The sequence below is a fragment of the Scyliorhinus torazame genome, unplaced genomic scaffold (genome assembly GCF_047496885.1).
Source record: "Scyliorhinus torazame isolate Kashiwa2021f unplaced genomic scaffold, sScyTor2.1 scaffold_144, whole genome shotgun sequence".
NCBI lineage: Eukaryota > Metazoa > Chordata > Chondrichthyes > Carcharhiniformes > Scyliorhinidae > Scyliorhinus > Scyliorhinus torazame.
Window position 1 is genome coordinate 1 of NW_027307871.1, and position 72,089 is coordinate 72,089.

The 72,089-nt window shown below is 61.3% G+C and overlaps 1 protein-coding gene across 1 annotated transcript; it reads right to left on the reverse strand.

Annotated features, from left to right (window-relative positions):
• Positions 1–3,069: 3,069 nt before the first annotated feature.
• LOC140405603 (uncharacterized) lies at positions 3,070–28,789 on the reverse strand (the record flags this gene model as incomplete). Its single annotated transcript, XM_072494153.1, has 6 exons — positions 28,673–28,789; positions 27,691–27,783; positions 22,893–23,103; positions 20,512–20,614; positions 4,874–4,990; positions 3,070–3,419 (listed from the first exon to the last, which is right to left on the reverse strand). Coding segments are annotated over exons 1-6 (891 nt in total), but the record flags the coding sequence as incomplete, so codon positions are not given.
• Between the last annotated feature and the right edge of the window lie 43,300 nt (positions 28,790–72,089).

Here is a 72,089-nt window from a genome sequence, read left to right on the forward strand (position 1 = left end):
CCAATGGACCCAAACCCCTTCCCGTTCACTCCCACTCTACACAATCCCAATGGACCCAAACCCCTTCCCGTTCACTCCCACTCTACACAATCCAATGGACCCAAACCCCTTCCCGTTCACCATCCCACTGTGCACAATCCCAATGGACCCAAACCCCTTCCCGTTCACTCCCACTGTACACAATCCCAATGGACCCAAACCCCTTCCCGTTCACTCCCACTGTACACAATCCCAATGGACCCAAACCCCTTCCCGTTCACTCCCACGCTACACAATCCCAATGGACCCAAACCCCTTCCCGTTCACTCCCACTCTACACAATCCCAATGGACCCCAAACCCCTTCCCGTTCACTCCCACTGTGCACAATCCCAATGGACCCAAACCCCTTCCCGTTCACTCCCACTGTACACAATCCCAATGGACCCAACCCCTTCCCGTTCACTCCCCACTGTGCACAATTCCAATGGACCCAAACCCCTTCCCGTTCACTTCCCACTCTACACAATCCCAATGGACCCAAACCCCCTTCCCGTTCACTCCCACTGTCCACAATCCCAATGGACCCAAACCCCTTCCCGTTCACTTCCCACTCTACACAATCCCAATAGACCCAAACCCCTTCCCGTTCACTCCCACTCTACACAATCCCAATGGACCCAAACCCCTTCCCGTTCACTCCCACTGTGCACAATCCCAATGGACCCAAACCCCTTCCCGTTCACTCCCACTGTACACAATCCCAATGGACCCAAACCCCTTCCCGTTCACTCCCACTCTACACAATCCCAATGGACCCAAACCCCTTCCCGTTCACTACCCACTCTGCACAATCCCAATGGACCAAAACCCCTTCCCGTTCACTCCCACTGTACACAATCCCAATGGACCCAAACCCCTTCCCGTTCACCTCCCACTCGACACAATCCCAATGGACCCAAACCCCTTCCCGTTCACTCCCACTCTACACAATCCCAATGGACCCAAACCCCTTCCCGTTCACTCCCACCAAACCCCTTCCGTTCACTCCCACTCTACACAATCCCAATGGACCCAAACCCCTTCCGTTCACTCCCACTGTGCACAATCCCAATGGACAAACCCCTTCCCGTTCACTCCCACTCTACACAATCCCAATGGACCCAACCCCTTCCCGTTCACTCCCACTGTACACAATCCCAATGGACCCAAACCCCTTCCCGTTCACTCCCACTCTACACAATCCAATGGACCCAACCCCCTTCCCGTTCACTCCCACTGTCCACAATCCCAATGGACCCAAACCCCTTCCGTTCACTCCCACTCTACACAATCCCAATAGACCCAAACCCCTTCCCGTTCACTCCCACTCTACACAATCCCAATGGACCCAAACCCCTTCCCGTTCACTCCCACTGTGCACAATCCCAATGGACCCAAACCCTTCCCGTTCACTCCCACTGTACACAATCCCAATGGACCCAAACCCCTTCCCGTTCACTCCCACTCTACACAATCCCAATGGACCCAAACCCCTTCCCGTTCACTCCCACTCTGCACAATCCCAATGGACCAAAACCCCTTCCCGTTCACTCCCACTGTACACAATCCCAATGGACCCAAACCCCTTCCCGTTCACTCCCACTCGACACAATCCCAATGGACCCAAACCCCTTCCCGTTCACTCCCACTCTACACAATCCCAATGGACCCAAACCCCTTCCCGTTCACTCCCACTGTGCACAATCCAATGGACAAACCCCTTCCCGTTCACTCCCACTCTACACAATCCCAATGGACCCAACCCCCTTCCGTTCACTCCCACTGTACACAATCCCAATGGACCCAAACCCCTTCCCGTTCACTCCCACTGTACACAATCCCAATGGACCCAAAACCCTTCCCGTTCACTCCCACTCTACACAATCCCAATGGACAAACCCCTTCCCGTTCACTCCCACTGTCCACAATCCTAATGGACCCAAACCCCTTCCCGTTCACTCCCACTCTACACAATCCCAATGGACCCAAACCCCTTCCGTTCACTCCCACTCGACACAATCCCAATGGACCCAAACCCCTTCCCGTTCACTCCCACTGTGCACAATCCCAATGGACCCAAACCCCTTCCCGTTCACTCCCACTGTACACAATCCCAATGGACAAACCCCTTCCCGTTCACTCCCACTGTCCACAATCCCAATGGACCCAAACCCCTTCCCGTTCACTCCACTGTCCACAATCCCAATGGATCCAAACCCTTCCCGTTCACTCCCACTGTCCACAATCCCAATGGACCCAAACCCCTTCCCGTTCACTCCCACTCTACACAATCCCAATAGACCCAAACCCCTTCCCGTTCACTCCCACTCTGCACAATCCCAATGCACCCAAAGCCCTTCCCGTTCACTCCCACTGTACACAATCCCAATGGACCCAAACCCCTTCCCGTTCACTCCCACTCTACACAATCCCAATGGACCCAAACCTCTTCCCGTTCACTCCCACTGGACCCAAACCCCTTCCCGTTCACTCCCACTGCACACAATCCCAATGGACCCAAACCCCTTCCCGTTCACTCCACTGTACACAATCCCAATGGACCCAAACCCCTTCCCGTTCACTCCCACTGTGCACAATCCCAATGGACCCAAACCCCTTCCCGTTCAGTCCCACTGTGCACAATCCCAATGGACAAACCCCTTCCCGTTCACTCCCACTGTACACAATCCCAATGGACCCAAACCCCTTCCCGTTCACTCCCACTCTACACAATCCCAATGGACCCAAACCCCTTCACGTTCACTCCCACTGTCCACAATCCCAATGGACCCAAACCCCTTCCCGTTCACTCCCACTGTACACAATCCCAATGGACCCAAACCCCTTCCCGTTCACTCCCACTGTACACAATCGCAATGGACCCAAACCCCTTCCCGTTCACTCCCACTGTCCACAATCCCAATGGACCCAAACCCCTTCCCGTTCACTCCACTGTCCACAATCCCAATGGACCCAAACCCCTTCCCGTTCACTCCACTGTGCACAATCCAATGGACCCAAACCGCTTCCCGTTCACTCCCACGCTTACCGAAGAAGCTGTTGATTGATTTCCTGCTTTTCCTGCCTGCTTGCAGGCCGCTCCCTGCTTCCTGCGAGACGGCTGCGATCCTCCCGTTCCCGGTCCTTTGCTCTCCGGCTCGACTCTCCTCCCTTCCCCGCCGCGCCTCCTCACACCCGGCCACTGTTCCAGTTTGTGACTGACTCCGTTCTCCTCCATCTCCACCCTCGCCCCCTCAGCTTCACCGACCTCCTCCACCTGGCCCCCAGCCTCTCGCTCCTCCCCCGCCTCGTGCGAGGTCAGTCGGTCAGCCGCTCCGCCCTCAACTGGGACCTCGTCCCTCGAGTCGTCCACCTCCGCGCCTGAACTCCTGCCGCTTCCTTTTTGAGTGGGGAATGGATGAGGTTTGAACAAGTGGCGTGGGGGCAGAAAAATATCCGGTTATTTAACAAAACGAGATAAATCGTCACCAATATAGCAAGTGCGTTGGAAACTCAACTCCACATTCCCACCACTCCAGTTTCCTCGGTGCTGTCCTGGTCCACCCACGTTGACGCTACCACCAAGAAAGCACAACAGCGCCTATACTTCCTCAGGAAACTAAGGAAATTCGGCATGTCCACATTAACCCTTACCAACTTTTACAGATGCACCATAGAAAGCATCCTATCGGGCTGCATCACAGCCTGGTATGGCAACTGCTCGGCCCAGGACCGCAAGAAACTTCAGAGAGTCGTGAACATCGCCCAGTCCATCACACGGACCCGCCTCCCATCCATTGACTCCATCTACACCTCCCGCTGCCTGGGGAAAGCGGGCAGCATAATCAAAGACCCCTCCCACCCGGCTTACTCACCCTTCCAACTTCTTCATCGGCAGGAGATACAGAAGTCTGAGAACACGCACGAACAGACTCAAAAACAGCTTCTTCCCCGCTGTCACCAGACTCCTAAACGACCCTCGTATGACTGACCTCATTAACACTACACCCTGTATGCTTCACCTGATGCCGGTGTTGTGTAGTTACATTGTGGACCCTGTGTTGCTCTATTATGTATTTTATTTTCTTCCGTGTACGTAACAATCTGTTGAGCTGCTCGCAGAAAAATACTTTTAACTGGACCTCGGTACACGTGACAATAAACAAATCCAATCCGATCACGTTTCACCCCCTTGTTCGTCAAGAATCTCCCTGGTTCTGGTCTCTGCCCTCTCCGTCTCAAACACGACCCCCCCCCCCCCCACCCCCGGTTCTCGATTCTCCCACAAGAGGAAACATCCACCCCGCATCCACCCTGCCAATCCTCCCAGAACGTTAAAGCTTTCCATCTTTTCTTTGAAATTTAGAGCGTCCAATTATTTATTTCCAATTAAGAGGCTGTTTAGCACAGGGCTAAATCGCTGGCTTTGAAAGCAGACCAAGGCAGGCCAGCTGCACGGTTCGATTCCGTACCAGCCTCCCCGAACAGGCGCCGGAATGTGGCGACTAGGGGCTTTTCACAGTAACTTTGAAGCCCACTTGTGACAATAAGCGATTTTCATTTCATTTTCAAGAGGCAATTTAGGGCGACCACTCGACCTGCCCTGGACACGGGGGGAGCGACCCACGCAGACACAGGGGGAGCGACCCACGCAGACACGGGGGGAGCGACCCACGCAGACACGGGGGGAGCGACCCACGCACGCAGACACGGGGGGGGGGGGAGCGACCCACGCAGACACGGGGGGAGCGGCCCACGCAGACACGGCACCGTGAGAGCAGCAGTGTGGGACCATTCGGGGCTCTCTCAGATCGCGCAGTCAACACCCGCCCCCCCGCGCCAGGACACGTCACCTTCCAGCCTGGTCCGCTTGGCCGAGCTTTCGTCGCTGTGGTCAGCAACGTCCTCTCTCGGGTCCCCGCTGCCCGTCTTCATCGCCTGAAGCTTGCGTTTGGGGAGCTGCTTCCTGGCTGCGGAGGGGGAGAGGCACAGACAGTTAGCACCGCGCGGAGACCCCCGGACCGTCAGCACAGCGCCGAGACCCCCGGAGCGTCAGCACAGCGCCGAGACCCCCGGAGCGTCAGCACAGCGCCGAGACCCCCGGAGCGTCAGCACCGCGCGGGAGACCCCCGGAGCGTTAGCACCGCGCGGGAGACCCCCCGGAGCGTCAGCACAGCGCCGAGACCCCGGAGCGTCAGCACCGCGCGGAGACCCCCGGACCGTCAGCACAGCGCCGAGACCCCCGGAGCGTCAGCACAGCGCCGAGACCCCCGGAGCGTCAGCACAGCGCCGAGACCCCCGGAGCGTCAGCACCGCGCGGGAGACCCCCGGAGCGTTAGCACCGCGCGGGAGACCCCCGGAAGCGTCAGCACAGCGCCGAGACCCCCGGAGCGTCAGCACCGCGCGGAGACCCCCGGAGCGTCAGCACAGCGCCGAGACCCCCGGAGCGTCAGCACAGCGCGGAGACCCCCGGAGCGTCAGCACCGCGCGGGAGACCCCCGGAGCGTCAGCACCGCGCGGAGACCCCCGGAGCGTCAGCACCGCGCGGAGACCCCCGGAGCGTCAGCACAGCGCGGGAGACCCCCGGACCGTCAGCACAGCGCGGAGACCCCCGGAGCGTCAGCGCAGCGCCGAGACCCCCGGAGCGTCAGCACCGCGCGGGAGAGACCCCCGGAGCGTCAGCACAGCGCGGGAGAGACCCCCGGAGCGTCAGCACCGCGCGGAGACCCCCGGACCGTCAGCACCGCGCGGAGACCCCCGGAGCGTCAGCACAGCGCGGGAGACCCCCGGACCGTCAGCACAGCGCGGAGACCCCCGGAGCGTCAGCACAGCGCGGGAGAGACCCCCGGAGCGTCAGCACCGCGCGGAGACCCCCGGACCGTCAGCACCGCGCGGAGACCCCCGGACCGTCAGCACCGCGCGGGAGACCCCCGGACCGTCAGCACCGCGCGGAGACCCCACCGCGCGTAGACCCCCTGGACCGTCAGCACACCGCGCGGGAGACCCCCGGACCGTCAGCACCGCGCGGAGACCCCCGGACCGTCAGCACCGCGCGGGAGACCCCGCGGACCGTCAGCACCGCGCGGGAGACCCCCGGACCGTCAGCACAGCGCGGAGACCCCCGGAGCGTCAGCACCGCGCCGAGACCCCCGGAGCGTCAGCACAGCGCGGGAGACCCCCGGAGCGTCAGCACAGCGCCGAGACCCCCGGACCGTCAGCACCGCGCGGAGAGACCCCCGGACCGTCAGCACAGCGCGGGAGAGACCCGGACCGTCAGCACAGCGCGGGAGACCCCCGGACCGTCAGCACAGCGCGGGAGAGACCCCCGGACCGTCAGCACAGCGCGGGAGAGACCCCCGGAGCGTCAGCACAGCGCGGGAGAGACCCCGGAAGCGTCAGCACAGCGCGGGAGGACCCCCGGAGCGTCAGCACCGCGCGGGAGACCCCCGGACCGTCAGCAACCGCGCGGGACACCCCCGGACCGTCAGCACAGCGCGGGAGACCCCCGGAGCGTCAGCACAGACCAGCGCGGGGGAGACCCCCGGATCGTCAGCACAGCGCGGAGACCCCCGGAGCGTCAGCACAGCGCGGGAGAGACCCCCGGAGCGTCAGCACAGCGCGGGAGACCCCCGGAGCGTCAGCACCGCGCGGGAGACCCCCGGAGCGTCAGCACAGCGCGGGGGAGACCCCCGGATCGTCAGCACAGCGCGGAGACCCCCGGAGCGTCAGCACAGCGCGGCAGACCCCCGGACCGTCAGCACCGCGCGGGAGAGACCCCCGGACCGTCAGCACAGCGCCGAGACCCCCGGACCGTCAGCACAGCGCGGGAGAGACCCCCGGAGCGTCAGCACCGCGCGGGAGACCCCCGGAGCGTCAGCACAGCGCGGGAGACCCCCGGAGCGTCAGCACCGCGCGGGAGACCCCCGGAGCGTCAGCACCGCGCGGGAGACCCCCGGAGCGTCAGCACCGCGCGGGAGACCCCCGGAGCGTCAGCACCGCGCGGGAGACCCCCGGAGCGTCAGCACCGCGCGGGAGACCCCCGGAGCGTCAGCACCGCGCGGGAGAGACCCCCGGACCGTCAGCACAGCGCGGGAGAGACCCCCGGACCGTCAGCACAGCGCGGGAGAGACCCCCGGACCGTCAGCACAGCGCGGGAGAGACCCCCGGACCGTCAGCACAGCGCGGGAGAGACCCCCGGACCGTCAACACAGCGCCGAGACCCCCGGAGCGTCAGCACAGCGCGGGAGAGACCCCCGGACCGTCAGCACGGCGCGGGAGAGACCCCCGGACCGTCAGCACAGCGCGGGAGAGACCCGGACCGTCAGCACAGCGCGGGAGAGACCCCCGGACCGTCAGCACAGCGCGGGAGAGACCCCCGGACCGTCAGCACCGCGCGGGACACCCCCGGACCGTCAGCACAGCGCGGGAGACCCCCGGAGCGTCAGCACCGCGCGGGAGACCCCCGGAGCGTCAGCACCGCGCGGGAGACCCCCGGAGCGTCAGCACAGCGCCGAGACCCCCGGACCGTCAGCACAGCGCGGGGGAGAGACCCCCGGAGCGTCAGCACCGCGCGGGAGACCCCCGGACCGTCAGTACCGCGCGGGAGACCCCCGGAGCGTCAGCACAGCGCCGAGACCCCCGGACCGTCAGCACAGCGCGGAGACCCCCGGAGCGTCAGCACAGCGCGGGGGAGACACCCCCGGAGCGTCAGCACAGCGCCGAGACCCCCGGACCGTCAGCACAGCGCGGGGGAGACCCCCGGATCGTCAGCACAGCGCGGAGACCCCCGGAGCGTCAGCACCGCGCGGGAGACCCCCGGAGCGTCAGCACAGCGCGGGAGAGACCCCCGGAGCGTCAGCACAGCGCGGAGACCCCCGGACCGTCAGCACAGCGCGGGAGAGACCCCCGGAGCGTCAGCACAGCGCCGAGACCCCCGGACCGTCAGCACAGCGCGGGAGACCCCCGGACCGTCAGCACCGCGCGGGAGAGACCCCCGGACCGTCAGCACAGCGCGGGAGAGACCCCCGGAGCGTCAGCACCGCGCGGGAGAGACCCCCGGACCGTCAGCACAGCGCCGAGACCCCCGGACCGTCAGCACAGCGCGGGAGAGACCCCCGGACCGTCAGCACAGCGCGGGAGAGACCCCCGGAGCGTCAGCACCGCGCGGGAGAGACCCCCGGACCGTCAGCACAGCGCCGAGACCCCCGGACCGTCAGCACAGCGCGGGAGAGACCCCCGGACCGTCAGCACAGCGCGGGAGAGACCCCCGGAGCGTCAGCACCGCGCGGGAGACCCCCGGAGCGTCAGCACAGCGCGGGAGACCCCCGGAGCGTCAGCACAGCGCGGGAGACCCCCGGAGCGTCAGCACAGCGCGGGAGACCCCCGGACCGTCAGCACCGCGCGGGAGAGACCCCCGGACCGTCAGCACCGCGCGGGAGAGACCCCCGGACCGTCAGCACAGCGCGGAGACCCCCGGACCGTCAGCACAGCGCGGGAGACCCCCGGAGCGTCAGCACAGCGCGGGAGAGACCCCCGGACCGTCAGCACAGCGCGGAGACCCCCGGACCGTCAGCACCGCGCGCGGGAGACCCCCGGACCGTCAGCGCAGCGCGGGAGAGACCCCCGGACCGTCAGCACAGCGCGGGAGAGACCCCCGGAGCGTCAGCACCGCGCGGGAGAGACCCCCGGACCGTCAGCACAGCGCGGGAGAGACCCCCGGACCATCAGCACAGCGCGGGAGACCCCCGGAGCGTCAGCACCGCGCGGGAGAGACCCCCGGAGCGTCAGCACCGCGCGGGAGACCCCCGGAGCGTCAGCACAGCGCGGGAGAGACCCCCGGACCGTCAGCACAGCGCGGGAGAGACCCCCGGAGCGTCAGCACAGCGCGGAGACCCCCGGAGCGTCAGCACAGCGCGGGAGACCCCCGGACCGTCAGCACAGCGCGGGAGAGACCCCCGGACCGTCAGCACAGCGCGGGAGAGACCCCCGGACCGTCAGCACCGCGCGGGACACCCCCGGACCGTCAGCACAGCGCGGGAGACCCCCGGAGCGTCAGCACAGCGCGGGGGGAGAGACCCCCGGAGCGTCAGCACAGCACCGAGACCCCCGGACCGTCAGCACAGCGCGGGGGAGACCCCCGGATCGTCAGCACAGCGCGGAGACCCCCGGAGCGTCAGCACAGCGCGGGAGACCCCCGGACCGTCAGCACCGCGCGGGAGAGACCCCCGGACCGTCAGCACAGCGCCGAGACCCCCGGACCGTCAGCACAGCGCGGGAGAGACCCCCTGAGCGTCAGCACCGCGCGGGAGACCCCCGGAGCGTCAGCACAGCGCGGGAGACCCCCGGAGCGTCAGCACCGCGCGGGAGACCCCCGGAGCGTCAGCACCGCGCGGGAGACCCCCGGAGCGTCAGCACCGCGCGGGAGACCCCCGGAGCGTCAGCACCGCGCGGGAGACCCCCGGAGCGTCAGCACCGCGCGGGAGACCCCCGGAGCGTCAGCACCGCGCGGGAGAGACCCCCGGACCGTCAGCACAGCGCGGGAGAGACCCCCGGAGCGTCAGCACCGCGCGGGAGACCCCCGGAGCGTCAGCACCGCGCGGAGACCCCCGGAGCGTCAGCACCGCGCGGGAGACCCCCGGAGCGTCAGCACCGCGCGGGGGAGACCCCCGGACCGTCAGCACCGCGCGGGAGACCCCCGGAGCGTCAGCACAGCGCGGGAGAGACCCCCGGAGCGTCAGCACCGCGCGGGAGACCCCCGGAGCGTCAGCACAGCGCGGGAGAGACCCCCGGAGCGTCAGCACCGCGCGGGAGACCCCCGGAGCGTCAGCACAGCGCGGAGACCCCCGGAGCGTCAGCACAGCGCCGAGACCCCCGGAGCGTCAGCACAGCGCCGAGACCCCCGGAGCGTCAGCACCGCGCGGGGGACCCCCGGAGCGTCAGCACAGCGCGGGAGACCCCCGGAGCGTCAGCACAGCGCGGAGACCCCCGGAGCGTCAGCACCGCGCGGGAGACCCCCGGAGCGTCAGCACAGCGCGGGAGAGACCCCCGGACCGTCAGCACAGCGCGGGAGAGACCCCCGGACCGTCAGCACCGCGCGGGAGACCCCCGGACCGTCAGCACCGCGCGGAGACCCCCGGAGCGTCAGCACCGCGCGGGAGACCCCCGGACCGTCAGCACCGCGCGGGAGACCCCCGGACCGTCAGCACAGCGCGGGAGAGACCCCCGGACCGTCAGCACCGCGCGGGAGACCCCCGGAGCGTCAGCACAGCGCGGGAGACCCCCGGAGCGTCAGCACAGCGCGGAGACCCCCGGAGCGTCAGCACCGCGCGGGAGACCCCCGGAGCGTCAGCACAGCGCGGAGACCCCCGGAGCGTCAGCACAGCGCGGGAGACCCCCGGAGCGTCAGCACAGCGCGGGAGAGACCCCCGGAGCGTCAGCACCGCGCGGAGACCCCCGGAGCGTCAGCACAGCGCGGGGGAGACACCCCCGGAGCGTCAGCACAGCGCCGAGACCCCCGGACCGTCAGCACAGCGCGGGGGAGACCCCCGGATCGTCAGCACAGCGCGGAGACCCCCGGAGCGTCAGCACCGCGCGGGAGACCCCCGGAGCGTCAGCACAGCGCGGGAGAGACCCCCGGAGCGTCAGCACAGCGCGGGAGAGACCCCCGGAGCGTCAGCACAGCGCGGAGACCCCCGGACCGTCAGCACAGCGCGGGAGAGACCCCCGGAGCGTCAGCACAGCGCCGAGACCCCCGGACCGTCAGCACAGCGCGGGAGACCCCCGGACCGTCAGCACCGCGCGGGAGAGACCCCCGGACCGTCAGCACAGCGCGGGAGAGACCCCCGGAGCGTCAGCACCGCGCGGGAGAGACCCCCGGACCGTCAGCACAGCGCCGAGACCCCCGGACCGTCAGCACAGCGCGGGAGAGACCCCCGGACCGTCAGCACAGCGCGGGAGAGACCCCCGGAGCGTCAGCACCGCGCGGGAGAGACCCCCGGACCGTCAGCACAGCGCCGAGACCCCCGGACCGTCAGCACAGCGCGGGAGAGACCCCCGGACCGTCAGCACAGCGCGGGAGAGACCCCCGGAGCGTCAGCACCGCGCGGGAGACCCCCGGAGCGTCAGCACAGCGCGGGAGACCCCCGGAGCGTCAGCACAGCGCGGGAGACCCCCGGAGCGTCAGCACAGCGCGGGAGACCCCCGGAGCGTCAGCACAGCGCGGGAGACCCCCGGACCGTCAGCACAGCGCGGGAGACCCCCGGACCGTCAGCACAGCGCGGGAGACCCCCGGACCGTCAGCACCGCGCGGAGACCCCCGGACCGTCAGCACCGCGCGGGAGACCCCCGGACCGTCAGCACCGCGCGCGGGAGAGACCCCCGGAGCGTCAGCACCGCGCGGGAGAGACCCCCGGACCGTCAGCACCGCGCGGGAGAGACCCCCGGACCGTCAGCACCGCGCGGGAGACCCCCGGACCGTCAGCACCGCGCGGGAGACCCCCGGACCGTCAGCACCGCGCGCGGGAGAGACCCCCGGAGCGTCAGCACCGCGCGGGAGAGACCCCCGGACCGTCAGCACCGCGCGGAGACCCCCGGACCGTCAGCACCGCGCGGGAGAGACCCCCGGACCGTCAGCACAGCGCGGGAGAGACCCCCGGACCGTCAGCACAGCGCGGAGACCCCCGGACCGTCAGCACCGCGCGCGGGGAGACCCCCGGACCGTCAGCACAGCGCGGGAGAGACCCCCGGACCGTCAGCACAGCGCGGGAGAGACCCCCGGACCGTCAGCACAGCGCGGGAGAGACCCCCGGACCGTCAGCACAGCGCGGAGACCCCCGGAGCGTCAGCACAGCGCGGGAGACCCCCGGACCGTCAGCACCGCGCGGGAGAGACCCCCGGACCGTCAGCACAGCGCGGGAGAGACCCCCGGACCGTCAGCACAGCGCGGAGACCCCCGGACCGTCAGCACAGCGCGGGAGAGACCCCCGGACCGTCAGCACCGCGCGCGGGAGACCCCCGGACCGTCAGCACAGCGCGGGAGAGACCCCCGGACCGTCAGCACAGCGCGGGAGAGACCCCCGGAGCGTCAGCACCGCGCGGGAGAGACCCCCGGACCGTCAGCACAGCGCGGGAGAGACCCCCGGACCGTCAGCACAGCGCGGAGACCCCCGGAGCGTCAGCACAGCGCGGAGACCCCCGGAGCGTCAGCACAGCGCGGAGACCCCCGGACCGTCAGCACCGCGCCGAGACCCCCGGACCGTCAGCACAGCGCGGGAGACCCCCGGAGCGTCAGCACCGCGCGGGAGACCCCCGGAGCGTCAGCACAGCGCGGGAGAGACCCCCGGAGCGTCAGCACAGCGCGGGAGACCCCCGGAGCGTCAGCACCGCGCGGGAGAGACCCCCGGACCGTCAGCACAGCGCGGGAGAGACCCCCGGACCGTCAGCACAGCGCGGAGACCCCCGGACCGTCAGCACAGCGCGGGAGAGACCCCCGGACCGTCAGCACAGCGCGGAGACCCCCGGACCGTCAGCACCGCGCGCGGGAGACCCCCGGACCGTCAGCACAGCGCGGGAGAGACCCCCGGACCGTCAGCACAGCGCGGGAGAGACCCCCGGAGCGTCAGCACCGCGCGGGAGAGACCCCCGGACCGTCAGCACAGCGCGGGAGAGACCCCCGGACCATCAGCACAGCGCGGGAGACCCCCGGAGCGTCAGCACCGCGCGGGAGAGACCCCCGGAGCGTCAGCACAGCGCGGAGACCCCCGGACCGTCAGCACAGCGCGGGAGAGACCCCCGGACCGTCAGCACCGCGCGCGGGAGAGACCCCCGGACCGTCAGCACAGCGCGCGGGAGAGACCCCCGGACCGTCAGCACAGCGCGGAGACCCCCGGAGCGTCAGCACAGCGCCGAGACCCCCGGACCGTCAGCACAGCGCGGGAGACCCCCGGAGCGTCAGCACCGCGCGGGAGAGACCCCCGGAGCGTCAGCACCGCGCGGAGACCCCCGGAGCGTCAGCACAGCGCGGGAGAGACCCCCGGAGCGTCAGCACAGCGCGGGAGACCCCCGGAGCGTCAGCACCGCGCGGAGACCCCCGGACCGTCAGCACAGCGCCGAGACCCCCGGAGCGTCAGCACCGCGCGGAGACCCCCGGAGCGTCAGCACCGCGCGGGAGACCCCCGGACCGTCAGCACCGCGCGGGAGAGACCCCCGGACCGTCAGCACAGCGCGGGAGAGACCCCCGGACCGTCAGCACCGCGCGGGAGACCCCCGGAGCGTCAGCACCGCGCGGGAGAGACCCCCGGACCGTCAGCACAGCGCGGGAGAGACCCCCGGACCGTCAGCACAACGCGGGAGAGACCCCCGGACCGTCAGCACAGCGCGGGAGAGACCCCCGGAGCGTCAGCACCGCGCGGGAGACCCCCGGAGCGTCAGCACCGCGCGAGAGACCCCAGGACCGTCAGCACCGCGCGGAGACCCCCGGACCGTCAGCACCGCGCGGGAGAGACCCTCGGACCGTCAGCACCGCGCGGGAGAGACCCCCGGACCGTCAGCACAGCGCGGAGACCCCCGGAGCGTCAGCACAGCACGGGAGACCCCCGGAGCGTCAGCACCGCGCGGGAGACCCCCGGAGCGTCAGCACAGCGCGGGAGAGACCCCCGGACCGTCAGCACAGCGCGGGAGAGACCCCCGGAGCGTCAGCACAGCGCGGAGACCCCCGGAGCGTCAGCACAGCGCGGGAGACCCCCGGACCGTCAGCACAGCGCGGGAGAGACCCCCGGACCGTCAGCACAGCGCGGGAGAGACCCCCGGACCGTCAGCACCGCGCGGGACACCCCCGGACCGTCAGCACAGCGCGGGAGACCCCCGGAGCGTCAGCACAGCGCGGGGGAGAGACCCCCGGAGCGTCAGCACAGCACCGAGACCCCCGGACCGTCAGCACAGCGCGGGGGAGACCCCCGGATCGTCAGCACAGCGCGGAGACCCCCGGAGCGTCAGCACAGCGCGGGAGACCCCCGGACCGTCAGCACCGCGCGGGAGAGACCCCCGGACCGTCAGCACAGCGCCGAGACCCCCGGACCGTCAGCACAGCGCGGGAGAGACCCCCTGAGCGTCAGCACCGCGCGGGAGACCCCCGGAGCGTCAGCACCGCGCGGGAGACCCCCGGAGCGTCAGCACCGCGCGGGAGACCCCCGGAGCGTCAGCACCGCGCGGGAGACCCCCGGAGCGTCAGCACCGCGCGGGAGACCCCCGGAGCGTCAGCACCGCGCGGGAGACCCCCGGAGCGTCAGCACCGCGCGGGAGAGACCCCCGGACCGTCAGCACAGCGCGGGAGAGACCCCCGGACCGTCAGCACCGCGCGGGAGACCCCCGGAGCGTCAGCACCGCGCGGAGACCCCCGGAGCGTCAGCACCGCGCGGGAGACCCCCGGAGCGTCAGCACCGCGCGGGGGAGACCCCCGGACCGTCAGCACCGCGCGGGAGACCCCCGGAGCGTCAGCACAGCGCGGGAGAGACCCCCGGAGCGTCAGCACCGCGCGGGAGACCCCCGGAGCGTCAGCACAGCGCGGGAGAGACCCCCGGAGCGTCAGCACCGCGCGGGAGACCGCCGGAGCGTCAGCACAGCGCGGAGACCCCCGGAGCGTCAGCACAGCGCCGAGACCCCCGGAGCGTCAGCACAGCGCGGAGACCCCCGGAGCGTCAGCACAGCGCGGGAGAGACCCCCGGAGCGTCAGCACCGCGCGGGAGACCCCCGGAGCGTCAGCACAGCGCGGAGACCCCCGGAGCGTCAGCACCGCGCGGGGGACCCCCGGAGCGTCAGCACAGCGCGGGAGACCCCCGGAGCGTCAGCACAGCGCGGAGACCCCCGGAGCGTCAGCACCGCGCGGGAGACCCCCGGAGCGTCAGCACAGCGCGGGAGACCCCCGGAGCGTCAGCACAGCGCGGGAGAGACCCCCGGACCGTCAGCACAGCGCGGGAGAGACCCCCGGACCGTCAGCACCGCGCGGGAGACCCCCGGACCGTCAGCACCGCGCGGAGACCCCCGGAGCGTCAGCACCGCGCGGGAGACCCCCGGAGCGTCAGCACCGCGCGGAGACCCCCGGACCGTCAGCACCGCGCGGGAGACCCCCGGACCGTCAGCACAGCGCGGGAGAGACCCCCGGACCGTCAGCACCGCGCGGGAGACCCCCGGAGCGTCAGCACAGCGCGGGAGACCCCCGGAGCGTCAGCACAGCGCGGAGACCCCCGGAGCGTCAGCACCGCGCGGGAGACCCCCGGAGCGTCAGCACAGCGCGGAGACCCCCGGAGCGTCAGCACAGCGCGGGAGACCCCCGGAGCGTCAGCACAGCGCGGGAGAGACCCCCGGAGCGTCAGCACCGCGCGGAGACCCCCGGACCGTCAGCACAGCGCGGGGGAGACACCCCCGGAGCGTCAGCACAGCGCCGAGACCCCCGGACCGTCAGCACAGCGCGGGGGAGACCCCCGGATCGTCAGCACAGCGCGGAGACCCCCGGAGCGTCAGCACCGCGCGGGAGACCCCCGGAGCGTCAGCACAGCGCGGGAGAGACCCCCGGAGCGTCAGCACAGCGCGGAGACCCCCGGACCGTCAGCACAGCGCGGGAGAGACCCCCGGAGCGTCAGCACAGCGCCGAGACCCCCGGACCGTCAGCACAGCGCGGGAGACCCCCGGACCGTCAGCACCGCGCGGGAGAGACCCCCGGACCGTCAGCACAGCGCGGGAGAGACCCCCGGAGCGTCAGCACCGCGCGGGAGAGACCCCCGGACCGCCAGCACAGCGCCGAGACCCCCGGACCGTCAGCACAGCGCGGGAGAGACCCCCGGACCGTCAGCACCGCGCGGGAGACCCCCGGAGCGTCAGCACAGCGCGGGAGACCCCCGGAGCGTCAGCACAGCGCGGGAGACCCCCGGAGCGTCAGCACAGCGCGGGAGACCCCCGGAGCGTCAGCACAGCGCGGAGACCCCCGGACCGTCAGCACAGCGCGGGAGACCCCCGGACCGTCAGCACAGCGCGGGAGACCCCCGGACCGTCAGCACCGCGCGGAGACCCCCGGAGCGTCAGCACAGCGCGGGAGACCCCCGGAGCGTCAGCACCGCGCGGGAGAGACCCCCGGACCGTCAGCACAGCGCGGGAGAGACCCCCGGACCGTCAGCACAGCGCGGAGACCCCCGGACCGTCAGCACAGCGCGGGAGAGACCCCCGGACCGTCAGCACAGCGCGGAGACCCCCGGACCGTCAGCACCGCGCGCGGGAGACCCCCGGACCGTCAGCACAGCGCGGGAGAGACCCCCGGACCGTCAGCACAGCGCGGGAGAGACCCCCGGAGCGTCAGCACCGCGCGGGAGAGACCCCCGGACCGTCAGCACAGCGCGGGAGAGACCCCCGGACCATCAGCACAGCGCGGGAGACCCCCGGAGCGTCAGCACCGCGCGGGAGAGACCCCCGGACCGTCAGCACAGCGCCGAGACCCCCGGAGCGTCAGCACCGCGCGGAGACCCCCGGAGCGTCAGCACCGCGCGGGAGAGACCCCCGGACCGTCAGCACCGCGCGGGAGAGACCCCCGGACCGTCAGCACCGCGCGGGAGACCCCCGGAGCGTCAGCACAGCGCGGAGACCCCCGGAGCGTCAGCACAGCGCGGAGACCCCCGGAGCGTCAGCACAGCGCGGAGACCCCCGGACCGTCAGCACCGCGCCGAGACCCCCGGACCGTCAGCACAGCGCGGAGACCCCCGGAGCGTCAGCACCGCGCCGAGACCCCCGGACCGTCAGCACAGCGCGGAGACCCCCGGAGCGTCAGCACCGCGCGGGAGACCCCCGGACCGTCAGCACAGCGCGGAGACCCCCGGAGCGTCAGCACCGCGCGGGAGACCCCCGGAGCGTCAGCACCGCGCGGGAGACCCCCGGAGCGTCAGCACAGCGCGGGAGAGACCCCCGGAGCGTCAGCACAGCGCGGAGACCCCCGGAGCGTCAGCACCGCGCGGGAGAGATCCCCGGAGCGTCAGCACCGCGCGGGAGAGACCCCCGGAGCGTCAGCACAGCGCGGGAGAGACCCCCGGAGCGTCAGCACCGCGCGGGAGACCCCCGGAGCGTCAGCACCGCGCGGAGACCCCCGGACCGTCAGCACAGCGCCGAGACCCCCGGAGCGTCAGCACCGCGCGGAGACCCCCGGAGCGTCAGCACCGCGCGGGAGACCCCCGGACCGTCAGCACCGCGCGGGAGAGACCCCCGGACCGTCAGCACAGCGCGGGAGAGACCCCCGGACCGTCAGCACCGCGCGGGAGACCCCCGGAGCGTCAGCACCGCGCGGGAGAGACCCCCGGACCGTCAGCACAGCGCGGGAGAGACCCCCGGACCGTCAGCACAGCGCGGAGACCCCCGGACCGTCAGCACCGCGCGGAGACCCCCGGAGCGTCAGCACCGCGCGGAGACCCCCGGAGCGTCAGCACCGCGCGGGAGACCCCCGGACCGTCAGCACCGCGCGGGAGACCCCCGGAGCGTCAGCACCGCGCGGGAGACCCCCGGACCGTCAGCACAGCGCGGGAGACCCCCGGAGCGTCAGCACAGCGCGGAGACCCCCGGAGCGTCAGCACAGCGCGGAGACCCCCGGAGCGTCAGCACAGCGCGGGAGAGACCCCCGGAGCGTCAGCACCGCGCGGAGACCCCCGGAGCGTCAGCACAGCGCGGGGGAGACACCCCCGGAGCGTCAGCACAGCGCCGAGACCCCCGGACCGTCAGCACAGCGCGGGGGAGACCCCCGGATCGTCAGCACAGCGCGGAGACCCCCGGAGCGTCAGCACCGCGCGGGAGACCCCCGGAGCGTCAGCACAGCGCGGGAGAGACCCCCGGAGCGTCAGCACAGCGCGGAGACCCCCGGACCGTCAGCACAGCGCGGGAGAGACCCCCGGAGCGTCAGCACAGCGCCGAGACCCCCGGACCGTCAGCACAGCGCGGGAGACCCCCGGACCGTCAGCACCGCGCGGGAGAGACCCCCGGACCGTCAGCACAGCGCGGGAGAGACCCCCGGAGCGTCAGCACCGCGCGGGAGAGACCCCCGGACCGTCAGCACAGCGCCGAGACCCCCGGACCGTCAGCACAGCGCGGGAGAGACCCCCGGACCGTCAGCACCGCGCGGGAGAGACCCCCGGAGCGTCAGCACAGCGCGGAGACCCCCGGAGCGTCAGCACCGCGCGGGAGACCCCCGGACCGTCAGCACCGCGCCGAGACCCCCGGAGCGTCAGCACCGCGCGGGAGAGACCCCCGGAGCGTCAGCACAGCGCGCGGGAGAGACCCCCGGACCGTCAGCACCGCGCGGGACACCCCCGGAGCGTCAGCACAGCGCGGGAGAGACCCCCGGAGCGTCAGCACAGCGCGGGAGACCCCCGGAGCGTCAGCACAGCGCGGAGACCCCCGGACCGTCAGCACAGCGCGGGAGACCCCCGGAGCGTCAGCACAGCGCGGAGACCCCCGGAGCGTCAGCACCGCGCGGGAGACCCCCGGAGCGTCAGCACCGCGCGGGAGACCCCCGGAGCGTCAGCACAGCGCGGGAGACCCCCGGAGCGTCAGCACCGCGCGGAGACGGGAATGCAGGGCGGGCACGCCCGTGCACGCGGGAGGCAGACGCGGGAACGCAGGGCGCGCACGCCAGTGCACGCGGGAGGCAGACGCGGGAACGCAGGGCGGGCACGCCCGTGCACGCGGGAGGCAGACACGGGAACGCAGGGCGGGCACGCCCGTGCACGCGGGAGGCAGATGCGGGAACGCAGGGCGGGCACGCCCGTGCACGCGGGAGGCACAGACGCGGGAACGCAGGGCGGGCACGCCCGTGCACGCGGGAGGCAGACGCGGGAACGCAGGGCGGGCACGCCCGTGCACGCGGGAGGCAGACGCGGGAACGCAGGGCGGGCACGCCCGTGCACGCGGGAGGCAGACGCGGGAACGCAGGGCGGGCACGCCCGTGCACGCGGGAGGCAGACGCGGGAACGCGGGGCGGACACGCCCGTGCACGCGGGAGGCAGACACGGGAACGCAGGGCGGGCACGCCCGTGCACTCGGGAGGCAGACGCGGGAACGCAGGGCGGGCACGCCCGTGCACGCGGGAGGCAGACACGGGAACGCAGGGCGGACACGCCCGTGCACGCGGGAGGCAGACACGGGAACGCAGGGTGGGCACGCCCGTGCACGCGGGAGGCAGACGCGGGAACGCAGGGCGGGCACGCCCGTGCACGCGGGAGGCACAGACGCGGGAACGCAGGGCGGGCACGCCCGTGCACGCGGGAGGCACAGACGCGGGAACGCAGGGCGGGCACGCCCGTGCACGCGGGAGGCACAGACGCGGGAACGCAGGGCGGACACGCCCGTGCACGCGGGAGGCAGACGCGGGAACGCAGGGCGGGCATGCCCGTGCACGCGGGAGGCAGACGCGGGAACGCAGGGCGCGCACGCCAGTGCACGCGGGAGGCAGACGCGGGAATGCAGGGCGCGCACGCCCGTGCACGCGGGAGGCAGACACGGGAACGCAAGGCGGGCACGCCCGTGCACGCGGGAGGCAGACGCGGGAACGCAAGGCACACCCGTGCACGCGGGAGGCAGACGCGGGAACGCAGGGCGGGCACGCCCGTGCACGTGGGAGGCAGACGCGGGAACGCAGGGCGCGCACGCCTGTGCACGCGGGAGGCAGACGCGGGAATGCAGGGCGGGCACGCCCGTGCACGCGGGAGGCACAGACGCGGGAACGCAGGGCGGACACGCCCGTGCACGCGGGAGGCAGACGCGGGAACGCGGGGCGGGCACGCCCGTGCACGCGGGAGGCAGACACGGGAACGCAGGGCGGGCACGCCCGTGCACGCGGGAGGCAGACGCGGGAACGCAGGGCGGGCACGCCCGTGCACGCGGGAGGCAGACACGGGAACGCAGGGCGGGCACGCCCGTGCACGCGGGAGGCAGATGCGGGAACGCAGGGCGGGCACGCCCGTGCACGCGGGAGGCACAGACGCGGGAACGCAGGGCGGGCACGCCCGTGCACGCGGGAGGCAGACGCGGGAACGCAGGGCGGGCACGCCCGTGCACGCGGGAGGCAGACGCGGGAACGCAGGGCGGGCACGCCCGTGCACGCGGGAGGCAGACGCGAGAACGCAGGGCGGGCACGCCCGTGCACGCGGGAGGCAGACGCGGGAACGCAGGGCGGGCACGCCCGTGCACGCGGGAGGCAGACACGGGAACGCAGGGCGGACACGCCCGTGCACGCGGGAGGCAGACACGGGAACGCAGGGCGGGCACGCCCGTGCACGCGGGAGGCAGACGCGGGAACGCAGGGCGGGCACGCCCGTGCACGCGGGAGGCAGACGCAGGAACGCAGGGCGGGCACGCCCGTGCACGCGGGAGGCAGACGCGGGAACGCAGGGCGGGCACGCCCGTGCACGCGGGAGGCACAGACACGGGAACGCAGGGTGGGCACGCCCGTGCACGCGGGCTACATTACCTGTGCGCCTCCTCGGTATACCAGCAGGATTCTCGAGACCGGAATCAGACATCGTCGGACTTCCCTCAGTCTGCTGCGCCTCCGGGGACACTGCGCTGGGCGACTGGAAGCACAAACGTGGCAATGAGACGGAGGGTCAGCAGCGGATTGGTGCAAATTCACAGATCCGTCTGTCAACCTGACCCCGGAGACACTGCCCCCCCCCCCAACTGGCGTATCCCCCCCCCCCCCCAACTGGCGTATCCCCCCCCCCCCCCCAATCTCTCCTCCCCCCGCCCCCCGGAATAAAAGTAACATCGATCCCTCAAAGTTGCCACCCAGGTTGATAGGGTTGTTAAGAAGGCGCACGGTGTGTGTCTTTCATTAACAGGGGGATTGAGTTTAAGAGCCGCGAGGTTTAGCTGCAGCTTTATAAAACCCTGGTCAGACCACACTTGGGATATTGTGTCCAGTTCAGGTCACCTCATTATAGGAAGGATGTGGATGCTTTGGAGAGGGTACAGAGGAGGTTTGCTGCCTGGACTGGAGGGCATGTCTTACGAAGAAAGTAAGAAGTCTGACAACACCAGGTTAAAGTCCAACAGGTTTGTTTCGATGTCACTAGCTTTCGGAGCGCTGCTCCTTCCTCAGGTGAATGAAGAGGTTCCAGAAACATTTATATAGACAGATTCAAAGATGCCAAACAATGCTAGGAATGCGAGCATTAGCAGGTGATTAAATCTTTACAGATCCAGAGATGGGGTAACCCCAGGTAACGCAACCCTGCCATGGCAATCTCTGCAAGACGTGCCCGATCATCGACATGGATACCACCATTACACGTGAGAACACCACCCACCAGGTACGCGGTACACACTCGTGCGACCCGGCCAACGTTGTCTACCTCATACGCTGCAGGAAAGGATGTCCCGAAGCGCGGTACATTGGCGAGACCATGCAGACGCTGCGACAACGGACATCGCGCGACAATCACCAGGCAGGAATGTTCCCTTCCAGTCGGGGAACACTTCAGCAGTCAAGGGGATTCAGCCTCTGATCTCCGGGTAAGCGTTCTCCAAGGCGGCCTCCAGGACCCGCGACAACGCAGAATCGCCGAGCAGAAACTTACAGCCAAGTTCCGCGCACGCGAGTGCGGCCTCAACCGGGACCTGGGATTCATGTCGCATTACATTCATCCCCCACCGTCTGGCCTGCGAAATCCTACCAACTGTCCTGGCTTGGTACAATTCACACCTCTTTAACCTGGGGTTACCCCATCTCTGGATCTGTAAAGATTTAATCACCTGCTGACGCTCGCATTCCTAGCATTGTTTGGCGTCTTTGAATCTGTCTATATATATGTTTCTGGAACCTCTTCATTCACCTGAGGAAGGAGCAGCGCTCCGAAAGCTAGTGACATCGAAACAAACCTGTTGGACTGTAACCTGGTGTTGTAAGACTTCGTACTGTGCCGACACTGGAGCGAAGAAGGAAGCGAGGTGACTTGATGGAGGTGTACAAGTTGACGAGAGGCACGGATAGAGTGGACAGCCAGAGACTTTTCCCCAGGGCGGAAATGGCTGTCACGAGGGGGACATCATTTGAAGGCGATTGGAGGAAGGTATAGGGGAGATGTCAGAGGTTCTTTACACAGAGAGTGGTGGGTGTGTGGAATGCACTGCCAGCAGAGGTGGTGGAGTCAGAGTCATTCGGGACATTTAAGCGACTCTTAGACAGACACATGGACAGCAGTAAATTGAAGGGATGTAGGTTACCACGGTAGCACAGTGGTTAGCACTGTGGCTTCACAGCTCCAGGGCCCCAGGTTTGATTCCCCGCTGGGTCACTGTCTGTGCGGAGTCTGCACATCCTCCCCGTGTGTGCGTGGGTTTCCTCCGGGTGCTCCGGTTTCCTCCCACAGTCCAAAGACTTGCGGGTTCAGGTGGATTGGCCGTGATAAATTGTCCAAAAAAGATTAGGAGCGGTTATTGGGCTACGGGGATAGGTTGGAAGTGAGGGCTTAAGTGCGTCGGTGCAGACTCGATGGGCCGAATGGCCTCCTTCTGCACTGTGTGTTCTATAAGTTAGTACAGTACGAAGTCTTACAACACCAGGTTAAAGTCCAACAGGTTTGTTTCGATGTCACTGGCTGTCGGAGCGCTGCTCCTTCCTCAGGTGTTAAATTAAGTTAATCTTAGATTAGGATAAATGGTCAGCACAGCATCGTGGGCGGAAGGGCCTGTGTTGGACTGTTCTAGGTTCTGACCCCCCCACCCCCCCGTCTCCCCAGACGCCCCCTGCGACAAACAATCTCCCACCCCCGCCAAACAGACACAAAACCACCCTGACCGTCCCAGGGCGGCAGTGGGCACGAGGGGGAAGAGTGAAGGATACGAACTCACATCTCCAGGTTCCGGGGGGTTCGCCTCCGGCACGCGGGGCGTCTCCGTCACCTCCGCGCCCTCTCCCTCCATCTCCTCGTTTTCCCTCACTTCCTCCTCGTCACTGCTGTCCAACGCCCGGCGGGCCTTCTTGCTCGGTCGTCTCAGAGCCGTGACCCCCTCCTTCGGTCTGACACGGGCCTTCTTGGGCTTCGCTGGCGACTCCGGAGACCTGAGCAGCGGATTGGGGAAAGTCAAGGCAGCGGGAAACAGCGGGGGCTGGCAAACACTGCACCCCCCTCGTGACACCAGCTGGACACGTACCGGACAGGGACTGCACGGTGTTAGATACAGAGTAAAGCTCCCTCTACACTGTCCCCATCAAACACTCCCAGGACAGGTACAGCACGGGGTTAGATACAGAGTAAAGCTCCCTCTACACTGTCTCCATCAAACACTCCCAGGACAGGTTCAGCACGGAGTTAGATGCAGAGTAAAGCTCCCTCTACACTGTCCCAATCAAACACTCCCAGGACAGGTACAGCACGGGGTGAGATACAGAGTAAAGCACCCTCTGCACTGTCCCCATCAAACACTCCCAGGACAGGTACAGCACGGGGTTAGATACAGAGTAAAGCTCCCTCTACACTGTCCCCATCAAACACTCCCAGCACAGGTACAGCACGGGGTTCGATACAGAGTAAAGCTCCCTCTACACTGTCCCCATCAAACACTGCCAGGACAGGTACAGCACGGGGTTAGATACAGAGTAAAGCTCCCTCTACACTGTCCCCATCAAACACTCCCAGCACAGGTACAGCACGGGGTTAGATACAGAGTAAAGCTCCCTCGACACTGTCCCCATCAAACACTCGCAGGACAGGTACAGCACGGGGTTAGATACAGAGTAAAGCTCCCTCTACACTGTCCCCATCAAACACTCCCAGGGCAGGTACAGCACGGGGTTAGATACAGAGTAAAGCTCCCTCTACACTGTCCCCATCAAACACTCCCAGGACAGGTACAGCACGGGGTTAGATACAGAGTAAAGCTCCCCCTACACTGTCCCCATCGAACACTCCCAGGACAGGTACAGCACGGGTTTAGATACAGAGTAAAGCTCCCTCGACACTGTCCCCATCAAACACTCCCAGGACAGGTACAGCACGGGGTTAGATACAGAGTAAAGCTCCCTCTACACTGTCCCCATCAAACACTCCCAGGACAGGTACAGCACGGGGTTAGATACAGAGTAAAGCTCCCTCTACACTGTCCCCATCAAACGCTCCCAGGACAGGCACAGCACGGGGTTAGATACAGAGTAAAGCTCCCTCTACACTGTCCCCATCAAACACTCGCAGGACAGGTACAGCACGGGGTTAGATACAGAGTAAAGCTCCCTCTACACTGTCCCCATCAAACACTCCCAGGACAGGTACAGCACGGAGTTAGATACAGAGTAAAGCTCCCTCTACACTGTCCCCATCAAACACTCCCAGGACAGGTACAGCACGGGGTTAGATACAGAGTAAAGCTCCCTCGACACTGTCCCCATCAAACACTCCCAGGACAGGTACAGCACAGGGTTAGATGCAGAGTAAAGCTCCCTCTACACTGTCCCCATCAAACACTCCCAGGACAGGTACAGCACGGGGTTAGATACAGAGTAAAGCTCCCTCTACACTGTCCCCATCAAACACTCCCAGGACAGGTACAGCACGGGGTTAGATACAGAGTAAAGCTCCCTCTACACTGTCCCCATCAAACGCTCCCAGGACAGGTACAGCACGGGGTTAGATACAGAGTAAAGCTCCCTCTGCACTGTCCCCATCAAACACTCCCAGGACAGGTACAGCACGGGGTTTGATACAGAGTAAAGCTCCCTCGACACTGTCCCCATCAAACACTCCCAGGACAGGTACAGCACAGGGTTAGATACAGAGTAAAGCTCCCCCTACACTGTCCCCATCGAACACTCCCAGGACAGGTACAGCACGGGTTTAGATACAGAGTAAAGCTCCCTCGACACTGTCCCCATCAAACACTCCCAGGACAGGTACAGCACGGGGTTAGATACAGAGTAAAGCTCCCTCTACACTGTCCCCATCAAACACTCCCAGGACAGGTACAGCACGGGGTTAGATACAGAGTAAAGCTCCCTCTACACTGTCCCCATCAAACGCTCCCAGGACAGGCACAGCACGGGGTTAGATACAGAGTAAAGCTCCCTCTACACTGTCCCCATCAAACACTCGCAGGACAGGTACAGCACGGGGTTAGATACAGAGTAAAGCTCCCTCTACACTGTCCCCATCAAACACTCCCAGGACAGGTACAGCACGGAGTTAGATACAGAGTAAAGCTCCCTCTACACTGTCCCCATCAAACACTCCCAGGACAGGTACAGCACGGGGTTAGATACAGAGTAAAGCTCCCTCGACACTGTCCCCATCAAACACTCCCAGGACAGGTACAGCACAGGGTTAGATGCAGAGTAAAGCTCCCTCTACACTGTCCCCATCAAACACTCCCAGGACAGGTACAGCACGGGGTTAGATACAGAGTAAAGCTCCCTCTACACTGTCCCCATCAAACGCTCCCAGGACAGGTACAGCACGGGGTTAGATACAGAGTAAAGCTCCCTCTACACTGTCCCCATCAAACACTCCCAGGACAGGTACAGCACGGGGTTTGATACAGAGTAAAGCTCCCTCGACACTGTCCCCATCAAACACTCCCAGGACAGGTACAGCACGGGGTTAGATACAGAGTAAAGCTCCCTCTACACTGTCCCCATCAAACGCTCCCAGGACAGGTACAGCACGGGGTTAGATACAGAGTAAAGCTCCCTCTACACTGTCCCCATCAAACACTCCCAGGACAGGTACAGCACGGGGTTAGATACAGAGTAAAGCTCCCTCTACACTGTCCCCATCAAACACTCCCAGGACAGGTACAGCACGGGGTTAGATACAGAGTAAAGCTCCCTCTACACTGTCCCCATCAAACACTCCCAGGACAGGTACAGCACGGGGTTAGATACAGAGTAAAGCTCCCTCTACACTGTCCCCATCAAACACTCTCAGGACAGGTACAGCACGGGGTTAGATACAGAGTAAAGCTGCCGCTACACTGTCCCCATCAAACACTCCCAGGACAGGTACAGCACGGGGTTAGATACAGAGTAAAGCTCCCTCTACACTGTCCCCATCAAACACTCCCAGGACAGGTACAGCACGGGGTTAGATACAGAGTAAAGCTCCCTCTACACTGTCCCCATCAAACACTCCCAGGACAGGTACAGCACGGGGTTAGATACAGAGTAAAGCTCCCTCTACACTGTCCCCATCAAACACTCCCAGGACAGGTACAGCACGGGGTTAGATACAGAGTAAAGCTCCCTCTACACTGTCCCCATCAAACACTCCCAGGACAGGTACAGCACGGGGTTAGATACAGAGTAAAGCTCCCTCTACACTGTCCCCATCAAACACTCCCAGGACAGGTACAGCACGGGGTTAGATACAGAGTAAAGCTCCCTCTACACTGTCCCCATCAAACACTCCCAGGACAGGTACAGCACGGGGTTAGATACAGAGTAAAGCTCCCTCTACACTGTCCCCATCAAACACTCCCAGGACAGGTACAGCACGGGGTTAGATACAGAGTAAAGCTCCCTCTACACTGTCCCCATCAAACACTCCCAGGACAGGTACAGCACGGGGTTAGATACAGAGTAAAGCTCCCTCTACACTGTCCCCATCAAACACTCCCAGGACAGGTGCAGCACGGGGTTAGATACAGAGTAAAGCTCCCTCTACACTGTCCCCATCAAACACACCCAGGACAGGTACAGCACGGGGTTAGATACAGAGTAAAGCTCCCTCTACACTGTCCCCATCAAACACTCCCAGGACAGGCACAGCACGGGGTTAGATACAGAGTAAAGCTCCCGCTACACTGTCCCCATCAAACACTCCCAGGACAGGTACAGCACGGGGTTAGATACAGAGTAAAGCTCCCTCTACACTGTCCCCATCAAACACTCCCAGGACAGGTACAGCACGGGGTTAGATACAGAGTAAAGCTCCCTCTACACTGTCCCCATCAAACACTCCCAGGACAGGTACAGCACGGGGTTAGATACAGAGTAAAGCTCCCTCTACACTGTCCCCATCAAACACTCCCAGGACAGGTACAGCACAGGGTTAGATACAGAGTAAAGCTCCCTCTGCACTGTCCCCATCAAACACTCCCAGGACAGGTACAGCACGGGGTTAGATACAGAGTAAAGCTCCCTCGACACTGTCCCCATCAAACACTCCCAGGACAGGTATCGCACGGGGTTAGATACAGAGTAAAGCTCCCTCTGCACTGTCCCCATCAAACACTCCCAGGACAGGTACAGCACGGTGTTCGATACAGAGTAAAGCTCCCTCTACACTGTCCCCATCAAACACTCCCAGGACAGGTACAGCACGGGGTTAGATACAGAGTAAAGCTCCCTCTACACAGTCCCCATCAAACACTCCCAGGACAGGTACAGCACGGGGTTAGATACAGAGTAAAGCTCACTCTACACTGTCCCCATCAATCACTCCCAGGACAGGTACAGCACGGGGTTAGATACAGAGTAAAGCTCCCTCTACACTGTCCCCATCAAACACTCCCAGGACAGGTACAGCACGGGGTTAGATACAGAGTAAAGCTCCCTCTACACTGTCCCCATCAAACACTCCCAGGACAGGTACAGGATTCGGGTTAACCCGAACCCTAACTCTACCACCACCCCTCAGACCGTCCCCCCACCCACACTCACCCTCTGGGCGGAAGCTGACGGGAGACATCGGGCTCCTCAATCTCCTCCTTGGCGATCTTTGTCTTCGCTGCTTTTAGCGGCTGAAAGAACGATCTGTGAGAGGGGAGAAGTCAGTTTGGATCGCACCATCCCCCCCGTCCCCCCGGGGTCACACTCCCCCCCCCCCCGGGGGTCCACACTCCCCCCCCCCCCGGGGGTCCACACTCCCCCCCCCCCGGGGTCCACACTCTCTCCCCCCCCCGGGGGTCACTCTCTCTCCCCCCCCCCCCCCCCCGGGGGTCACTCTCTCTCCCCCCCCGGGGGTCACTCTCTCTCTCCCCCCCCCCCCCCCCCCCCGGGGTCACTCTCTCCCCCCCCCCCCCCGGGGGTCACTCTCTCTCCCCCCCCCCCCCCCGGGGGTCACTCTCTCTCCCCCCCGGGGGTCACTCTCTCTCTCCCCCCCCCCCCCCCCCCCGGGGTCACTCTCTCCCCCCCCCCCCCCCGGGGGTCACTCTCTCTCCCCCCCCCCCCCCCGGGGTCACTCTCTCTCCCCCCCCCCCCCCCCCCCCGGGGTCACTCTCTCCCCCCCCCCCCCCGGGGGTCACTCTCTCTCCCCCCCCCCCCCCCGGGGTCACTCTCTCTCCCCCCCCCCCCCCCGGGGTCACTCTCTCTCCCCCCCCCCCCCCCCGGGGTCACTCTCTCTCCCCCCCCCCCCCCCCGGGGTCACTCTCTCTCCCCCCCCCCCCCCCCGGGGTCACTCTCTCTCCCCCCCCCCCCCCCCCGGGGTCACTCTCTCTCCCCCCCCCCCCCCCCCGGGGTCACTCTCTCTCCCCCCCCCCCCCCCCCGGGGTCACTCTCTCCCCCCCCCCCCCCCCCCGGGGGTCACTCTCCTCCCCCCCCCCCCCCCGGGGTCACTCTCTCCCCCCCCCCCCCCCCCGGGGGTCACACTCTCCCCCCCCCGGGGTCACACTCCCCCCCCCCCCCCCCCCCCCGGGTCACACACATGATGCTGGGCTGCATGTTGACGGTCGGTTCTCTCTGTCTTTCCCGCGCAGCCCGCTTCCGCGCCAAAACACCACTTCCGGTCCGCACGCTCCGCCCCTTCCGCCCTCCACATCCGTCCCTTCCGGCCCGGCTCCGCCAACGGGAACGCCCATTACAGCCCCGCCCACTGTCAGTGATGTAACAGAGCCCCACCCCAATACAGCCCCGCCCACTGTCAGTGATGTAACAGAGACCCACCCCAATACAGCCCCGCCCACTGTCAGTGATGTCACAGAGCCCACCCCAATACAGCCCCGCCCACTGTCAGTGATGTAACAGAGCCCCACCCCAATACAGCCCCGCCCACTGTCAGTGATGTAACAGAGCCCCACCCCAATACAGCCCCGCCCACTGTCCGTGATGTCACAGAGCCCACCCCAATACTGCCCCTCCCACTGTCAGTGATGTCACAGAGCCCACCCCAATACAGCCCCTCCCACTGTCAGTGATGTCACAGAGCCCACCCCAATACTGCCCCTCCCACTGTCAGTGATGTCACAGAGCCCACCCCAATACTGCCCCTCCCACTGTCAGTGATGTCACAGAGCCCACCCCAATACAGCCCCTCCCACTGTCAGTGATGTCACAGAGCCCACCCCAATACTGCCCCTCCCACTGTCAGTGATGTCACAGAGCCCACCCCAATACAGCCCCTCCCACTGTCAGTGATGTCACAGAGCCCACCCCAATACAGCCCCTCCCACTGTCAGTGATGTCACAGAGCCCACCCCAATACAGCCCCTCCCACTGTCAGTGATGTCACAGAGCCCACCCCAATACAGCCCCGCCCACTGTCAGTGATGTAACAGACCCCACCCCAATACAGCCCCGCCCACTGTCAGTGATGTCACAGAGCTCCACCCCAATACAGCCCCGCCCACTGTCAGTGATGTCACAGAGCCCACCCCAATACAGCCCCGCCCACTGTCAGTGATGTAACAGACCCCACCCCAATACAGCCCCGCCCACTGTCAGTGATGTAACAGACCTCCACCCCAATACAGCCCCGCCCACTGTCAGTGATGTAACAGACCCCACCCCAATACAGCCCCGCCCACTGTCAGTGATGTAACAGAGCTCCACCCCAATACAGCCCCGCCCACTGTCAGTGATGTCACAGAGCCCACCCCAATACAGCCCCGCCCACTGTCAGTGATGTAACAGACCCCACCCCAATACAGCCCCGCCCACTGTCAGTGATGTAACAGAGCTCCACCCCAATACAGCCCCGCCCACTGTCAGTGATGTCACAGAGCCCACCCCAATACAGCCCCGCCCACTGTCAGTGATGTAACAGACCCCACCCCAATACAGCCCCGCCCACTGTCAGTGATGTAACAGAGCTCCACCCCAATACAGCCCCGCCCACTGTCAGTGATGTAACAGACCCCACCCCAATGCAGCCCCGCCCACTGTCAGTGATGTAACAGAGCTCCCCAATAGAGCCCCGCCCACTGTCAGTGATGTAACAGAGCCCCACCCCCAATACAGCCCCACCCACTGTCAGTGATGTAACAGAGCTCTCCAATACAGCCCCGCCCACTGTCAGTGATGTAACAGAGCCCCACCCCCAATACAGCCCCACCCACTGTCAGTGATGTAACAGAGCTCTCCAATACAGCCCCACCCACTGCCAGTGATGTAACAGAGCCCCACCCCAATACAGCCCTGCCCACTGTCAGTGATGTAACAGAGCCCCACCCCAATATAGCCCCGCCCACTGTCAGTGATGTAACAGAGCCTCACCCCAATACAGCCCCGCCCACTGTCAGTGATGTAACAGACCCCACCCAATACAGCCCCACCCACTGTCAGTGATGTAACAGAGCCCCACCCCAATACAGCCCCGCCCACTGTCAGTGATGTAACAGACCCCACCCCAATACAGCCCCGCCCACTGTCAGTAATGTAACAGAGCCTCACCCCAATACAGCCCCGCCCACTGTCAGTGATGTAACAGAGACCCACCCCAATACAGCCCCGCCCACTGTCAGTGATGTAACAGAGCCCCACCCCAATACAGCCCCGCCCACTGTCAGTGATGTAACAGAGCACCCCAATACAGCCCCGCCCACTGTCTGTGATGTAACAGACACCACCCCAATACAGTCCCGCCCACTGTCAGTGATGTAACAGAGCTCCCCAATACAGCCCCGCCCACTGTCAGTGATGTAACAGAGCCCCACCCCAATACAGCCCCGCCCACTGTCAGTGATGTAACAGAGCTCTCCAATAGAGCCCCACCCACTGCCAGTGATGTAACAGAGCCCCACCCCAATACAGCCCCGCCCACTGTCAGTGATGTAACAGAGCCCCACCCCAATACAGCCCTGCCCACTGTCAGTGATGTAACAGAGCTCCACCCCCAATACAGCCCCGCCCACTGTCAGTGATGTAACAGAGCCTCACCCCCAATACAGCCCCGCCCACTGTCAGTGATGTAACAGACCCCACCCCAATACAGCCCCACCCACTGTCAGTGATGTAACAGAGCCCCACCCCAATACAGCCCCGCCCACTGTCAGTGATGTAACAGAGCCCCACCCCAATACAGCCCCGCCCACTGTCAGTGATGTAACAGAGCCCCACCCCAATACAGCCCTGCCCACTGTCAGTGATGTAACAGAGCCCCACCCCAATACAGCCCCGCCCACTGTCAGTGATGTAACAGAGCACCACAATACAGCCCCGCCCACTGTCAGTGATGTAAGAGAGCTCACCAATACAGCCCCGCCCACTGTCAGTGATGTAACAGAGCTCCCCAATACAGCCCCGCCCACTGTCAGTGATGTAACAGACCCCACCCCAATACAGCCCCGCCCACTGTCAGTGATGTAACAGAGCCCGACTCCAATACAGCCCCGCCCACTGCCAGTGATGTAACAGAGCTCCCCAATACAGCCCCGCCCACTGTCAGTGATGTAACAGAGCTCCCCAATACAGCCCCGCCCACTGTCAGTGATGTAACAGAGCCCCACCCCAATACAGCCCCGCCCACTGCCAGTGATGTAACAGAGCTCCCAATACAGCCCCGCCCACTGTCAGTGATGTAAGAGAGCTCACCAATACAGCCCCGCCCACTGTCAGTGATGTAAGAGAACTCACCAATACAGCCCCGCCCACTGTCAGTGATGTAACAGAGCTCCCCAATACAGCCCCGCCAACTGTCAGTGATGTAACAGAGCCCCACCCCAATACAGCCCCGCCCACTGCCAGTGATGTAACAGAGCTCCCCAATACAGCCCTGCCCACTGTCAGTGATGTAACAGACCCCACCCCAATACAGCCCCGCCCACTGTCAGTGATGTAACAGAGCCCCACCCCAATACAGCCCCGCCCACTGCCAGTGATGTAACAGAGCTCCCCAATACAGCCCCGCCCACTGTCAGTGATGTAACAGAGCTCCCCAATACAGCCCTGCCCACTGTCAATGATGTAACAGAGCCCCACCCCAATACAGCCCCGCCCACTGTCAGTGATGTAACAGAGCCCCACCCCAATACAGCCCCGCCCACTGTCAGTGATGTAACAGAGCCCCACCCCAATACAGCCACGCCCACTGTCAGTGATGTAACAGAGCTCCCCAATACAGACCCGGCCACTGTCAGTGATGTAAGAGAGCTCCCAATACAGCCCCGCCCACTGTCAGTGATGTAACAGAGCTCCCCAATACAGCCCCGCCAACTGTCAGTGATGTAACAGAGCTCCACCCCAATACAGCCCCGCCCACTGCCAGTGATGTAACAGAGCTCCCCAATACAGCCCCGCCCACTGTCAGTGATGTAACAGAGCCCCACCCCAATACAGCCCCGCCCACTGCCAGTGATGTAACAGAGCTCCCCAATACAGCCCCGCCCACTGTCAGTGATGTAACAGAGCTCCACCCCAATACAGGCCCGCCCACTGTCAGTGATGTAACAGAGCTCCACCCCAATACAGCCCCGCCCACTGTCAGTGATGTAACAGAGCTCCACCCCAATACACCCCCGCCCACTGTCAGTAATGTAATAGAGCCCCACCCCAATGCAGCCGCGCCCACTGTCAGTGATGTAACAGAGCTCCCCAATACAGCCCCGCCCACTGTCAGTGATGTAACAGAGCTCCCCAATACAGCCCCGCCCACTGTCAGTGATGTAACAGAGCTCTGACCCAATACAGTCCCGCCCACTGTCAGTGATGTAACAGAGCTCCACCCCAATACAGCCCCGCCCACTGCCAGTGATGTAACAGAGCTCCACCCCAATACAGACCCACCCACTATCAGTGATGTAACAGACCCCACCCCAAAACAGCCACACCCACTGTCAGTGATGTAACAGAGCTCCACCCCAATATAGCCCCGCCCACTGTCAGTGATGTAACAGGGCCCCACCCCAATACAGCCCCGCCCACTGTCAGTGATGTAACAGAGCTCCCCAATACAGCCCCGCCCACTGTCAGTGATGTAACAGAGCTCCCCAATACAGCCCTGCCCACTGTCTGTGATGTAACAGACCCCACCCCAATAGAGCCCCACCCACTGTCAGTGATGTAACAGAGCCCCGCCCAATACAGCCCTGTCCACTGTCAGTGATGTAACAGACCCCACCCCAATACAGCCCCGCCCACTGTCAGTGATGTAACAGAGCCCCACCCCCAATACAGCACCGCCCACTGTCAGTGATGTAACAGAGACCCACCACCAATACAGCCCCGCCCACTGTCAGTGATGTAACAGAGCCCCACCCCAATACAGCCCCGCCCACTATCAGTGATGTAACAGAGACCCACCACCAATACAGCCCCGCACACTGTCAGTGATGTAACAGAGCCCCACCCCAATAGAGCCCCACCCACTGTCAGTGATGTAACAGAGCCCTGCGCAATACAGCCCCGCCCACTGTCAGTGATGTAACAGAGCTCCCCAATACAGCCCCGCCCACTGTCAGTGATGTAACAGAGCTCCCCAATACAGCCCCGCCCACTGTCAGTGATGTAACAGAGCTCCACCGCAATACAGCCCCGCCCACTGTCAGTGATGTAACAGAGCCCCACCCCAATACAGCCCCGCCCACTGTCAGTGATGTAACAGAGCTCCCCAATACAGCCCCGTCCACTGTAAGTGATGTAACAGAGCCCCACCCCAATACAGCCCCGCCCACTGTCAGTGATGTAACAGAGCTCCCCAATGCAGCCCCGCCCACTGTCAGTGATGTAACAGAGCCCCGCCCAATACAGCCCCGCCCACTGTCAGTGATGTAACAGAGCCCCACCCCAATACAGCCCCGCCCACTGTCAGTGATGTAACAGAGCCCCACCCCAATACAGCCATGCCCACTGTCAGTGATGTAACAGAGCCCCACCCCAATACAGCCCTGCCCACTGTCAGTGATGTAACAGAGACCCACCACAATACAGCCCCGCCCACTGTCAGTGATGTAACAGAGCCCCGCCCAAAACAGCCCCGCCCACTGTCAGTGATGTAACAGAGCCCCACCCCAATACAGCCATGCCCACTGTCAGTGATGTAACAGAGCTCCCCAATACAGCCCCGCCCACTGTCAGTGATGTAACAGTGCTCCCCAATACAGCCCCGCCCACTGTCAGTGATGTAACAGAGCCCCCCCAATACAGCCCCGCCCACTGTCAGTGATGTAACAGAGCTCCCCAATACAGCCCCACCCACTGTCAGTGATGTAACAGAGCCCCCCCAATACAGCCCCGCCCACTGTCAGTGATGTAACAGAGCCCCACCCCAATACAGCCCCGCCCACTGTCAGTGATGTAACAGAGCTCCCCAATACAGCCCCACCCACTGTCAGTGATGTAACAGAGCCCCACCCCAATGCAGCCCCGCCCACTGTCAGTGATGTAAGAGCTCCCCAATACAGCCCCGCCCACTGTCAGTGATGTAACAGAGCTCCCCAATACAGCCCCGCCCACTGTCAGTGATGTAACAGAGATCCACCCCAATACAGCCCTGCCCACTGTCAGTGATGTAACAGAGCCCCACCCCAATGCAGCTCCGCCCACTGTCAGTGATGTAAGAGCTCCCCAATACAGCCCCACCCACTGCCAGTGATGTAACAGAGCCCCACCCCAATACAGCCCCACCCACTGTCAGTGATGTAACAGAGCCCTGCGCAATACAGCCCCGCCCACTGTCAGTGATGTAACAGAGCTCCCCAATACAGCCCCGCCCACTGTCAGTGATGTAACAGAGCTCCCCAATACAGCCCTGCCCACTGTCAGTGATGTAACAGAGCTCCCCAATACAGCCCCACCCACTGTCAGTGATGTAACAGAGCCCTGCGCAATACAGCCCCGCCCACTGTCAGTGATGTAACAGAGCTCCCCAATACAGCCCCGCCCACTGTCAGTGATGTAACAGAGCTCCCCAATACAGCCCTGCCCACTGTCAGTGATGTAACAGAGCTCCCCAATACAGCCCCGTCCACTGTCAGTGATGTAACAGAGCTCCCCAATACAGCCCCGTCCACTGTCAGTGATGTAACAGAGCCCTGCGCAATACAGCCCCGCCCACTGTCAGTGATGTAACAGAGCTCCCCAATACAGCCCTGCCCACTGTCAGTGATGTAACAGAGCTCTGACCCAATACAGTCCCGCCCACTGTCAGTGATGTAACAGAGCTCCACCCCAATACAGCCCCGCCCACTGCCAGTGATGTAACAGAGCTCCACCCCAATACAGACCCACCCAATAGCAGTGATGTAACAGACCCCACCCCAATACAGCCCCACCCACTGTCAGTGATGTAACAGAGCTCCACCCCAATATAGCCCCGCCCACTGTCAGTGATGTAACAGGGCCCCACCCCAATACAGCCCCGCCCACTGTCAGTGATGTAACAGAGCTCCCCAATACAGCCCTGCCCACTGTCTGTGATGTAACAGACCCCACCCCAATAGAGCCCCACCCACTGTCAGTGATGTAACAGAGCCCCGCCCAATACAGCCCTGTCCACTGTCAGTGATGTAACAGACCCCACCCCAATACAGCCCCGCCCACTGTCAGTGATGTAACAGAGCCCCACCCCCAATACAGCCCCGCCCACTGTCAGTGATGTAACAGAGACCCACCACCAATACAGCCCCGCCCACTGTCAGTGATGTAACAGAGCCCCACCCCAATACAGCCCCGCCCACTGTCAGTGATGTAACAGAGACCCACCACCAATACAGCCCCGCACACTGTCAGTGATGTAACAGAGCCCCACCCCAATAGAGCCCCACCCACTGTCAGTGATGTAACAGAGCCCTGCGCAATACAGCCCCGCCCACTGTCAGTGATGTAACAGAGCTCCCCAATACAGCCCCGCCCACTGTCAGTGACGTAACAGAGCTCCCCAATACAGCCCCGCCCACTGTCAGTGATGTAACAGAGCTCCACCGCAATACAGCCCCGCCCACTGTCAGTGATGTAACAGAGCCCCACCCCAATACAGCCCCGCCCACTGTCAGTGATGTAACAGAGCTCCCCAATACAGCCCCGTCCACTGTAAGTGATGTAACAGAGCCCCACCCCAATACAGCCCCGCCCACTGTCAGTGATGTAACAGAGCTCCCCAATGCAGCCCCGCCCACTGTCAGTGATGTAACAGAGCCCCGCCCAATACAGCCCCGCCCACTGTCAGTGATGTAACAGAGCCCCACCCCAATACAGCCCCGCCCACTGTCAGTGATGTAACAGAGCCCCACCCCAATACAGCCATGCCCACTGTCAGTGATGTAACAGAGACCCACCACAATACAGCCCCGCCCGCTGTCAGTGATGTAACAGAGCCCCACCCCAATACAGCCATGCCCACTGTCAGTGATGTAACAGAGACCCACCCCAATACAGCCATGCCCACTGTCAGTGATGTAACAGAGACCCACCACAATACAGCCCCGCCCACTGTCAGTGATGTAACAGAGCCCCGCCCAATACAGCCCCGCCCACTGTCAGTGATGTAACAGAGCCCCACCCCAATACAGCCATGCCCACTGTCAGTGATGTAACAGAGACCCACCACAATACAGCCCCGCCCGCTGTCAGTGATGTAACAGTGCTCCCCAATACAGCCCCGCCCACTGTCAGTGATGTAACAGAGCCCCCCCAATACAGCTCCGCCCACTGTCAGTGATGTAACAGAGCTCCCCAATACAGCCCCACCCACTGTCAGTGATGTAACAGAGCCCCCCCAATACAGCCCCGCCCACTGTCAGTGATGTAACAGAGCCCCACCCCAATACAGCCCCGCCCACTGTCAGTGATGTAACAGAGCTCCCCAATACAGCCCCACCCACTGTCAGTGATGTAACAGAGCCCCACCCCAATGCAGCCCCGCCCACTGCCAGTGATGTAACAGAGCTCCCCAATACAGCCCCGCCCACTGTCAGTGATGTAACAGAGCTCCCCAATACAGCCCTGTCCACTGTCAGTGATGTAACAGAGCCCCACCCCAATGCAGCCCCGCCCACTGTCAGTGATGTAAGAGCTCCCCAATACAGCCCCGCCCACTGTCAGTGATGTAAGAGCTCCCCAATACAGCCCCGCCCACTGTCATTGATGTAACAGAGCTCCCCAATACAGCCCCGCCCACTGTCAGTGATGTAACAGAGATCCACCCCAATACAGCCCCGCCCACTGTCAGTGATGTAACAGAGCTCCCCAATACAGCCCCGCCCACTGTCAGTGATGTAACAGAGATCCACCCCAATACAGCCCCGCCCGCTGTCAGTGATGTAACAGAGCTCCCCAATACAGCCCTGTCCACTGTCAGTGATGTAACAGAGCCCCACCCCAATGCAGCTCCGCCCACTGTCAGTGATGTAAGAGCTCCCCAATACAGCCCCACCCACTGCCAGTGATGTAACAGAGCCCCACCCCAATACAGCCCCAACCACTGTCAGTGATGTAACAGAGCCCTGCGCAATACAGCCCCGCCCACTGTCAGTGATGTAACAGAGCTCCCCAATACAGCCCCGCCCACTGTCAGTGATGTAACAGAGCTCCCCAATACAGCCCCGCCCACTGTCAGTGATGTAACAGAGCCCTGCGCAATACAGCCCCGCCCACTGTCAGTGATGTAACAGAGCTCCCCAATACAGCCCCGCCCACTGTCAGTGATGTAACAGAGCTCCCCAATACAGCCCTGCCCACTGTCAGTGATGTAACAGAGCTCCACCGCAATACAGCCCCGCCCACTGTCAGTGATGTAACAGAGCTCCCCAATACAGCCCCGTCCACTGTCAGTGATGTAACAGAGCTCTGACCCAATACAGCCCCGCCCACTGTCACTGTTGTAACAGAGACCCACCACAATACAGCCCCGCCCGCTGTCAGTGATGTAACAGACCCCACCCCAATACAGCCCCGCCCACTGTCAGTGATGTAACAGATCTCCCCAATACAGCCCCGCCCACTGTCAGTGATGTAACAGAGCCCCACCCCAATACAGCCCTGCCCACTGTCAGTGATGTAACAGAGCCCCACCCCAATACAGCCCCGCCCACTGTCAGTGATGTAACAGATCTCCCCAATACAGCCCCGCCCACTGTCAGTGATGTAACAGAGCCCCCCCAATACAGCCCCGCCCACTGTCAGAGATGTAACAGAGCTCCCCAATACAGCCCCACCCACTGTCAGTGATGTAACAGAGCCACACCCCAATGCAGCCCCGCCCACTGTCAGTGATGTAACATAGCTCCCCAATACAGCCCTGCCCACTGTCAGTGATGTAACAGAGCCCCGCCCAATTCCGCCCCGCCCACTGTCAGTGATGTAACAGAGCTCTGCCCCAATTAGGCCCCACCCACTGTCAGTGATGTAACAGAGCCCCACCACCAATACAGCCCCGCCCACTGTCAGTGATGTAACAGAGCCCCACCCAATACAGCACCACCCACTGTCAGTGATGTAACAGAGCTCCCCAATACAGCCCTGCCCACTGTCAGTGATGTAACAGAGCCCCGCCCAATACAGCCCCACCCACTGTCAGTGATGTAACAGAGCCCCACCCAATACAGCCCCGCCCACTGTCAGTGATGTAACAGAGCTCCACCCCAATACAGCCCTGCCCACTGTCAGTGATGTAACAGAGCTCCCCAATACTGCCACGCCCACAGTCAGTGATGTAACAGAGCTCCCCAATACAGCCCCGCCCACTGTCAGTGATGTAACAGAGCTCCCCAATACAGCCCTGCCCACTGTCAGTGATGTAACAGAGCTCTGACCCAAGACAGCCCCGCCCACTGTCACTGATGTAACAGAGACCCACCACAATACAGCCCCGCCCACTGTCAGTGATGTAACAGAGCTCCCCAATACTGCCGCGCCCACTGTCAGTGATGTAACAGAGCTCCCCAATACAGCCCCGCCCACTGTCAGTGGTGTAACAGAGCCCCACCCCAATACAGCCCCGCCCACTGTCAGTGATGTAACAGAGCCCCACCCCAATACAGCCCCGCCCACTGTCAGTGATGTAACAGAGCTCCCCAATACAGCCCCGCCCACTGTCAGTGATGGAACAGAGCTCCACCCCAATACAGGCCCGCCCACTGTCAGTGATGTAACAGAGCTCCACCCCAATACAGCCCCGCCCACTGTCAGTGATGTAACAGAGCTGCACCCCAATACAGCCCCACCCACTGTCAGTGATGTAATAGAGCCCCACCCAAATGCAGCCCCGCCCACTGTCAGTGATGTAACAGAGCTCCCCAATACAGCCCCGCCCACTGTCAGTGATGTAACAAAGCTCTGACCCAATACAGTCCCGCCCACTGTCAGTGATCTAACAGAGCTCCACCCCAATACAGCCCCACCCACTGTCAGTGATGTAACAGAGCTCCACCCCAATACAGACCCGCCCACTGTCAGTGATGTAACAGACCCCACCCCAATACAGCCCCACCCACTGTCAGTGATGTAACAGTGCTCCACCCCAATGTAGCCCCGCCCACTGTCAGTGATGTAACAGAACTCCCCAATACAGCCCCGCCCACTGTCAGTGATGTAACAGACCCCACCCCAATAGAGCCCCACCCAAGGTCAGTGATGTAACAGAGCCCCGTCCAATACAGCCCTGCCCACTGCCAGTGATGTAACAAAGCTCCGCCCAATACAGCCCCGCCCACTGTCAGTGATGTAACAGAGCTCCCCAATACAGCCCCGCCCACTGTCTGTGATGTAACAGTGCTCCCCAATACAGCCCCGCCCTCTGTCAGTGATGTAACAGAGCTCCCCAATACAGCCCCGGCCACTGTCAGTGATGTAACAGAGCCCCACCCCAATACAGCCCCACCCACTGTCAGTGATGTAACAGAGCTCCCCAATACAGCCCCGCCCACTGTCAGTGATGTAACAGAGCCCCACCCCAATGCAGCCCCGCCCACTGTCAGTGATGTAACAGAGCTCCCCAATACAGCCCCGCCCACTGTCAGTGATGTAACAGAGCTCCACCACCAATACAGCCCCACCCACTGTCAGTGATGTAACAGAGCCCCACCCCAATACAGCCCCACCCACTGTCAGTGATGTAACAGAGCTCCCCAATATAGCCCTGCCCACTGTCAGTGATGTACCAGAGATCCCCAATATAGCCCCGCCCACTGTCAGTGATGTAACAGAGCTCTGACCCAATACAGTCCCGCCCACTGTCAGTGATGTAACAGAGCTCCACCCCAATAAAGCCCCGCCCACTGCCAGTGATGTAACAGAGCTCCACCCCAATACAGACCCACCCACTGTCAGTGATGTAGCAGACCACACCCCAATACAGCCCCACCCACTGTTAGTGATGTAACAGAGCTCCACCCCAATATAGCCCCGCCCACTGTCAATGATGTAACAGTGCCCCACCCCAATACAGCCCCGCCCACTGTCAGTGATGTAAAAGAGGTCCCCAATACAGCCCCGCCCACTGTCAGTGATGTAACAGAGCTCCCCAATACAGCCCCGCCCACTGTCAGTGATGTAACAGAGCTCCCCAATACAGCCCCGCCCACTGTCAGTGATGTAACAGAGCTCCCCAATACAGCCGCGCCCACTGTCAGTGATGTAACAGAGCCCCACCTCAATACAGCCCCGCCCACTGTCAGTGATGTAACAAAGCTCCCCAATACAGCCCCGCCCACTGTCAGTGATGTAACAGAGCTCCACCCCAATACAGCCCCGCCCACTGTCAGTGATGTAATAGAGCCCCACCCCAATGCAGCCGCGCCCACTGTCAGTGATGTAACAGAGCTCCCCAATACAGCCCCGCCCACTGTCAGTGATGTAACAGAGCTCCACCCCAATACAGCCCCGCCCACTGTCAATGATGAAACAGAGCTCCCCAATACAGCCCCGCCCACTGTCAGTGATGTAACAGAGCCCCACCCCAATACAGCCCTGCCCACTGTCAGTGATGTAACAGAGCTCCCCAATACAGCCCCGCCCACTGTCAGTGATGTCACAGAGCTCCCCAATACAGCCGCGCCCACTGTCAGTGATGTAACAGAGCCCCACCCCAATACAGCCACGCCCACTGTCAGTGATGTAACAGAGTTCCCCAATACAGCCCCGCCCACTGTCAGTGATGTAACAGAGCTCCCCAATACAGCCCCGCCCACTGTCAGTGATGTAACAGAGCTCCCCAATACAGCCCTGCCCACCGTCAGTGATGTAACAGAGCTCCCCAATACAGCCCCGCCCACTGTCAGTGATGTAACAGGCCTCCCCAAAACAGCCCCGCCCACTGTCAGTGATGTAACAGAGCTCCCCAATACAGCCCCGCCCACTGTCGGTGATGTAACAGAGCTCCCAATACAGCCCCGCCCGCTGTCAGTGATGTAACAGAGCTCCCCAATACAGCCGCGCCCACTGTCAGTGATGTAACAGAGCCCCACCCCAATACAGCCCCGCCCACTGTCAGTGATGTAACAGAGCTCCCCAATACAGCCCCGCCCACTGTCAGTGATGTAACAGAGCTCCACCACAATACAGGCCCACCCACTGTCAGTGATGTAACAGAGCTCCACCCCAATACAGCCCCGCCCACTGTCAGTGATGTAACAGAGTTCCACCCCAATACAGCCCCGCCCACTGTCAGTGATGTAATAGAGCCCCACCCCAATGCAGCCGCGCCCACTGTCAGTGATGTAACAGAGCTCCCCAATACAGCCCCGCCCACTGTCAGTGATGTAACAGAGCTCTGACCCAATACAGTCCCGCCCACTGTCTGTGATGTAACAGAGCTCCACCCCAAAACAGCCCCGCCCACTGCCAGTGATGTAACAGAGCTCCACCCCAATACAGACCCACCGACTGTCAGTGATGTAACAGACCCCACCCCAATATAGCCCCGCCCACTGTCAGTGATATAACAGAGCTCCCCAATACAGCCCCACCCACTGTCAGTGATGTAACAGAGCTCCCCAATACAGCCCTGCCCACTGTCAGTGATGTAACAGACCCCACCCCAATAGAGCCCCGCCCACTGTCAGTGATGTAATGGAGCCCCGCCCAATACAGCCCTCTCCACTGTCAGTGATGTAACAGACCCCACCCCAATACAGCCCCGCCCACTGTCAGTGATGTAAAAGAGCCCCACCCCCAATACAGCCCCGCCCACTGTCAGTGATGTAACAGAGACCCACCACCAATACAGCCCCGCCCACTGTCAGTGATGTAACAGAGCCCCACCCCCAATACAGCCCCGCCCACTGTCAGTGATGTAACAGAGACCCACCACCAATACAGCCACGCACACTGTCAGTGATGTAACAGAGCTCTGTCCCAATACAGCCGCGCCCACTGTCAGTGATGTAACAGAGCTCCACCCCAATACAGCCCCACCCACTGTCAGTGATGTAACAGAGCTCCACCCCAATACAGCCCCACCCACTGTCAGTGATGTATCAGAGCCCCACCCCAATACAGCCCCGCCCACTGTCAGTGCTGTAACAGAGCCCTGCGCAATACAGCCCTGCCCACTGTCAGTGATGTAACAGAGCCCCACCCAATACAGCCCCACCCACTGTCAGTGATGTAACAGAGCCCCACCCCAATACAGCCCCGCCCACTGTCAGTGATGTAACAGAGCTCCCCAATACAGCCCCGCCCACTGTCAGTGATGTAACAGAGCTCTGACCCAATACAGTCCCGCCCACTGTCTGTGATGTAACAGAGCTCCACCCCAAAACAGCCCCGCCCACTGCCAGTGATGTAACAGAGCTCCACCCCAATACAGACCCACCGACTGTCAGTGATGTAACAGACCCCACCCCAATATAGCCCCGCCCACTGTCAGTGATATAACAGAGCTCCCCAATACAGCCCCACCCACTGTCAGTGATGTAACAGAGCTCCCCAATACAGCCCTGCCCACTGTCAGTGATGTAACAGACCCCACCACAATAGAGCCCCGCCCACTGTCAGTGATGTAATGGAGCCCCGCCCAATACAGCCCTCTCCACTGTCAGTGATGTAACAGACCCCACCCCAATACAGCCCCGCCCACTGTCAGTGATGTAAAAGAGCCCCACCCCCAATACAGCCCCGCCCACTGTCAGTGATGTAACAGAGACCCACCACCAATACAGCCCCGCCCACTGTCAGTGATGTAACAGAGCCCCACCCCCAATACAGCCCCGCCCACTGTCAGTGATGTAACAGAGCTCCACCCCAATACAGCCCCACCCACTGTCAGTGATGTAACAGGGCTCCACCCCAATACAGCCCCACCCACTGTCAGTGATGTATCAGAGCCCCACCCCAATACAGCCCCGCCCACTGTCAGTGCTGTAACAGAGCCCTGCGCAATACAGCCCTGCCCACTGTCAGTGATGTAACAGAGCCCCACCCAATACAGCCCCACCCACTGTCAGTGATGTAACAGAGCCCCACCCCAATACAGCCCCGCCCACTGTCAGTGATGTAACAGAGCTCCCCAATACAGCCCCACCCACTGTCAGTGATGTAACAGAGCCCCACACCAATACAGCCTCGCCCACTGTCAGTGATGTAACAGAGCTCCCCAATACAGCCCTGCCCACTGTCAGTGATGTAACAGAGCTCCCCAATACAGCCCCGCCCACTGTCAGTGATGTAACAGAGCCCCGCCCCAATACAGCCCCACCCACTGTCAGTGATGTAACAGAGCCCCACCCCAATACAGCCCCGCCCACTGTCAGTGATGTAACAGAGCCCCACCCCAATACAGCCCCGCCCACTGTCAGTGATGTAACAGAGCTCCACCCCAATGCAGCCCCGCCCACTGTCAATGATGTAACAGAGCTCCACCCCAATACAGCCCCGCCCACTGTCAGTGATGTAACAGACCCCACACCAATACAGCCTCGCCCACTGTCAGTGATGTAACAGAGCTCCACCGCAATACAGCCCCGCCCACTGTCAGTGATGTAACAGAGCCCCGCCCAATACAGCCCCACCCACTGTCAGTGATGTAACAGAGCCCCACCCCAATGCAGCCCCGCCCACTGTCAGTGATGTAACAGAGCTCCCCAATACAGCCCTGCCCACTGTCAGTGATGTAACAGAGCCCCGCCCAATACAGCCCCGCCCACTGTCAGTGATGGAACAGAGCTCTGCCCCAATTAGGCCCCACCCACTGTCAGTGATGTAACAGAGCCCCACCATCAATACAGTCCCGCCCACTGTCAGTGATGTAACTGAGCTCCCCAATACAGCCCTGCCCACTGTCAGTGATGTAACAGAGCCCCACACCAATACAGCCCCGCCCACTGTCAGTGATGTAACAGAGCTCCACCGCAATACAGCCCCGCCCACTGTCAGTGATGTAACAGAGCCCCGCCAAATACAGCCCCACCCACTGTCAGTGATTTAACAGAGCCCTACCCCAATCCAGCCCCGCCCACTGTCAGTGATGTAACAGAGCTCCCCAATACAGCCCTGCCCACTGTCAGTGATGTAACAGAGCCCCGCCCAATACAGCCCCGCCCACTGTCAGTGATGTAACAGAGCTCTGCCCCAATTAGGCCCCACCCACTGTCAGTGATGTAACAGAGCCCCACCATCAATACAGTCCCGCCCACTGTCAGTGATGTAACAGAGCCCCGCCCAATACAGCCCCGCCCACTGTCAGTGATGTAACAGAGCTCCCCAATACAGCCCCGCCCACTGTCAGTGATGTAACAGAGCCCCACCCAAATGCAGCCCCGCCCACTGTCAGTGATGTAACAGAGCTCCCCAATACAGCCCCGCCCACTGTCAGTGATGTAACAGACCCCACCCCAATACAGCCCCGCCCACTGTATGTGATGTAACAGAGCTCCACCCCAATACAGCCCCGCCCACTCTCAGTGATGTAACAGAGCTCCCCAATACAGCCCCGCCCACTGTCACTGATGTAACAGAGCCCCACCACCAATACAGCCCCGCCCACTGTCAGTGATGTAACTGAGCTCCCCAATACAGCCCTGCCCACTGTCAGTGATGTAACAGAGCCCCGCCCAATACAGCCCCACCCACTGTCAGTGATGTAACAGAGACCCACCCCAATACAGCCCCGCCCACTGTCAGTGATGTAACAGAGCTCCACCCCAATATAGCCCCACCCACTGTCTGTGATGTAACAGAGCCCCACCCCAATACAGCCCTGCCCACTGTCTGTGATGTAACAGAGACCCACCCCAATACAGCCCCGCCCACTGTCAGTGATGTAAGAGAGCTCCCCAATACAGCCCCGCCCACTGTCAGTGATGTAACAGAGCCCCACCCCAATACAGCCCCGCCCACTGTCAGTGATGTAACAGAGCCCCACCCCAATACAGCCCCACCCACTGTCAGTGATGTAACAGAGCTCCCCAATACAGCCCCGCCCACTGTCAGTGATGTAACAGAGCTCCCCAATACAGCTGCGCCCACTGTCAGTGATGTAACAGAGCCCCACCCCAATACAGCCCCGCCCACTGTCAGTGATGTAATAGAGCTCCCCAATACAGCCCCGCCCACTGTCAGTGATGTAACAGAGCTCCACCCCAATACATGCCCGCCCACTGTCAGTGATGTAACAGAGCTCCACCCCAATACAGCCCCACCCACTGTCAGTGATGTAACAGAGCCCCACCCCAATACAGCCTGGCCCACTGTCAGTGATGTAACAGAGCTCCACCCCAATACAGCCCCGCCCACTGTCAGTGATGTAACAGAGCTCCACCCCAATACAGCCCCGCCCACTGTCAGTGATGTAACAGAGCTCCACCCCAATACAGCCCCGCCCACTGTCAGTGATGTGATAGAGCCCCACCCCAATGCAGCCCCGCCCACTGTCAGTGATGTAACAGAGCTCCCCAATACAGCCCCGCCCACTGTCAGTGATGTAACAGAGCTCTGACCCAATGCAGTCCCGCCCACTGTCAGTGACCTAACAGAGATCCACCCCAATACAGCCCCGCCCACTGTCAGTGATGTAACAGAGCTCCACCCCAATAGAGACCCGCCCACTGACAGTGATGTAACAGACCCCACCCCAATACAGCCCCGCCCACTGTCAGTGATGTAACAGAGCTCCACCCCAATATAGCCCCGCTCACTGTCAGTGATGTAACAGAGCTCCCCAATACAGCCCCGCCCACTGTCAGTAATGTAACAGAGCCCCACCCCAATACAGCCCCGTCCACTGTCAGTGATGTAACAGAGCTCCCCAATACAGCCCCGCCCACTGTCAGTGATGTAACAGAGCTCTCCAATACAGCCCCGCCCACTGTCAGTGATGTAACAGAGCTCCCCAATACAGCTGCGCCCACTGTCAGTGATGTAACAGAGCCCCACCCCAATACAGCCCCGCCCACGGTCAGTGATGTAACAGAGCTCCCCAATACACCCCCTGCCACTGTCAGTGATGTAACAGAGCTCCCCAATACAGCCGCGCCCACTGTCAGTGATGTAACAGAGCTCCCCAATACAGCCCCGCCCACTGTCAGTGATGTAAGAGAGCTCACCAATACAGCCCCGCCCACTGTCACTGATGTAACAGAGCTCCCCAATACAGCCCCGCGAACTGCCAGTGATGTAACAGAGCCCCACCCCAATACAGCCCCGCCCACTGTCAGTGATGTAACAGAGCTCCCCAATACAGCCCCGCCCACTGTCAGTGATGTAATAGAGCTCCACCCCAATACAGGCCCGCCCACTGTCAGTGATGTAACAGAGCTCCACCCCAATACAGCGCCGCCCACTGTCACTGATGTAACAGAGCTCCACCCCAATATAGCCCCGCCCACTGTCAGTGATGTAACAGAGCTCCACCCCAATACAGCCCCGCCCACTGTCAGTGATGTAATAGAGCTCCATCCCAATGCAGCCGCGCCCACTGTCAGTGATGTAACAGAGCTCCCCAATACAGCCCCGCCCACTGTCAGTGATGTAACAGAGCTCTGACCCAATACAGTCCCGCCCACTGTCAGGGATGTAACAGAGCTCCCCAATACAGCCCTGCCCACCGTCAGTGATGTAACAGAGCTCCCCAATACAGCCCCGCCCACTGTCAGTGATGTAACAGAGCTCCCCAATACAGCCCCGCCCACTGTCGGTGATGTAACAGAGCTCCCAATACAGCCCCGCCCACTGTCAGTGATGTAACAGAGCTCCCCAATACAGCCGCGCCCACTGTCAGTGATGTAACAGAGCCCCACCCCAATACAGCCCCGCCCACTGTCAGTGATGTAACAGAGCTCCCCAATACAGCCCCGCCCACTGTCAGTGATGTAACAGAGCTCCACCCCAATACAGGCCCACCCACTGTCAGTGATGTAACAGAGCTCCACCCCAATACAGCCCCGCCCACTGTCAGTGATGTAACATAGTTCCACCCCAATACAGCCCCGCCCACTGTCAGTGATGTAATAGAGCCCCACCCCAATGCAGCCGCGCCCACTGTCAGTGATGTAACAGAGCTCCCCAATACAGCCCCGCCCACTGTCAGTGATGTAACAGAGCTCTGACCCAATACAGTCCCGCCCACTGTCTGTGATGTAACAGAGCTCCACCCCAAAACAGCCCCGCCCACTGCCAGTGATGTAACAGAGCTCCACCCCAATACAGACCCACCCACTGTCAGTGATGTAACAGACCCCACCCCAATATAGCCCCGCCCACTGTCAGTGATATAACAGAGCTCCCCAATACAGCCCTGCCCACTGTCAGTGATATAACAGAGCTCCCCAATACAGCCCCATCCACTGTCAGTGATGTAACAGAGCTCCCCAATACAGCCCTGCCCACTGTCAGTGATGTAACAGACCCCACCCCAATAGAGCCCCGCCCACTGTCAGTGATGTAATGGAGCCCCGCCCAATACAGCCCTCTCCACTGTCAGTGATGTAACAGACCCCACCCCAATACAGCCCCGCCCACTGTCAGTGATGTAAAAGAGCCCCACCCCCAATACAGCCCCGCCCACTGTCAGTGATGTAACAGAGACCCACCACCAATACAGCCCTGCCCACTGTCAGTGATGTAACAGAGCCCCACCCCCAATACAGCCCCGCCCACTGTCAGTGATGTAACAGAGACCCACCACCAATACAGCCACGCAAACTGTCAGTGATGTAACAGAGCTCCACCCCAATACAGCCCCGCCCACTGTCAGTGATGTAATAGAGCCCCACCCCAATGCAGCCGCGCCCACTGTCAGTGATGTAACAGAGCTCCCCAATACAGCCCCGCCCACTGTCAGTGATGTAACAGAGCTCTGACCCAATACAGTCCCGCCCACTGTCTGTGAAGTAACAGAGCTCCACCCCAATACAGCCCCGCCCACTGTCAGTGATGTAAGAGAGCCCGACCCCAATACAGCCCCGCCCACTGTCAGTGATGTAACAGGCCTCCCCAAAACAGCCCCGCCCACTGTCAGTGATGTAACAGAGCTCCCCAATACAGCCCCGCCCACTGTCGGTGATGTAACAGAGCTCCCAATACAGCCCCGCCCACTGTCAGTGATGTAACAGAGCTCCCCAATACAGCCGCGCCCACTGTCAGTGATGTAACAGAGCCCCACCCCAATACAGCCCCGCCCACTGTCAGTGATGTAACAGAGCTCCCCAATACAGCCCCGCCCACTGTCAGTGATGTAACAGAGCTCCACCCCAATACAGGCCCACCCACTGTCAGTGATGTAACAGAGCTCCACCCCAATACAGCCCCGCCCACTGTCAGTGATGTAACATAGTTCCACCCCAATACAGCCCCGCCCACTGTCAGTGATGTAATAGAGCCCCACCCCAATGCAGCCGCGCCCACTGTCAGTGATGTAACAGAGCTCCCCAATACAGCCCCGCCCACTGTCAGTGATGTAACAGAGCTCTGACCCAATACAGTCCCGCCCACTGTCTGTGATGTAACAGAGCTCCACCCCAAAACAGCCCCGCCCACTGCCAGTGATGTAACAGAGCTCCACCCCAATACAGACCCACCCACTGTCAGTGATGTAACAGACCCCACCCCAATATAGCCCCGCCCACTGTCAGTGATATAACAGAGCTCCCCAATACAGCCCCGCCCACTGTCAGTGATGTAACAGAGCTCCCCAATACAGCCCCGCCCACTGTCAGTGATGTAACAGACCCCACCCCAATACAGCCCTGCCCACTGTCAGTGATATAACAGAGCTCCCCAATACAGCCCCATCCACTGTCAGTGATGTAACAGAGCTCCCCAATACAACCCTGCCCACTGTCAGTGATGTAACAGACCCCACCCCAATAGAGCCCCGCCCACTGTCAGTGATGTAATGGAGCCCCGCCCAATACAGCCCTCTCCACTGTCAGTGATGTAACAGACCCCACCCCAATACAGCCCCGCCCACTGTCAGTGATGTAAAAGAGCCCCACCCCCAATACAGCCCCGCCCACTGTCAGTGATGTAACAGAGACCCACCACCAATACAGCCCTGCCCACTGTCAGTGATGTAACAGAGCCCCACCCCCAATACAGCCCCGCCCACTGTCAGTGATGTAACAGAGACCCACCACCAATACAGCCACGCAAACTGTCAGTGATGTAACAGAGCTCCACCCCAATACAGCCCCGCCCACTGTCAGTGATGTAACATAGTTCCACCCCAATACAGCCCCGCCCACTGTCAGTGATGTAATAGAGCCCCACCCCAATGCAGCCGCGCCCACTGTCAGTGATGTAACAGAGCTCCCCAATACAGCCCCGCCCACTGTCAGTGATGTAACAGAGCTCTGACCCAATACAGTCCCGCCCACTGTCTGTGATGTAACAGAGCTCCACCCCAAAACAGCCCCGCCCACTGCCAGTGATGTAACAGAGCTCCACCCCAATACAGACCCACCCACTGTCAGTGATGTAACAGACCCCACCCCAATATAGCCCCGCCCACTGTCAGTGATATAACAGAGCTCCCCAATACAGCCCCACCCACTGTCAGTGATGTAACAGAGCTCCCCAATACAGCCCTGCCCACTGTCAGTGATGTAACAGACCCCACCCCAATAGAGCCCCGCCCACTGTCAGTGATGTAATGGAGCCCCGCCCAATATAGCCCTCTCCACTGTCAGTGATGTAACAGACCCCACCCCAATACAGCCCCGCCCACTGTCAGTGATGTAAAAGAGCCCCACCCCCAATACAGCCCCGCCCACTGTCAGTGATGTAACAGAGACCCACCACCAATACAGCCCCGCCCACTGTCAGTGATGTAACAGAGCCCCACCCCCAATACAGCCCCGCCCACTGTCAGTGATGTAACAGAGACCCACCACCAATACAGCCACGCAAACTGTCAGTGATGTAACAGAGCCCCACCCCAATACAGCCCCGCCCACTGTCAGTGATGTAACAGAGCTCCCCAAAACAGCCCCACCCACTGTCTGTGATGTAACAGAGCTCTGTCCCAATACAGCCGCGCCCACTGTCAGTGATGTAACAGAGCTCCACCCCAATACAGCCCCACCCACTGTCAGTGATGTAACAGAGCTCCACCCCAATACAGCCCCACCCACTGTCAGTGATGTAACAGAGCCGCACACCAATACAGCCCCGCCCACTGTCAGTGCTGTAACAGAGCCCTGCGCAATACAACCCTGCCCACTGTCAGTGATGTAACAGAGCCCCACCCAATACAGCCCCACCCACTGTCAGTGATGTAACAGAGCCCCACCCCAATACAGCCCCGCCCACTGTCAGTGATGTAACAGAGCTCCCCAATACAGCCCCACCCACTGTCAGTGATGTAACAGAGCCCCACACCAATACAGCCTCGCCCACTGTCAGTGATGTAACAGAGCTCCCCAATACAGCCCTGCCCACTGTCAGTGATGTAACAGAGCTCCCCAATACAGCCCCGCCCACTGTCAGTGATGTAACAGAGCCCCGCCCCAATACAGCCCCACCCACTGTCAGTGATGTAACAGAGCCCCACCCCAATACAGCCCCGCCCACTGTCAGTGATGTAACAGAGCCCCACCCCAATACAGCCCCGCCCACTGTCAGTGATGTAACAGAGCTCCACCCCAATGCAGCCCCGCCCACTGTCACTGATGTATCAGAGCTCCACCCCAATACAGCCCCGCCCACTGTCAGTGATGTAACAGACCCCACACCAATACAGCCTCGCCCACTGTCAGTGATGTAACAGAGCTCCACCGCAATACAGCCCCGCCCACTGTCAGTGATGTAACAGAGCCCCGCCCAATACAGCCCCACCCGCTGTCAGTGATGTAACAGAGCCCCACCCCAATGCAGCCCCGCCCACTGTCAGTGATGTAACAGAGCTCCCCAATACAGCCCTGCCCACTGTCAGTGATGTAACAGAGCCCCGCCCAATACAGCCCTGCCCACTGTCAGTGATGTAACAGAGCTCCCCAATACAGCCCTGCCCACTGTCAGTGATGTAACAGAGCCCCGCCCAATACAGCCCCGCCCACTGTCAGTGATGTAACAGAGCTCTGCCCCAATTAGGCCCCACCCACTGTCAGTGATGTAACAGAGCCCCACCATCAATACAGTCCCGCCCACTGTCAGTGATGTAACAGAGCCCCACACCAATACAGCCCCGCCCACTGTCAGTGATGTAACAGAGCTCCACCGCAATACAGCCCCGCCCACTGTCAGTGATGTAACAGAGCCCCGCCCAATACAGCCCCACCCACTGTCAGTGATGTAACAGAGCCCCACACCAATACAGCCCCGCCCACTGTCAGTGATGTAACAGAGCTCCACCGCAATACAGCCCCGCCCACTGTCAGTGATGTAACAGAGCCCCGCCCAATACAGCCCCACCCACTGTCAGTGATGTAACAGAGCCCTACCCCAATCCAGCCCCGCCCACTGTCAGTGATGTAACAGAGCTCCCCAATACAGCCCTGCCCACTGTCAGTGATGTAACAGAGCCCCGCCCAATACAGCCCCGCCCACTGTCAGTGATGTAACAGAGCTCTGCCCCAATTAGGCCCCACCCACTGTCAGTGATGTAACAGAGCCCCACCATCAATACAGTCCCGCCCACTGTCAGTGATGTAACAGAGCCCGCCCAATACAGCCCCGCCCACTGTCAGTGATGTAACAGAGCTCCCCAATACAGCCCCGCCCACTGTCAGTGATGTAACAGAGCCCCACCCAAATGCAGCCCCGCCCACTGTCAGTGATGTAACAGAGCTCCCCAATACAGCCCCGCCCACTGTCAGTGATGTAACAGACCCCACCCCAATACAGCCCCGCCCACTGTCAGTGATGTAACAGAGCTCCACCCCAATACAGCCCCGCCCACTCTCAGTGATGTAACAGAGCTCCCCAATACAGCCCCGCCCACTGTCACTGATGTAACAGAGCCCCACCACCAATACAGCCCCGCCCACTGTCAGTGATGTAACTGAGCTCGCCAATACAGCCCTGCCCACTGTCAGTGATGTAACAGAGCCCCGCCCAATACAGCCCCACCCACTGTCAGTGATGTAACAGAGCCCCACCCCAATACAGCCCCGCCCACTGTCAGTGATGTAACAGAGCTCCACCCCAATATAGCCCCACCCACTGTCTGTGATGTAACAGAGCCCCACCCCAATACAGCCCTGCCCACTGTCTGTGATGTAACAGAGACCCACCCCAATACAGCCCCGCCCACTGTCAGTGATGTAAGAGAGCTCCCCAATACAGCCCCGCCCACTGTCAGTGATGTAACAGAGCCCCACCCCAATACAGCCCCGCCCACTGTCAGTGATGTAACAGAGCCCCACCCCAATACAGCCCCACCCACTGTCAGTGATGTAACAGAGCTCCCCAATACAGCCCCGCCCACTGTCAGTGATGTAACAGAGCTCCCCAATACAGCCGCGCCCACTGTCAGTGATGTAACAGAGCCCCACCCCAATACAGCCCCGCCCACTGTCAGTGATGTAATAGAGCTCCCCAATACAGCCCCGCCCACTGTCAGTGATGTAACAGAGCTCCACCCCAATACATGCCCGCCCACTGTCAGTGATGTAACAGAGCTCCACCCCAATACAGCCCCACCCACTGTCAGTGATGTAACAGAGCCCCACCCCAATACAGCCTGGCCCACTGTCAGTGATGTAACAGAGCTCCACCCCAATACAGCCCCGCCCACTGTCAGTGATGTAACAGAGCTCCACCCCAATACAGCCCCGCCCACTGTCAGTGATGTGATAGATCCCCACCCCAATTCAGCCCCGCCCACTGTCAGTGATGTAACAGAGCTCCCCAATACAGCCCCGCCCACTGTCAGTGATGTAACAGAGCTCTGACCCAATGCAGTCCCGCCCACTGTCAGTGACCTAACAGAGATCCATCCCAATACAGCCCCGCCCACTGTCAGTGATGTAACAGAGCTCCACCCCAATAGAGACCCGCCCACTGACAGTGATGTAACAGACCCCACCCCAATACAGCCCCGCCCACTGTCAGTGATGTAACAGAGCTCCACCCCAATATAGCCCCGCTCACTGTCAGTGATGTAACAGAGCTCCCCAATACAGCCCCGCCCACTGTCAGTAATGTAACAGAGCTCCCCAATACAGCCCTGCCCACTGTCAGTGATGTAACAGAGCTCTCCAATACAGCCCCGCCCACTGTCAGTGATGTAACAGAGCCCCACCCCAATACAGCCCCGCCCACTGTCAGTGATGTAACAGAGCTCCCCAATACAGCTGCGCCCACTGTCAGTGATGTAACAGAGCCCCACCCCAATACAGCCCCGCCCACGGTCAGTGATGTAACAGAGCTCCCCAATACACCCCCTGCCACTGTCAGTGATGTAACAGAGCTCCCCAATACAGCCGCGCCCACTGTCAGTGATGTAACAGAGCTCCCCAATACAGCCCCGCCCACTGTCAGTGATGTAAGAGAGCTCACCAATACAGCCCCGCCCACTGTCAGTGATGTAACAGAGCTCCCCAATACAGCCCCGCCAACTGTCAGTGATGTAACAGAGCCCCACCCCAATACAGCCCCGCCCACTGTCAGTGATGTAACAGAGCTCCCCAATACAGCCCCGCCCACTGTCAGTGATGTAACAGAGCTCCACCCCAATACAGGCCCGCCCACTGTCAGTGATGTAACAGAGCTCCACCCCAATACAGCGCCGCCCACTGTCACTGATGTAACAGAGCTCCACCCCAATATAGCCCCGCCCACTGTCAGTGATGTAACAGAGCTCCACCCCAATACAGCCCCGCCCACTGTCAGTGATGTAATAGAGCCCCATCCCAATGCAGCCGCGCCCACTGTCAGTGATGTAACAGAGCTCCCCAATACAGCCCCGCCCACTGTCAGTGATGTAACAGAGCTCTGACCCAATACAGTCCCGCCCACTGTCAGGGATGTAACAGAGCTCCCCAATACAGCCCTGCCCACCGTCAGTGATGTAACAGAGCTCCCCAATACAGCCCCGCCCACTGTCAGTGATGTAACAGGCCTCCCCAAAACAGCCCCGCCCACTGTCAGTGATGTAACAGAGCTCCCCAATACAGCCCCGCCCACTGTCGGTGATGTAACAGAGCTCCCAATACAGCCCCGCCCACTGTCAGTGATGTAACAGAGCTCCCCAATACAGCCACGCCCACTGTCAGTGATGTAACAGAGCCCCACCCCAATACAGCCCCGCCCACTGTCAGTGATGTAACAGAGCTCCCCAATACAGCCCCGCCCACTGTCAGTGATGTAACAGAGCTCCACCCCAATACAGGCCCACCCACTGTCAGTGATGTAACAGAGCTCCACCCCAATACAGCCCCGCCCACTGTCAGTGATGTAACATAGTTCCACCCCAATACAGCCCCGCCCACTGTCAGTGATGTAATAGAGCCCCACCCCAATGCAGCCGCGCCCACTGTCAGTGATGTAACAGAGCTCCCCAATACAGCCCCGCCCACTGTCAGTGATGTAACAGAGCTCTGACCCAATACAGTCCCGCCCACTGTCTGTGATGTAACAGAGCTCCACCCCAAAACAGCCCCGCCCACTGCCAGTGATGTAACAGAGCTCCACCCCAATACAGACCCACCACTGTCAGTGATGTAACAGACCACACCCCAATATAGCCCCGCCCACTGTCAGTGATATAACAGAGCTCCCCAATACAGCCCCACCCACTGTCAGTGATGTAACAGAGCTCCCCAATACAGCCCTGCCCACTGTCAGTGATGTAACAGACCCCACCCCAATAGAGCCCCGCCCACTGTCAGTGATGTAATGGAGCCCCGCCCAATATAGCCCTCTCCACTGTCAGTGATGTAACAGACCCCACCCCAATACAGCCCCGCCCACTGTCAGTGACGTAAAAGAGCCCCACCCCAATACAGCCCCGCCCACTGTCAGTGATGTAACAGAGACCCACCACCAATACAGCCCCGCCCACTGTCAGTGATGTAACAGAGCCCCACCCCAATACAGCCCCGCCCACTGTCAGTGATGTAACAGAGACCCACCACCAATACAGCCACGCAAACTGTCAGTGATGTAACAGAGCCCCACCCCAATACAGCCCCGCCCACTGTCAGTGATGTAACAGAGCTCCCCAAAACAGCCCCGCCCACTGTCTGTGATGTAACAGAGCTCTGTCCCAATACAGCCGCGCCCACTGTCAGTGATGTAACAGAGCTCCACCCAATACAGCCCCGCCCACTGTCAGTGATGTAACAGAGCCCCACCCAATACAGCCCCGCCCACTGTCAGTGATGTAACAGAGCCCCACCCAATACAGCCCCGCCCACTGTCAGTGATGTAACAGAGCCCTGCGCAATACAGCCCTGCCCACTGTCAGTGATGTAACAGAGCCCCACCCAATACAGCCCCACCCACTGTCAGTGATGTAACAGAGCCCCACCCCAATACAGCCCCGCCCACTGTCAGTGATGCAACAGAGCTCCCCAATACAGCCCCACCCACTGTCAGTGATGTAACAGAGCCCCACACCAATACAGCCTCGCCCACTGTCAGTGATGTAACAGAGCTCCCCAATACAGCCCTGCCCACTGTCAGTGATGTAACAGAGCTCCCCAATACAGCCCCGCCCACTGTCAGTGATGTAACAGAGCCCCGCCCCAATACAGCCCCACCCACTGTCAGTGATGTAACAGAGCCCCACCCCAATACAGCCCCGCCCACTGTCAGTGATGTAACAGAGCCCCACCCCAATACAGCCCCGCCCACTGTCAGTGATGTAACAGAGCTCCACCCCAATGCAGCCCCGCCCACTGTCACTGATGTAACAGAGCTCCACCCCAATACAGCCCCGCCCACTGTCAGTGATGTAACAGACCCCACACCAATACAGCCTCGCCCACTGTCAGTGATGTAACAGAGCTCCACCGCAATACAGCCCCGCCCACTGTCAGTGATGTAACAGATCCCCGCCCAATACAGCCCCACCCACTGTCAGTGATGTAACAGAGCCCCACCCCAATGCAGCCCCGCCCACTGTCAGTGATGTAACAGAGCTCCCCAATACAGCCCTGCCCACTGTCAGTGATGTAACAGAGCCCCGCCCAATACAGCCCCGCCCACTGTCAGTGATGTAACAGAGCTCTGCCCCAATTAGGCCCCACCCACTGTCAGTGATGTAACAGAGCCCCACCATCAATACAGTCCCGCCCACTGTCAGTGATGTAACAGAGCCCCGCCCAATACAGCCCCGCCCACTGTCAGTGATGTAACAGAGCTCCCCAATACAGCCCCACCCACTGTCAGTGATGTAACAGAGCCCCACCCAAATGCAGCCCCGCCCACTGTCAGTGATTTAACAGAGCTCCCCAATACAGCCCCGCCCACCGTCAGTGATGTAACAGACCCCACCCCAATACAGCCCCGCCCACTGTCAGTGATGTAACAGAGCTCCACCCCAATACAGCCCCGCCCACTCTCAGTGATGTAACAGAGCTCCCCAATACAGCCCCGCCCACTGTCACTGATGTAACAGAGCCCCACCACCAATACAGCCCCGCCCACTGTCAGTGATGTAACTGAGCTCCCCAATACAGCCCTGCCCACTGTCAGTGATGTAACAGAGCCCCGCCCAATACAGCCCCACCCACTGTCAGTGATGTAACAGAGCCCCACCCCAATACAGCCCCGCCCACTGTCAGTGATGTAACAGAGCTCCACCCCAATATAGCCCCACCCACTGTCTGTGATGTAACAGAGCCCCATCCCAATACAGCGCTGCCCACTGTCTGTGATGTAACAGAGACCCACCCCAATACAGCCCCGCCCACTGTCAGTGATGTAAGAGAGCTCCCCAATACAGCCCCGCCCACTGTCAGTGATGTAACAGAGCCCCACCCCAATACAGCCCCGCCCACTGTCAGTGATGTAACAGAGCCCCACCCCAATACAGCCCCACCCACTGTCAGTGATGTAACAGAGCTCCCCAATACAGCCCCGCCCACTGTCAGTGATGTAACAGCGCTCCCCAATACAGCCGCGCCCACTGTCAGTGATGTAACAGAGCCCCACCCCAATACAGCCCCGCCCACTGTCAGTGATGTAATAGAGCTCCCCAATACAGCCCCGCCCACTGTCAGTGATGTAACAGAGCTCCACCCCAATACATGCCCGCCCACTGTCAGTGATGTAACAGAGCTCCACCCCAATACAGCCCCACCCACTGTCAGTGATGTAACAGAGCCCCACCCCAATACAGCCTGGCCCACTGTCAGTGATGTAACAGAGCTCCACCCCAATACAGCCCCGCCCACTGTCAGTGATGTAACAGAGCTCCACCCCAATACAGCCCCGCCCACTGTCAGTGATGTAACAGAGCTCCACCCCAATACAGCCCCGCCCACTGTCAGTGATGTGATAGAGCCCCACCCCAATGCAGCCCCACCCACTGTCAGTGATGTAACAGAGCTCCCCAATACAGCCCCGCCCACTGTCAGTGATGTAACAGAGCTCTGACCCAATGCAGTCCCGCCCACTGTCAGTGACCTAACAGAGATCCACCCCAATACAGCCCCGCCCACTGTCAGTGATGTAACAGAGCTCCACCCCAATATAGCCCCGCTCACTGTCAGTGATGTAACAGAGCTCCCCAATACAGCCCCGCCCACTGTCAGTAATGTAACAGAGCTCCCCAATACAGCCCTGCCCACTGTCAAGTGATGTAACAGAGCTCCACCCCAATATAGCCCCGCTCACTGTCAGTGATGTAACAGAGCTCTCCAATACAGCCCCGCCCACTGTCAGTGATGTAACAGAGCTCCCCAATACAGCTGCGCCCACTGTCAGTGATGTAACAGAGCCCCACCCCAATACAGCCCCGCACACTGTCAGTGATGTAACAGAGCCCCACCCCAATACAGCCCCGCCCACTGTCAGTGATGTAACAGAGCCCCACCCCAATACAGCCCCGCCCACGGTCAGTGATGTAACAGAGCTCCCCAGTACACCCCCTGCCACTGTCAGTGATGTAACAGAGCTCCCCAATACAGCCCCGCCCACTGTCAGTGATGTAACAGAGCTCCCCAATACAGCCCCGCCCACTGTCAGTGATGTAACAGAGCTCCCCAATACAGCCCCGCCAACTGTCAGTGATGTAACAGAGCCCCACCCCAATACAGCCCCGCCCACTGTCAGTGATGTAACAGAGCTCCCCAATACAGCCCCGCCCACTGTCAGTGATGTAACAGAGCTCCACCCCAATACAGGCCCGCCCACTGTCAGTGATGTAACAGAGCTCCACCCCAATACAGCGCCGCCCACTGTCACTGATGTAACAGAGCTCCACCCCAATATAGCCCCGCCCACTGTCAGTGATGTAACAGAGCTCCACCCCAATACAGCCCCGCCCACTGTCAGTGATGTAATAGAGCCCCATCCCAATGCAGCCGCGCCCACTGTCAGTGATGTAACAGAGCTCCCCAATACAGCCCCGCCCACTGTCAGTGATGTAACAGAGCTCTGACCCAATACAGTCCCGCCCACTGTCAGTGATGTAACAGAGCTCCACCCCAATACAGCCCGGCCCACTGTCAGTGATGTAACAGACCCCACCCCAATACAGCCCCACCCACTGTCAGTGATGTAACAGAGCTCCACCCCAATACAGCCCCGCCCACTGTCAGTGATGTAACAGAGCCCCACCCCAATACAGCCCCGCCCACTGTCAGTATTGTAACAGAGCTCCCCAATACAGCCCCGCCCACTGTCAGTGATGTAACAGAGCTCCCCAATACAACCCTGCCCACTGTCAGTGATGTAACAGACCCCACCCCAATAGAGCCCCACCCACTGTCAGTGATGTAACAGAGCCCCGCCCAATACAGCCCTGTCCATTGTCAGTGATGTAACAGACCCCACCCCAATACAGCCCCTCCCACTGTCAGTGATGTAACAGAGCCCCACCCCCAATACAGCCCCGCCCACTGTCAGTGACGTAACAGAGACCCACCACCAATACACCCTCGCCCACTGTCAGTGACGTAACAGACCCCACCCCCAATACAGCCCCGCCCACTGTCAGCGAAGTAACAGAGCCCCACCCCAATGCAGCCGCGCCCACTGTCAGTGATGTAACAGAGCCCCCCAGTACAGCCCCGCCCACTGTCAGTGATGTAAGAGCTCCCCAATACAGCCCCGCCCACTGTCAGTGATGTAACAGAGCCCCACCCCAATGCAGCCGCGCCCACTGTCAGTGATGTAACAGAGCCCCCCAGTACAGCCCCGCCCACTGTCAGTGATGTAAGAGCTCCCCAATACAGCCCCGCCCACTGTCAGTGATGTAACAGAGCCCCACCCCAATGCAGCCGCGCCCACTGTCAGTGATGTAACAGAGCCCCCCAGTACAGCCCCGCCCACTGTCAGTGATGTATCAGAGCCCCACCCCAATGCAGCCGCGCCCACTGTCAGTGATGTAACAGAGCCCCACCCCCAATACAGCCCCGCCCACTGTCAGCGAAGTAACAGAGCCCCACCCCAATACAGCCCCGCCCACTGTCAGTGATGTAACAGAGACCCACCCCAATACAGCCCCACCCACTGCCAGTGATGTCACAGAGCCCCACCCCAATGCAGCCGCGCCCACTGTCAGTGATGTAACAGAGCCCCACCCCCAATACAGCCCCGCCCACTGTCAGCGAAGTAACAGAGCCCCACCCCAATACAGCCCGCCCACTGTCAGTGATGTAACAGAGCCCCACCCCAATACAGCCCCGCCCACTGTCAGTGATGTAACAGAGACCCACCCCAATACAGCCCGCCCACTGTCAGTGATGTAACAGAGCTCCACCCCAATACAGCCCCGCCCACTGTCAGTGATGTAACAGAGCTCCCCAATACAGCCCTGCCCACTGTCAGTGATGTAACAGAGCTCTGACCCAAGACAGCCCCGCCCACTGTCACTGATGTAACAGAGACCCACCACAATACAGCCCCGCCCACTGTCAGTGATGTAACAGAGCCCCACCCCAATATAGCCCTGCCCACTGTCAGTGATGTAACAGATCTCCCCAATACAGCCCCGCCCACTGTCAGTGATGTAACAGAGCCACCCAACTACAGCCCCGCCCACTGTCAGTGATGTAACAGAGCCCCACCCCAATACAGCCCCGCCCACTGTCAGTGATGTAACAGAGCCCAACCCCAATACGGCCCCGCCCACTGTCAGCGAAGTAACAGAGCCCCCCAGTACAGCCCCGCCCACTGTCAGTGATGTATCAGAGCCCCACCCCAATGCAGCCGCGCCCACTGTCAGTGATGTAACAGAGCCCCACCCCCAATACAGCCCCGCCCACTGTCAGCGAAGTAACAGAGCCCCACCCCAATACAGCCCCGCCCACTGTCAGTGATGTAACAGAGACCCACCCCAATACAGCCCGCCCACTGTCAGTGATGTAACAGAGCTCCACCCCAATACAGCCCCGCCCACTGTCAGTGATGTAACAGAGCTCCCCAATACAGCCCTGCCCACTGTCAGTGATGTAACAGAGACCCACCACAATACAGCCCCGCCCACTGTCAGTGATGTAACAGAGCCCCACCCCAATATAGCCCTGCCCACTGTCAGTGATGTAACAGATCTCCCCAATACAGCCCCGCCCACTGTCAGTGATGTAACAGAGCCACCCCAATACAGCCCCGCCCACTGTCAGTGATGTAACAGAGCCCCACCCCAATACAGCCCTGCCCACAGGCAGTGATGTAACAGAGCCCCACCCCAATACAGCCCTGCCCACTGTCAGTGATGTAACAGAGCCCCACCCCAATACAGCCCTGCCCACTGTCAGTGATGTAACAGAGCCCCACCCCAATACAGCACCGCCCACTGTCCGTGATGTAACAGAGCTCCCCAATACAGCCCCGCCCACTGTCAGTGATGTAACAGAGCCCCACCCCAATACAGCACCGCCCACTGTCCGTGATGTAACAGAGCTCCACTCCAATATAGCCCTGCCCACTGTCAGTGCTGTAACAGAGTTCCCCAATACAGCCCTGCCCACTGTCAGTGATGTAACAGAGCCCCACCCCCAATACAGCCCTGTCCACTGTCAGTGATGTAACAGAGCTCCACCCCAATACAGCCCCGCCCACTGTCAGTGATGTAACAGAGCCCCCCAATACAGCCCTGCCCACTGTCAGTGATGTAACAGAGCTCCCCAATACAGCCCTGCCCACTGTCAGTGATGTAACGGAGCCTCAGCCCAATACAGACCCGCCCACTGTCAGTGATGTAACAGACCTCCCCAATACAGCCCTGCCCACTGTCAGTGATGTAACAGAGCTCCCCAATACAGCCCCGCCCACTGTCAGTGATGTAACAGACCTCCCCAATACAGCCCCGCCCACTGTCAGTGATGTAACAGTGCCTCACCCCAATACAGCCCCGCCCACTGTCAGTGATGTAACAGAGCCCCACCCCAATACAGCCCCGCCCACTGTCAGTGATGTCCCAGAGCCCCACCCCAATACAGTCCCGCCCACTGTCAGTGATGTAACAGAGCCCCATCCCAATACAGCCCTGCCCACTGTCAGTGATGTAACAGAGCCCCACCCCCAATACTGCCCCGCCGACTGTCATTGATGTAACAGAGCTCCGCCCAATACAGCCCCGCCCACTGTCAGTGATGTAACAGAGCCCCGCCCAATACAGCCCCGCCCACTGTCTGTGATGTAACAGTGCTCCCCAATACAGCCCCGCCCACTGTCAGTGATGTAACAGAGCTCCCCAATACAGCCCCGCCCACTGCCAGTGATGTAACAGAGCCCCACCCCAATACAGCCCCACCCACTGTCAGTGATGTAACAGAGCTCCCCAATACAGCCCCGCCCACTGTCAGTGATGTAACAGAGCCCCACCCCAATGCAGCCCCGCCCACTGTCAGTGATGTAACAGAGCTCCCCAATACAGCCCCGCCCACTGTCAGTGATGTAAGAGAGCTCCACCACCAATTCAGCCCCACCCACAGTCAGTGATGTAACAGAGCCCCACCCCAATACAGCCCCACCCACTGTCAGTGATGTAACAGAGCTCCCCAAAACGAGCCCCACTCACTGTCAGTGATGTAACAGAGCTCCACCCCAATACAGGCCCGCCCACTGTCAGTGATGTAACAGAGCTCCCCAATACAGCCCCGCCCACTGTCAGTGATGTAACAGAACTCCACCCCAATACAGCCCCACCCACTGTCAGTGATGTAACAGAGCTCCACCCCAATGCAGCCGCGCCCACTGTCAGTGATGTAACAGAGCCCCACCCCCAATACAGCCCCGCCCACTGTCAGCGAAGTAACAGAGCCCCACCCCAATACAGCCCCGCCCACTGTCAGTGATGTAACAGAGACCCACCCCAATACAGCCCGCCCACTGTCAGTGATGTAACAGAGCTCCACCCCAATACAGCCCTGCCCACTGTCAGTGATGTAACAGAGCTCCCCAATACAGCCCTGCCCACTGTCAGTGATGTAACAGAGACCCACCACAATACAGCCCCGCCCACTGTCAGTGATGTAACAGAGCCCCACCCCAATACAGCCCTGCCCACAGGCAGTGATGTAACAGAGCCCCACCCCAATACAGCCCTGCCCACTGTCAGTGATGTAACAGAGCCCCACCCCAATACAGCCCTGCCCACTGTCAGTGATGTAACAGAGCCCCACCCCAATACAGCCCCGCCCACTGTCCGTGATGTAACAGAGCTCCACTCCAATATAGCCCTGCCCACTGTCAGTGCTGTAACAGAGTTCCCCAATACAGCCCTGCCCACTGTCAGTGATGTAACAGAGCCCCACCCCCAATACAGCCCTGTCCACTGTCAGTGATGTAACAGAGCTCCACCCCAATACAGCCCCGCCCACTGTCAGTGATGTAACAGAGCCCCCCAATACAGCCCTGCCCACTGTCAGTGATGTAACAGAGCTCCCCAATACAGCCCTGCCCACTGTCAGTGATGTAACGGAGCCTCAGCCCAATACAGACCCGCCCACTGTCAGTGATGTAACAGACCTCCCCAATACAGCCCTGCCCACTGTCAGTGATGTAACAGAGCTCCACCGCAATACAGCCCCGCCCACTGTCAGTGATGTAACAGAGCCCCGCCCAATACAGCCCCACCCACTGTCAGTGATGTAACAGAGCCCCACCCCAATGCAGCCCCGCCCACTGTCAGTGATGTAACAGAGCTCCCCAATACAGCCCTGCCCACTGTCAGTGATGTAACAGAGCCCCGCCCAATACAGCCCCGCCCACTGTCAGTGATGTAACAGAGCTCCCCAATACAGCCCCGCCCACTGTCACTGATGTAACAGAGCCCCACCACCAATACAGCCCCGCCCACTGTCAGTGATGTAACTGAGCTCCCCAATACAGCCCTGCCCACTGTCAGTGATGTAACAGAGCCCCGCCCAATACAGCCCCACCCACTGTCAGTGATGTAACAGAGCCCCACCCAAATGCAGCCCCGCCCACTCTCAGTGATGTAACAGAGCTCCCCAATACAGCCCCGCCCACTGTCACTGATGTAACAGAGCCCCACCACCAATACAGCCCCGCCCACTGTCAGTGATGTAACTGAGCTCCCCAATACAGCCCTGCCCACTGTCAGTGATGTAACAGAGCCCCGCCCAATACAGCCCCACCCACTGTCAGTGATGTAACAGAGCCCCACCCCAATACAGCCCCGCCCACTGTCAGTGATGTAACAGAGCTCCACCCCAATATAGCCCCACCCACTGTCTGTGATGTAACAGAGCCCCACCCCAATACAGCCCTGCCCACTGTCTGTGATGTAACAGAGACCCACCCCAATACAGCCCCGCCCACTGTCAGTGATGTAAGAGAGCTCCCCAATACAGCCCCGCCCACTGTCAGTGATGTAACAGAGCCCCACCCCAATACAGCCCCGCCCACTGTCAGTGATGTAACAGAGCCCCACCCCAATACAGCCCCACCCACTGTCAGTGATGTAACAGAGCTCCCCAATACAGCCCCGCCCACTGTCAGTGATGTAACTGCGCTCCCCAATACAGCCGCGCCCACTGTCAGTGATGTAACAGAGCCCCACCCCAATACAGCCCCGCCCACTGTCAGTGATGTAATAGAGCTCCCCAATACAGCCCCGCCCACTGTCAGTGATGTAACAGAGCTCCACCCCAATACATGCCCGCCCACTGTCAGTGATGTAACAGAGCTCCACCCCAATACAGCCCCACCCACTGTCAGTGATGTAACAGAGCCCCACCCCAATACAGCCTGGCCCACTGTCAGTGATGTAACAGAGCTCCACCCCAATACAGCCCCGCCCACTGTCAGTGATGTAACAGAGCTCCACCCCAATACAGCCCCGCCCACTGTCAGTGATGTAACAGAGCTCCACCCCAATACAGCCCCGCCCACTGTCTGTGATGTGATAGAGCCCCACCCCAATGCAGCCCCGCCCACTGTCAGTGATGTAACAGAGCTCCCCAATACAGCCCCGCCCACTGTCAGTGATGTAACAGAGCTCTGACCCAATGCAGTCCCGCCCACTGTCAGTGACCTAACAGAGATCCACCCCAATACAGCCCCGCCCACTGTCAGTGATGTAACAGAGCTCCACCCCAATATAGCCCCGCTCACTGTCAGTGATGTAACAGAGCTCCCCAATACAGCCCCGCCCACTGTCAGTAATGTAACAGAGCTCCCCAATACAGCCCTGCCCACTGTCAGTGATGTAACAGAGCTCCACCCCAATATAGCCCCGCTCACTGTCAGTGATGTAACAGAGCTCTCCAATACAGCCCCGCCCACTGTCAGTGATGTAACAGAGCTCCCCAATACAGCTGCGCCCACTGTCAGTGATGTAACAGAACCCCACCCCAATACAGCCCCGCCCACTGTCAGTGATGTAACAGAGCCCCACCCCAATACAGCCCCGCCCACTGTCAGTGATGTAACAGAGCCCCACCCCAATACAGCCCCGCCCACGGTCAGTGATGTAACAGAGCTCCCCAGTACACCCCCTGCCACTGTCAGTGATGTAACAGAGCTCCCCAATACAGCCCCGCCCACTGTCAGTGATGTAACAGAGCTCCCCAATACAGCCCCGCCAACTGTCAGTGATGTAACAGAGCCCCACCCCAATACAGCCCCGCCCACTGTCAGTGATGTAACAGAGCTCCCCAATACAGCCCCGCCCACTGTCACTGATGTAACAGAGCTCCACCCCAATATAGCCCCGCCCACTGTCAGTGATGTAACAGAGCTCCACCCCAATACAGCCCCGCCCACTGTCAGTGATGTAATAGAGCCCCATCCCAATGCAGCCGCGCCCACTGTCAGTGATGTAACAGAGCTCTGCCCCAATTAGGCCCCACCCACTGTCAGTGATGTAACAGAGCCCCACCATCAATACAGTCCCGCCCACTGTCAGTGATGTAACAGAGCCCCGCCCAATACAGCCCCGCCCACTGTCAGTGATGTAACAGAGCTCCCCAATACAGCCCCACCCACTGTCAGTGATGTAACAGAGCCCCACCCAAATGCAGCCCCGCCCACTGTCAGTGATGTAACAGAGCTCCCCAATACAGCCCCGCCCACCGTCAGTGATGTAACAGACCCCATCCCAATACAGCCCCGCCCACTGTCAGTGATGTAACAGAGCTCCACCCCAATACAGCCCCGCCCACTCTCAGTGATGTAACAGAGCTCCCCAATACAGCCCCGCCCACTGTCACTGATGTAACAGAGCCCCACCACCAATACAGCCCCGCCCACTGTCAGTGATGTAACTGAGCTCCCCAATACAGCCCTGCCCACTGTCAGTGATGTAACAGAGCCCCGCCCAATACAGCCCCACCCACTGTCAGTGATGTAACAGAGCCCCACCCCAATACAGCCCCGCCCACTGTCAGTGATGTAACAGAGCTCCACCCCAATATAGCCCCACCCACTGTCTGTGATGTAACAGAGCCCCACCCCAATACAGCCCTGCCCACTGTCTGTGATGTAACAGAGACCCACCCCAATACAGCACCGCCCACTGTCAGTGATGTAAGAGAGCTCCCCAATACAGCCCCGCCCACTGTCAGTGATGTAACAGAGCCCCACCCCAATACAGCCCCGCCCACTGTCAGTGATGTAACAGAGCCCCACCCCAATACAGCCCCACCCACTGTCAGTGATGTAACAGAGCTCCCCAATACAGCCCCGCCCACTGTCAGTGATGTAACAGCGCTCCCCAATACAGCCGCGCCCACTGTCAGTGATGTAACAGAGCCCCACCCCAATACAGCCCCGCCCACTGTCAGTGATGTAATAGAGCTCCCCAATACAGCCCCGCCCACTGTCAGTGATGTAACAGAGCTCCACCCCAATACATGCCCGCCCACTGTCAGTGATGTAACAGAGCTCCACCCCAATACAGCCCCACCCACTGTCAGTGATGTAACAGAGCCCCACCCCAATACAGCCTGGCCCACTGTCAGTGATGTAACAGAGCTCCACCCCAATACAGCCCCGCCCACTGTCAGTGATGTAACAGAGCTCCACCCCAATACAGCCCCGCCCACTGTCAGTGATGTAACAGAGCTCCACCCCAATACAGCCCCGCCCACTGTCAGTGATGTGATAGAGCCCCACCCAAATGCAGCCCCGCCCACTGTCAGTGATGTAACAGAGCTCCCCAATACAGCCCCGCCCACTGTCAGTGATGTAACAGAGCTCTGACCCAATGCAGTCCCGCCCACTGTCAGTGACCTAACAGAGATCCACCCCAATACAGCCCCGCCCACTGTCAGTGATGTAACAGAGCTCCACCCCAATATAGCCCCGCTCACTGTCAGTGATGTAACAGAGCTCCCCAATACAGCCCCGCCCACTGTCAGTAATGTAACAGAGCTCCCCAATACAGCCCCGCCCACTGTCAGTGATGTAACAGAGCTCCACCCCAATACAGCCCAGCCCACTGTCAGTGATGTAACAGAGCTCCACCCCAATACAGCCCCGCCCACTGTCAGTAATGTAACAGAGACCCACCCCAATACAGCCCCGCCCACTGTCAGTGATGTAACAGAGCTCCCCAATACAGCCCCGCCCACTGTCAGTGATGTAACAGAGCTCCACCCCAATACAGCCCCGCCCACTGTCAGTGATGTAACAGAGCTCCCCAATACAGCCCTGCCCACTGTCAGTGATGTAACAGAGCTCCCCAATACAGCCCTGCCCACTGTCAGTGATGTAACAGAGCTCCACCCCAATATAGCCCCGCTCACTGTCAGTGATGTAACAGAGCCCCACCCCAATACAGCCCCGCCCACTGTCAGTGATGTAACAGAGCTCCCCAATACAGCCCCGCCCACTGTCAGTGATGTAACAGAGCTCCCCAATACAGCCCCGCCCACTGTCAGTGATGTAACAGAGCTCCCCAATACAGCTGCGCCCACTGTCAGTGATGTAACAGAGCCCCACCCCAATACAGCCCCGCCCACTGTCAGTGATGTAACAGAGCCCCACCCCAATACAGCCCCGCCCACTGTCAGTGATGTAACAGAGCCCCACCCCAATACAGCCCCGCCCACGGTCAGTGATGTAACAGAGCTCCCCAGTACACCCCCTGCCACTGTCAGTGATGTAACAGAGCCCCGCCCAATACAGCCCCGCCCACTGTCAGTGATGTAACAGAGCTCCCCAATACAGCCCCGCCCACTGTCAGTGATGTAACAGAGCTCCCCAATACAACCCTGCCCACTGTCAGTGATGTAACAGAGCCCCACCCCAATAAAGCCCCGCCAACTGTCAGTGATGTAACAGAGCCCCACCCCAATACAGCCCCGCCCACTGTCAGTGATGTAACAGAGCTCCCCAATACAGCCCCGCCCACTGTCAGTGATGTAACAGAGCTCCACCCCAATACAGGCCCGCCCACTGTCAGTGATGTAACAGAGCTCCACCCCAATACAGCGCCGCCCACTGTCACTGATGTAACAGAGCTCCACCCCAATATAGCCCCGCCCACTGTCAGTGATGTAACAGAGCTCCACCCCAATACAGCCCCGCCCACTGTCAGTGATGTAATAGAGCCCCATCCCAATGCAGCCGCGCCCACTGTCAGTGATGTAACAGAGCTCCCCAATACAGCCCCGCCCACTGTCAGTGATGTAACAGAGCTCTGACCCAATACAGTCCCGCCCACTGTCAGTGATGTAACAGAGCTCCACCCCAATACAGCCCGGCCCACTGTCAGTGATGTAACAGACCCCACCCCAATACAGCCCCACCCACTGTCAGTGATGTAACAGAGCTCCACCCCAATACAGCCCCGCCCACTGTCAGTGATGTAACAGAGCCCCACCCCAATACAGCCCCGCCCACTGTCAGTATTGTAACAGAGCTCCCCAATACAGCCCCGCCCACTGTCAGTGATGTAACAGAGCTCCCCAATACAACCCTGCCCACTGTCAGTGATGTAACAGACCCCACCCCAATAGAGCCCCACCCACTGTCAGTGATGTAACAGAGCCCCGCCCAATACAGCCCTGTCCATTGTCAGTGATGTAACAGACCCCACCCCAATACAGCCCCTCCCACTGTCAGTGATGTAACAGAGCCCCACCCCCAATACAGCCCCGCCCACTGTCAGTGACGTAACAGAGACCCACCACCAATACACCCTCGCCCACTGTCAGTGACGTAACAGACCCCACCGCCAATACAGCCCCGCCCACTGTCAGTGATGTAACAGAGCCCCACCCCCAATACAGCCCCGCCCACTGTCAGTGATGTAACAGAGACCCACCACCAATACAGCCCCGCACACTGTCAGTGATGTAACAGAGCTCCACCCCAATACAGCTCCACCCACTGTCAGTGATGTAACAGAGCTCCACCCCAATACATGCCCGCCCACTGTCAGTGATGTAACAGAGCTCCACCCCAATACAGCTCCACCCACTGTCAGTGATGTAACAGAGCTCCACCCCAATACATGCCCGCCCACTGTCAGTGATGTAACAGAGCTCCCCAATACAGCCCCGCCCACTGTCAGTGATGTAACAGAGCTCCACCACAATACAGCCCCGCCCACTGTCACTGATGTAACAGAGCTCCCCAATACAGTCCCGCCCACTGTCAGTGATGTAACAGAGCTCCACCGCAATACAACCCCGCCCACTGTCAGTGATGTAACAGAGCTCCCCAATACAGCCCTGCCCACTGTCAGTGATGTAACAGACCCCACCCCAATAGAGCCCCACCCACTGTCAGTGATGTAACAGAGCCCCGCCCAATACAGCCCTGTCCACTGTCAGTGATGTAACAGAGCTCCACCCCAATACGGCCCCGCCCACTGTCAGTGATGTAACAGAGCTCCACCCCAATACAGCCCAGCCCACTGTCAGTGATGTAATAGAGCCCCACCCCAATGCAGCCCCGCCCACTGTCAGTGATGTAACAGAGCTCCCCAATACAGCCCTGCCCACTGTCAGTGATGTAAGAGCTCCCCAATACAGCCCCGCCCACTGTCAGTGATGTAACAGAGCCCCACCCCAATGCAGCCGCGCCCACTGTCAGTGATGTAACAGAGCCCCCCAGTACAGCCCCGCCCACTGTCAGTGATGTATCAGAGCCCCACCCCAATGCAGCCGCGCCCACTGTCAGTGATGTAACAGAGCCCCACCCCCAATACAGCCCCGCCCACTGTCAGCGAAGTAACAGAGCCCCACCCCAATACAGCCCCGCCCACTGTCAGTGATGTAACAGAGACCCACCCCAATACAGCCCGCCCACTGTCAGTGATGTAACAGAGCCCCACCCCAATACAGCCCCGCCCACTGTCAGTGATGTAACAGAGACCCACCCCAATACAGCCCGCCCACTGTCAGTGATGTAACAGAGCTCCACCCCAATACAGCCCCGCCCACTGTCAGTGATGTAACAGAGCTCCCCAATACAGCCCTGCCCACTGTCAGTGATGTAACAGAGCTCTGACCCAAGACAGCCCCGCCCACTGTCACTGATGTAACAGAGACCCACCACAATACAGCCCCGCCCACTGTCAGTGATGTAACAGAGCCCCACCCCAATATAGCCCTGCCCACTGTCAGTGATGTAACAGATCTCCCCAATACAGCCCCGCCCACTGTCAGTGATGTAACAGAGCCACCCCAATACAGCCCCGCCCACTGTCAGTGATGTAACAGAGCCCCACCCCAATACAGCCCCGCCCACTGTCAGTGATGTAACAGAGCCCAACCCCAATACGGCCCCGCCCACTGTCAGCGAAGTAACAGAGCCCCCCAGTACAGCCCCGCCCACTGTCAGTGATGTATCAGAGCCCCACCCCAATGCAGCCGCGCCCACTGTCAGTGATGTAACAGAGCCCCACCCCCAATACAGCCCCGCCCACTGTCAGCGAAGTAACAGAGACCCACCCCAATACAGCCCCGCCCACTGTCAGTGATGTAACAGAGACCCACCCCAATACAGCCCGCCCACTGTCAGTGATGTAACAGAGCTCCACCCCAATACAGCCCCGCCCACTGTCAGTGATGTAACAGAGCTCCCCAATACAGCCCTGCCCACTGTCAGTGATGTAACAGAGACCCACCACAATACAGCCCCGCCCACTGTCAGTGATGTAACAGAGCCCCACCCCAATATAGCCCTGCCCACTGTCAGTGATGTAACAGATCTCCCCAATACAGCCCCGCCCACTGTCAGTGATGTAACAGAGCCACCCCAATACAGCCCCGCCCACTGTCAGTGATGTAACAGAGCCCCACCCCAATACAGCCCTGCCCACAGGCAGTGATGTAACAGAGCCCCACCCCAATACAGCCCTGCCCACTGTCAGTGATGTAACAGAGCCCCACCCCAATACAGCCCTGCCCACTGTCAGTGATGTAACAGAGCCCCACCCCAATACAGCCCCGCCCACTGTCCGTGATGTAACAGAGCTCCACTCCAATATAGCCCTGCCCACTGTCAGTGCTGTAACAGAGTTCCCCAATACAGCCCTGCCCACTGTCAGTGATGTAACAGAGCCCCACCCCCAATACAGCCCTGTCCACTGTCAGTGATGTAACAGAGCTCCACCCCAATACAGCCCCGCCCACTGTCAGTGATGTAACAGAGCCCCCCAATACAGCCCTGCCCACTGTCAGTGATGTAACAGAGCTCCCCAATACAGCCCTGCCCACTGTCAGTGATGTAACGGAGCCTCAGCCCAATACAGACCCGCCCACTGTCAGTGATGTAACAGACCTCCCCAATACAGCCCTGCCCACTGTCAGTGATGTAACAGAGCTCCCCAATACAGCCCCGCCCACTGTCAGTGATGTAACAGACCTCCCCAATACAGCCCCGCCCACTGTCAGTGATGTAACAGTGCCTCACCCCAATACAGCCCCGCCCACTGTCAGTGATGTAACAGAGCCCCACCCCAATACAGCCCCGCCCACTGTCTGTGATGTCCCAGAGCCCCA